Below are 72,089 nucleotides of genomic sequence, written 5' to 3'. Positions count from 1 at the left end.
CAATCAGTCACACCAGTCTGTAATGCATTATGAAAACATTTACACATTTATACAGACAGTTAAGAGAATAAATGATTATAATTTCAAATGTTATAACAGTCCTACAATACTGTAGGCATTAAAACAGACGTAATATTAATATCTTCTGTGTTATTTCTAGATTCAGATGAGCTTGCTGTGATTTGCCAACGTGAACTCAAATCTAATCTAAAGAAGAAGTTTCAATGTGTATATGAGGGGATCGCTAAACAAGGAAACCCAACACTTCTCAATAAGATCTACACAGAGCTCTACATCACAGAGGGTGGAACAGGAGAGGTCAATAATGAACATGAGCTGAGACAGATTGAGACAACAACCAGGAAACAAGCAAGACCAGAGACTGCAATCAAATGTAACGACATCTTCAAACCCTTAACTGGACAAGACAAACTTATCAGAACTGTGCTGACAAAGGGAGTCGCTGGCATTGGAAAAACAGTCTCTGTGCAGAAGTTCATTCTGGACTGGGCTGAAGGAAAAGCAAATCAGGATGTTCAATTTGTATTTTCATTCCCTTTTCGGGAGCTGAATTTGATGAAAGGGGACAAACACACTTTCATTGAACTTCTTAATCACTTCTCAATGGAAACCAAACAATCAAGAATCTCCATCTACAACAAGTACAAAGTTCTGTTCATCTTTGATGGTCTGGATGAGTGTCGACTGCCCCTAGACTTCCAGAAGAACAAGATCTGTTGTGACGTCACAGAGTCAACCTCACTGGATGTTCTGCTGACAAATCTCATCAAGGGAAATCTGCTTCCCTCTGCTCTCCTCTGGATAACTACCCGACCTGCAGCAGCCAATAGGATCCCTTCAGGGTGTGTTGACCAGGTAACAGAGGTACGAGGGTTCAATGACCCACAGAAGGAGGAGTACTTCAGAAAGAGATTCAGTGATGAGGACCTGGCCAGCAGAATCCTCTCACACATAAAGACATCAAGGAGCCTCCACATCATGTGCCACATTCCAGTCTTCTGTTGGATTTCTGCAACAGTCCTCAAACACATGCTGAAACATAAGAGAGAAGAGATGCCCAAGACTCTGACTGAGATGTACACACACCTTGTGGTGTTTCATACCAAACAGAAGAATGAAAAGTATCTTGGGAAAGAAGAGACAGGTCCACACTGGAATAAAGAGAGCATTCTGTCACTGGGAAAACTGGCTTTTCAACAGCTAGTGAAGGGCAATCTGATTTTCTATGAAGAAGACCTGAAAGAGGCTGGCATTGATGTCATTGAAGCCTCAGTGTACTCAGGATTGTGCACACAGTTCTTTAAAGAGGAATGTGTTCTGTACCAGAACAAGGTGTACTGCTTCGTTCATCTGAGCATTCAGGAGTTTCTGGCTGCTGTCTATGTGTTCCTCTCATTCATCAACAACAATGAGAATCTAATGGACAAACTGCAAACAAAAGACAAGCCTGAAGTTACTGTCTACAAGAGTGCTGTGGATAAAGCCTTACAAAGTGAGACAGGAAACCTGGACCTTTTCCTCCGCTTCCTTCTGGGCCTCTCACTGGAGTCCAATCAGAAGCACTTACGAGGTCTACTGACAAAGACAAGAAGCAGCTCACAGAGCCATGAAAAAACAGTCAAGTACATCAAGGAGAAGATCAGGGAGAATCCCTCTCCAGAGAGGTGCATCAATCTGTTCCACTGTCTGAATGAACTGAATGACCATTCTCTAGTGGAGGAGATCCAAAGCTACCTGAGATCAGGAAGTCTCTCAAAACCCAACCTGTCACCTGCACAGTGGTCAGCTCTGGTCTTTGTGTTGCTGACTTCAGAAAAGGAGCTGGATGTGTTTGACCTGAAGAAATACTCCAGATCAGAGGAAGGTCTTCTGAGGCTGCTGCCAGTGGTCAAAGCCTCCAGAGCTGCTCTGTGAGTACATAAAATGACATATAAGAATTAATCATCAGGAAGAAATATTCAGTTTAGAGAATAATACGTATTATAATTTGTATATAATATTATGTTTAAAAACATATTGAATAAATGCATTGATTTTCCCATTAGTATAACAGAATGACCACACAATTCTAGGAGACAGAAGATTAATCTATATGTTGTTAGAGAGATTAAACCAAATGCATTTTCCTTTGTCCTTCTATGCTACCGGTGTTAAATTAGCAGTGTGTCTGTGAAGTCATGATGATCTCTTTGTCAGGATGTCAGGCTGTCTAGTCACAGAGGAAGGCTGTGCTTCGCTGGCCTCAGCTCTGAAGTCAAACCCCTCACACCTGAGAGAGCTGGACCTGAGCTACAATCACCCAGGAGACTCAGGAGTCAGACTGCTCTCTGCTGGACTGGAGGATCCACACTGCAGACTGGAGAAACTCAAGTATGTAGAGGGTTTATGTCTGGAGACTCTGAAGTCAGTATTCCTGTAGTTGGTCAACAAGTGATAACTGTTCACCAGATCCACATGTGTTTACCAGGCACACAAAGTCCACACCATATGTGTTTGGACAGTGAAGCTTACAGTTTTACATTTGGTGCTATGCTCCAGCATTTTAGATTTCAGATAGAATGTTTCATATTAGGTGAATATACAGAATGTCACATTTTATTTGAGGTTAATGGTGAGAGGTTAGTACAGTGAGGGAAAAAAGTATTTGATCCCCTGCTGATTTTGTATGTTTGCCCACTGACAAAGAAATGATCAGTCTATAATTTTAATGGTAGGTTTATTTGAACAGTGAGAGACAGAATAACAACAAAGAAATCCAGAAAAACGCATGTCAAAAATGTTATAAAATGATTTGCATTTTAATGATGGAAATAAGTATTTGACCCCTCTGCAAAACATGACTTAGTACTTGGTGGCAAAACCCTTGTTGGCAATCACAGAGGTCAGACTTTTCTTGTAGTTGACCACCAGGTTTGCACACATCTCAGGAGGGATTTTGTCCCACTCCTCTTTGCAGATCTTCTCCAAGTCATTAATTTTTCGAGGCTGATGTTTGGCAACTCGAACCTTCAGCTCCCTCCACAGATTTTCTATGGGATTAAGATCTGGAGACTGGCTAGGCCACTCCAGGACCTTAATGTGCTTCTTCTTGAGCCACTCCTTTGTTGCCTTGGCCGTGTGTTTTGGGTCATTGTCATGCTGGAATACCCATCCACGACCCATTTTCAATGCCCTGGCTGAGGGAAGGAGGTTCTCACCCAGGATTTGACGATACATGGCCCCGTCCATCGTCCCTTTGATGCGGTGAAGTTGTCCTGTCCCCTCAGCAGTAAAACACACCCAAAGCATAAAGCATAATGTTTCCACCTCCATGTTTGACAGTGGGGATGGTGTTCTTGGGGTCATAGGCAGCTTTCCTCCTCCAAACACGGCGAGTTGAGTTGATGCCAAAGAGCTCCATTTTGGTCTCATCTGACCACAACACTTTCACCCAGTTGTCCTCTGAATCATTCAGATGTTCATTGGCAAACTTCAGACGGGCATGTATATGTGCTTTCTTGAGCAGGGGGACCTTGCGGGCGCTGCAGGATTTCAGTCCTTCACGGCGTAGTGTGTTACCAATTGTTTTCTTAGTGACTATCGTCCCAGCTGCCTTGAGATAATTGACAAGATCCTCCCGTGTAGTTCTGGGCTGATTCCTCACCGTTCTCATGATCATTGCAACTCCATGAGGTGAGATCTTGCATGGAGCCCCAGGCCGAGGGAGATTGACAGTTCTTTTGTGTTTCTTCCATTTGCGAATAATCGCACCAACTGTTGTCACCTTCTCACCAAGCTGCTTGGCGATGGTCTTGTAGCCCATTCCAGCCTTGTGTAGGTCTACAACCTTGTCCCTGACATCCTTGGAGAGCTCTTTGGTCTTGGCCATGGTGGAGAGTTTGGAATCTGATTGATTGATTGCTTCTGTGGACAGGTGTCCTTTTTTTTTACAGGTAACAAGTTGCGGTTAGGAGCACTCCCTTTAAGAGTGTCCTCCTAATCTCAGCTCGTTACCTGTATAAAAGACACCTGGGAGCCAGAAATCTTTCTGATTGAGAGGGGGTCAAATACTTATTTCCCTCATTAAAATGCAAATCAATTTATAACATTTTTGACATGTGTTTTTCAGGATTTTTTTGTTATTGTTTCTCTCACTGTTCAAATAAACCTACCATTAAAATTATAGACTGATTATTTCTTTGTCAGTGTGCAAAAGTACAAAATCAGCAGGGGATCAAATACTTTTTTCCCCCACTGTATATGGGGCTTTGGTGACAAAATGGATGGCACTGTGATAGACTGCATCCAGTTTATTGAGTACGGTATTGGAAGCTATTTTGTAAATGACATCGCCGAAGTCGAGGATCGGTAGGATGGTCAGTTTTACGAGGGTATGATTGGCAGCATGAGTGAAGGATGCTATGTTGCGAAATAGGAAGCCAATTCTAGATTTAACTTTGGATTGGAGATGCTTATAGTGAGTCTGGAAGGAGATTTTACAGTCTTGTTGTAGCCTCTGTAACATTTCTCACTCATTATTATTCATGATCTTTCTCAATCATGGCAGTCACAGGCTTGATGTAGTAGTTGTGTTCAAAAAATATGGGACCAAATACTAAATCTGATACCTCACTGTCTGTCTTTTGACTGATACTGCTTTTAAACTGGTCTGGTCAGTCTACTCAAGTAATATTATGATAATTTATAATAATAATAATAAGTTAATTTATGAATAGATATGGCAGATTTCAGGACACTGATATATCTGAATATGTTGAAAAAATATACTGCCACTATTTTCACAACCAAAGAATAGCAGTGTGATTTTAATATGATTTTACTCTTTGCAGGCTGTCAGGTTGTCTAGTCACAGAGGAAGGCTGTGCTTCTCTGGTCTCAGTTCTCAGTTCAAACCCCTCACACCTGAGAGAGCTGGATCTGAGTAACAATGACCTGAAGGATTCAGGAGTGGAGCTGCTCTCTGCTGGACTGGAGAATCCCCACTGCAGACTGGAGACTCTGAGGTCAGTATTGCTGTAGTTGGTCAACAAGTGATAACTGTTCACCAGATCCACATGTGTTTACCAGACACACATAGTCCACACCATATGTGTTTGGACAGTGAAGCTTACAGTTTTAAATGTGGTGCTATGCACCAGCATTTTGGATTTGAGATAGAATGTTTCATATCAGGCAACAGTGCAGAATGTCACCTTTTATTTGAGGGTATTTTCATACATAGCTGTGTTACTGATAAGAAATGAAAGCAAATCATGTATGTAGTTCTCCCATTTGAAGAAGTCTTAATTATTTGGACAAATTCACTTATATTGTATTAAAGTAGTCATAAGTTTAGTATTTTGTCCCATGTTCCATGCCTGCAGTGATTACATCAAGCTTGTGATTCTACTAACTTGTTGAATTCATTTGCAGTTTGTCTTGGTTGTGTTTTGGATGATGTTTTTCCTAATAGAAACTGAATGGTGAATAATGTCCTGTCATTTTGGAGTCACTTCACTTGTATTGTCAGTAAGAATAGAAGATGTTTCTGAACACTTCTACATTCATGTGGATGCTACCATGATTATGAATAATCATGAAATGATGAATGAGAAAGTTATAGAGGCACAAGGATCAGAAAAAAACCTTCTGTTATTGGTTCTTAAACATTTTTTTTACCCCTTTTATGGTATCCAAAACTTGTCTCATCGCTGAAACTCCTGTACGGACTCGAGAGAGGCAAAGGTCAAGAGCCGTGTGTCCTCCAAAATACAACCCAGCCAAGCCACACTGCTTCTTGATGCAATGCCCACTTAACCCAGAAGCCAGCTGCACCAATGTGTCGGAGGAAACCTCATTCACCTGGCAACCGTGTCAGCATGGACTGCACCCGGCCCGCCACAGAAACCTCTAGAGCACAATGGGACAGGGACATCCCTGCTGGCCCCTTATCCAGGACAATGCTGGGCCAATTGTGCGCCGCCCCATGGGTCTCCCGGTCGCGGCCTCCTGCGACAGATTCTGGACTCAAACCCAGAATCTGTAGTGGCACAGCTAGCACTGTGATGCAGTGCCTTAGACCACTGCGCCACTCGAGAGGCCCGAATAACAAAGTTATAGAGGAACAAAGATCAGATAAAATGCTAACCTCCTCTGTTATTGGTAATGGTGAGAGGTTAGCATGTTTTGTTGTAGCCTCTGTTATTGGTAATGGTGAGAGGTTAGCATGTTTTGTTGTATCCTCTGTTATTGGTAATGGTGAGAGGTTAGCATGTTTTGTTGTATCCTCTGTTATTGGTAATGGTGAGAGGTTAGCATGTTTTGTTGTATCCTCTGTTATTGGTAATGGTGAGAGGTTAGCATGTTTTGTTGTATCCTCTGTTATTGGTAATGGTGAGAGGTTAACAAGTTTTGTTGTAGCCTCTGTTATTGGTAATGGTGAGAGGTTAGCATGTTTTGATGTAGACTCTGTTATTGGTAATGGTGAGAGGTTAGCATGTTTTGTTGTAGCCTCTGTTATTGGTAATGGTGAGAGGTTAGCATATTTTGTTGTAGCCTCTGTTATTGGTAATGGTGAGAGGTTAGCATGTTTTGTTGTAGCCTCTGTTATTGATAATGGTGAGAGGTTAGCATGTTCTGTTGTAGCCTCTGTTATTGATAATGGTGAGAGGTTAGCATTTTTTGATGTATCCTCTGTTATTGGTAATGGTGAGAGGTTAGCATATTTTGTTGTAGCCTCTGTTATTGGTAATGGTGAGAGGTTAGCATGTTTTGTTGTAGCCTCTGTTATTGGTAATGGTGAGAGGTTAGCATGTTTTGTTGTAGCCTCTGTTATTGGTAATGGTGAGAGGTTAGTATGTTTTGTTGTAGCCTCTGTTATTGGTCATGCTGAGAGGTTAGCATGTTTTGTTGTAGTCTCTGTTATTGGTAATGGTGAGAGGTTAGCATGTTTTGTTGTAGCCTCTGTTATTGGTAATGGTGAGAGGTTAGCATGTTTTGTTGTAGCCTCTGTTATTGGTAATGGTGTAAGGTTAGCATGTTTTGTTGTTGCCTCTGTTATTGGTAATGGTGAGAGGTTAGCATGTTCTGTTGTAGCCTCTGTTATTGGTAATGGTGAAAGATTAGCATGTTCTGTTGTAGCCTCTGTTATTGGTAATGGTGAGAGGTTAGCATGTTCTGTTGTAGCCTCTGGTTTTGGTAATGGTGAGAGGTTAGCATGTTTTGTTGTATCCTCTGTTATTGGTAATGGTGAGAGGTTAGCATGTTTTGTTGTATCCTCTGTTATTGGTAATGGTGAGAGGTTAGCATGTTTTGTTGTAGCCTCTGTAACTTTCTCATCATTATTATTCATGATTCATTCATGATTTGTATTAATCATGTTATCATCAGAATTAATTTTGTAGTGTTTAGAAACATGTTATCTACTCACTTAGACATAAAATTACTCCAGTATTCATCCAATATTCAGTTACTATTGGGCAAAACATAACCCAAAACAAACAGCAAATGCAACCAATGAGTGTACAACAAAGTACTCTACTTTTGACTATTTTAATACTGAATTGGTCTGAATACTTATGACTTCTTCAAATAGGGGGTCTGGATAAATAAAGTGCTATTATTTTTCTAAATGGTGAAACAGATATGTATGAAAATATCCTCAAATAAAATGGTGACATTATATACTGTCACCTCATATGAAACATTTGATCTGAAATCCAAAATGTTGGAGTTTAGAGCCACATTTAAAATGTTATCTTCACTGTCAAAATAGATATGGTGTGGACTGTATACTCAATACAATCTAAATCTGATACCTCACTGTCTGTCTTTTGACTGATACTGCATTTAAACTGGTCTGGTCAGTCTACTCAAATATTTGTACTATACATGTTTCTATCTACAAGCAATACTTTGATAATTTGTCATTTCTAATAATGATACATTAATGTATTTATGAATAGATATGGAAGGTTTCATGACTGATATATCTGAATATGTTGAGAAAATATACTGCCACTATTTTCAACACCAAAGAACAGCAGTGTGGTTTTAATATGATTTTACTCTTTGCAGGCTGTCAGGCTGTCTAGTCACAGAGGAAGGCTGTGCTTCTCTGGTCTCAGCTCTGAGGTCAAACCCCTCACACCTGAGAGAGCTGGACCTGAGCTACAATCACCCAGGAGACTCAGGAGTCAGACTGCTCTCTGCTGGACTGGAGGATCCACACTGTAAACTGGAGACTCTGAGGTCAGTATTCCTGTAGTTGGTCAACAAGTGATAACTGTTCACCAGATCCACATGTGTTTACCCGGCACACATAGTCCACACCATATGTGTTTGGACAGTGAAGCTTACAGTTTTAAAGTTGGTGCTATGCTCCAACATTTAGGATTTGAGATAAGAGTGCTAGGCAGGTATCCTAGTGGTTAGAGCGTTGGACTAGTAACCGTAAGGTTGCTGGATCGAATCCCCGAGCTGACGATGTAAACATCTGTTGTTCTTCCCTTGACCAAGGCAGTTAACCCACTGTTCCTAGTCTGTCGTTGAAAATAAGAATTTGTCCTTAACTGACTTGCCTAGTTAAATAAAGGTAAAAGATAAATATTAGGTGACTGTACAGAATGTCACCTTTTATTTGAGTGTATTTTCATATTTATCTGTGTTACCATTTAGAAATGAAAGCACTTTATGTATCTAGTTCTCCCATTTGAAGAAGTCTTACATATTTGGACATATTCACTGATATTGTATTAAAGTAGTCATAAGTTTAGTATAGGTCCCATATTCCATGTCTGCAGTGATTACATCAAGCTTGTGATTCTACAAATCACAACCAAAACAAACTGCAAATGCAACCAATGAGTTTACAACCTTGAGTAGAGTCACAGGCTTGATGTTGTCATTGCGTTCAAGGAATATCAGACCAAATACTAAACTTTTGACTACTTTAATACACTATAAGTCTGGACCCATACAAATCAGCCGGGCGAGACAATCTGGACCCTCTCTTTCTAATATTATCTGCCGAAATTGTTGCAACCCGTATTAGTAGCCTGTTAAACCTCTCTTTCGTATTGTCTGAGATCCCCAAAGATTGGAAAGCTGAAACGGTCACCCCCCTCTTCAAAGGGGGGGACACTCTAGACCCGAACTGCTACAGACCTATATCTATTCTACCCTGTCTTTCTAAGGTCTTTGAAAGTCAAGTTAACAAACAGATTACCGACCATTTTGAATCCCACCGTACCTTCTCCGCTATGCAATCTGGTTTCCGAGCTGGTCATGGGTACACCTCAGCCACGCTCAAGGTCCTAAATGACATCATAACCGCCATCGAACAGAGACATTACTGTGCAGCCGTATTCATCGACCTGGCAAAGGCTTTCGACTCTGTCAATCACCACATTCTTATTGGCTGACTCGACAGCCTTGGTTTCTCAAATGACTGCCTCGCCTGGTTCACCAACTAGTTCTCTGATAGAGTTCAGTGTGTCAAATCGGAGGGCCTGTTTTCCGGACCTCTGGCAGTCTCTATGGCTGTGCCAAAGGGTTCAATTCTCGGGCTGACTCTTTTCTCTGTATACATCAATGATGTTGCTCTTGCTGCTGGTGAGTCTCTGATCCACCTCTACGCAGACGACACCATTCTGTGTACTTCTGGAACTTCTTTGGACACTGCGTTAACAACCCTCCAGACGAGCTTCAATGCCATACAACTCTCCTTCCGTGGCCTCCAACTGCTCTTAAACGCAAGTAAAATTAAATGAATGCTCTTCAACCGATCGCTGCCCGCACCTGCCTGCCCGTCCAGCATCACTACTCTGGACGGCTCTGACTTAGAATACGTGGACAACTACAAATACCTAGGTGTCTGGTTAGACTGTAAACTCTCCTTCCAGACTCACATTAAGCATCTCCAATCCAAAAGTAAATCTAGAATCGGATTCCTATATCGCAACATAGCATCCTTCACTCATGCTGCCAAACATACCCTCGTAAAACTGACCATCCTACCAATCCTCGACTTCGGCGATGTCATTTACAAAATAGCTTCCAATACCCTACTCAACAAGCTGGATGCAGTCTATCACAGTGCCATCCGTTTTGTCACCAAAGCCCCATATACTACCCACCACTGCGACCTGTACGCTCTCGTTGGCTGGCCCTCGCTTCATACTCGTCGCCAAACCCACTGGCTCCAGGTCATCTACAAGTCTCTGCTAGGTAAAACACCGCCTGGTCTCAGCTGACTGGTCACCATAGCAGCACCCACATGTAGCACGTGCTCCAGCAGGTATATCTCACTGGTCACCCCCAAAGCCAATTCCTCCTTTGGTCATCTTTCCTTCCAGTTCTCTGCTGCCAATGACTGGAACAAACTGCAAAAATCTCTGATGCTGGAGACTCATATCTCCCTCACTAGCTTTAAGCACCAGCTGTCAGAGCAGCACACAGATCACTGCACCTGTACATAGCCCATCTGTAAACAGCCCATCAAATCTACCTACCTCATCCCCATACTGTATTTATTTATTTATCTTGCTCCTTTGCACCCCAGTATTCAGTGTTTAATTGCTATATTGTAATTACTTCGCCACCATGGCCTATTTATTGCCTTAACTTACCTCATTTGCACTCACTGTATATAGACATTATGTTTTCTTTTGTTCTACTGTATTATTGACTGTATGTTTTGTTTATTCCATGTGTAACTCTGTGTTGTTGTATGTGTCAAATTGCTATGCTTTATCTTGGCCAGGTCGTAGTTGAAAATGAGAACTTTTTCTCAACTAGCCTACCTGGTTAAATAAAGATGAAATAAAGGTGAAATTAATAAATAAAAATAATTGAATTGGTCAGAAAACATATGACTTCTTCAAATAGAGGGACTAGATCCATAAAGTGCTTTCATTTCTAAACGGTGAAACAGATATGTATTAAAATAACCTCAAATAAAAGGTGACATTATATACTGTCACCTCATATGAAACATTTGATCTGAAATCCAAAATATTGGAGTATAGAGCCACATTTAAAATGTTATCTTCACTGTCAAAATAGATATGGTGTGGACTGTATACTCAATACAATCTAAATCTGATACCTCACTGTCTGTCTTTTGACTGATACTGCTTTTTAAACTGGTCTGGTCAGTGCTCAAATATTTGTACTATACATTTTCTCTCTACAAGTAATATTATGATCATTTATAATAATGAAACATCCATTTATGAATATATATGGCAGGTTTCAGGACACTGATATATCTGAATATGTTGAAAAAATATACTGCCACTATTTTCACCACCAAAGAATAGCAGTGTGATTTTAGTATGATTTGACTCTTTGCAGGCTGTCAGGCTGTCTAGTCACAGAGGAAGGCTGTGCTTCTCTGGTCTCAGCTCTGAGGTCAAACCCAACACATTATTTGTAAACGGGTAACAGCGTAAACAGAGAAAGCTAAACGTATCATTTTAATACAACCTGTCTGTTATTGTATTTCTTCTGTGTTGGCAGACTCACTGGCTGTAAACTCAGAAACACATCCTGTAAAGTGTTGGCCTCAGTTCTCAGTTCAAACCCCTCACACATGAGAGAGCTGGACCTGAGTAACAATGACCTGAAGGATTCAGGAGTGGAGCTGCTCTCTGCTGGACTGGAGGATCCCCACTGTAGACTGGAGACTCTGAGGTCAGTATTCCTGTAGTTGGTCAACAAGTGATAACTGTTCACCAGATCCACATGTGTTTACCAGACACACATAGTCCACACCATATGTGTTTGGACAGTGAAGCTTACAGTTTTCAAGTTGATTCTATACTCCAGCAATTTAGATCTGAGATAAAACATTTTATATTAGGTGACAGTACAGAATGTCACCTTTTATTTGAGGTTAATGGTGAGAGGTTAGCATGTTTTGTTGTAGCCTCTGTTATTGGTAATGGTGAGAGGTTAGCATGTTTTGTTGTATCCTCTGTTATTTGTAATGGTGAGAGGTTAGCATGTTTTGTTGTAGCCTCTGTTATTGGTAATGGTGAGAGATTAGCATGTTTTGTTGTAGCCTCTGATATTGGTAATGGTGAGAGGTTAGCATGTTTTGTTGTAGCCTCTGTTATTGGTAATGGTGAGAGGTTAGTATGTTTTGTTGTAGCCTCTGTAACTCTCTCACTCATTATTTTTCATTATTTTTCATGATCTTTCTCAATCATGGCAGTCACAGGCTTGATGTTGCCATTGCAGTCAAAGAATATGGGACCAAATACTAAACTTTTGACTACTTTAATACACTATAAGTGAATTGGTCTGAATACTTATGACTTCTTCAAAAAAGGGGACTAGATACATAAAGTGCTTTCATTTCTAAATGGTGAAACAGATATGTATGAAAATACCCTCAAATAAAATGTTACATTATATACTGTCACCTCATATGAAACATTTGATCTGAAATCCAAAATGTTGGAGTTTAGAGCCACATTTAAAATGTTATCTTCACTGTCAAAATAGATATGGTGTGGACTGTATACTCAATACAATCTAAATCTGATAAATCTATCTTCACAATAAATCTAAATCTAAATTCACAATAAAACAAAAAAAAATGTTAATAGAATTAAATAGGTGTTTCAGATAGTTAAATGGGATGGAATGTCTATTGAAATTGATATATAGTCTGTCTTTTGACTGATACTGCTTTTAAACTGGTCTGGTCAGTCTACTCAAATATTCATACTATACATGTTTTTATCTGCAGGCAAAACGTTGATAATTTGTCATTTCTAATAATGAAACATCCATTTACGAATAGATATGGAAGGTTTCAGGACACTGATGTATCTGAAAATGTAGAAACAAATATACTGCCACTATTTTCACCACCAAAGAATAGCAGTTTGATTTTAATATGATTTGACTCTTTGCAGGCTGTCAGGCTGTGGAGTCACAGAGGAAGGCTGTGCTTCTCTGGTCTCAGCTCTGAGGTCAAACCCCTCACACCTGCGAGAGCTGGACCTGAGCTACAATCACCCAGGAGACTCAGGAGTCAGACTGCTCTCTGCTGGACTGGAGGATCCACACTGCAGACTGGAGAAACTCAAGTATGTAGAGGGTTTATGTCAATGTTCATTCCAAAATGGCAGTCAGACGTCCTTTACCCTCCTCTTGTCGTGTCCCGTGTATATATATATATATATATATAGTTACATATTTTCTTCGCATATCTTTTTATATATTTTTTTCTAAAAACTCAATGTCAAAACACTCTGCAACCAATTAAAGAAAATATATAAAATATATATATTATTTACCTCAACTCTGAAATCCACAACAGAAGCCAGAGGTTAGCCAGAGGTTGGCCAGTTTACGTTGGAGTTGGCGGTCATCAGCTATCCCTTAGCTCGAAAAGCTATCGCCAGTTTTGTACAGCGCGACTCAGACCAGAGCATACCGAACTACAAAAATCTCTGAAACTGGAAACACTTATCTCCCTCACTAGCTTTAAGCACCATCTGTCAGAGCAGCTCACAGATCACTGCACCTGTACATAGCCAATCTATAATTTAGCCCAAACAACTACCTCTTCCCCTACTGTATTTATTTATTTTGTTCAATGTTCATATCAGACATGTTTGACTTATCAGGATAGTTAAGACAAACATTCTTTCCACCACATGGACAAAGTTATATGCTGACTGTGTGTGTCCAGTGTGTCCAGTGTGTCCAGTGTGTGTCCAGTGTGTGTTTGTGTGTGTCCAATGTGTGTTTGTGTGTGTCCAGTGTGTGTTTGTGTGTGTCCAGTGTGTGTGTGTGTGTTCAGTGTGTGTGTCCAGTGTGTTTGTGTGTGTGTCCAGTGTGTGTGTCCAGTGTGTTTGTGTGTGTGTCCAGTGTGTGTGGGTGTCTAGTGTGTGTCCTGTGTGTGTCCAGTGTCCACACACACACACACACACACACACAGGAAACACTTGCTGTACACACTGGACACACACACACACTTGAGACACACACACTAGACACACACACACTGGACATACACTGGACACACACACATACTGGAGACACTTACTGGACACACACACACTGGACACACACACACTGGACACACACACACAGTGGACACACACACACAGGACACACACACACACACACACGCAAACACACTGGACACACACACACAAACACACACACACACTGGACACACACACACAAACACGCTGGACACACACACACACACTGGACACACACACACACACTGGACACACACACACACACACACACTGGACACACACACACACACTGGACACACACGCACACAGTGGACACACACACACACACACACACACAACCATTCTTACCAACGCTTAAAGTGTGAATGTGTGTGTGTGTGTGTGTGTGTGTGTGTGTGTGTGTGTGTGTGTGTGTGTGTGTGTGTGTGTGTGTGTGTGTGTGTGTGTGTGTGTGTGTGTGTGTGTGTGTGTGTGTGAGTTCAGGTGTATCCCTCAATGACTGTCTGTTCTTCTGCTTACCGCTACAGTGTGGAACATGGTGGAGAGAACAGAATGAAACCTGGACTTAGAAAATGTGAGTGTTGACTGCTGTGAAGAATATGACTAAGAATAAGTCTTAATTCAAGTTAAGTCAAAGACCACCATCATTACTGACTTGGTCATATTAAATATCATCTGTAGTTCTACAGAAGCACAAATCAGGGACACCAACGTTTACAAAGAGTTGATATGACAATGTGTGTGTGTGTGTGTGTGTGTGTGTGTGTGTTCACTGTTTGTGTGTGTGTGTGTGGTGTGTTTGTCTTACATAAGAAATGTGTGTTTGTGTTCATGTATGCATACAGGTGTGTGTGTGTGTGTGTGTGTGTCTGTGTGTGTGTGTGTGTGTGTGTGTGTGTGTGTGTGTGTGTGTGTGTGTGTGTGTGTGTGTGTGTGTGTGTGTGTGGTGTGTGTGTGTGTGTGTGTGTGTGTGTGTGTGTGTGTGTGTGTGTGTGTGAATAAGTGTGTTTTATATTACCATACAGTATAACATATGATCATTCAACAAGTCTCAAGTTACCTTAACTTCTCCTTTTGATACCTAGAAACATCTACATTAAATGAATTAGTGAAAAGTGAGTTAATATTCTAATGTGAATGATGATGATTTCTAATATTGTGTCTGGTTTCATCCATCAGATGTCTGTGATCTCACACTGGACCTAAACACAGTAGACAGACACCTCTCTCTGTCTGAGGAGAACAGAAAGGTGACATGTAGGGGAGAGGAGCAGCCGTATCCTGATCACCCAGAGAGATTTGACTACTGTAGACAGGTGCTGTGTAGAGAGAGTCTGACTGGGCGCTGTTACTGGGAGGTAGAGTGGAGTGGGAGATGGGCTGGTATAGGAGTGACATATAAAGGAATCAACAGGAGAGGATGGGGTGATGACTGTTGGCTTGGACACAATGACAAGTCCTGGAGTCTGTCCTGCTCTGACAACAGTTACATTGCCTGGCACAATAATAATCCCACTACCATAGACGTCCCCTCCTCCAGCTCCCACAGAGTAGGAGTGTATCTGGACTGGTCAGCCGGCACTCTGTCCTTCTATAGAGCCTCCTCTGACACACTGACCCACCTGATCACATTCACCTCCGCATTCATTGAGCCCCTCTATCCAGGGTTTTGGGTTGATTACGACTCCTCAGTGTCCCTGTAAATAATAACCTGACACACACACACACACACACACACACACACACACACTGGACACACACACACACACACTGGACAAACACACTTTCACATACACACAGGACAAACACACTTGACACACACACCAGACACAGACACACACTGGACACTCACTGTACACACACAGGACAAACACACTTGACACACACACCAGACACACACACACACAGGGCACACACACAGGACACACACACAGGACACACACACGCATACTCGTCTCCCTATATTTGTGAGGACCTTGACACAGGACCTTCAAATGAGGACCATCAAACAGACATTCCAGCACTATATATTTTACTGTTTGTGTTTGTACCACAGGAGGTTGGTGGGACCTTATTTGGGGAGGACAGGCTTGTAATGGCTGGAGTGGAATAAGTGGAATGGTATTAAACACGTGGTTTCCATGTGTTCCATTTCATTCACTCTGTTCCAGACATTATTATGAGCCGTCCTCCCCTCAGCAGCCTCCTCTGGTATGTACTTTCCTGTTTTAGATGTATACTCTGTTTAAACATTTAAACTCTTACAATAACACTGTTAAAATACCAATGTGAACATTTCTTGTCTTTTATGTTGGAAAAATAAATTGTACAGTTATATGTGGACATACGCTCCATAGTTGTACAAGTATACATGGATATATTGTACTTTTCATAATAAAACATACATGAAACAAGAAAAAGCATGTTAATTGTGGAAACAATTTTGTTATTGATTTTACATTGCTTCTCCCTGTCTCATGTTGACGTTTGTCATGAATCTTGACCTGGAGGCAGAACTGTGGGATTTCCTCTAGATATGTCAGCTGCAAAGTCAGAATTGGCTGTGGAAAATAATGTTGTTTTATGGTCTTAATTTAAGGGAAGGATTAGCAGTGTGGTTGAGGTTAGGATTAAAATCGGATTGTATTACTTTGTACCTGTTCCAAATAGGGGATACTTTGCTGAACTGCCTCCAGGGCAAGATTCATGACAATAAATGCCAACCTGCCTCCAGGTCAAGATTCATGACAATAAATGCCAACCTGCCTCCCAGTCGTCCCCTCCTTATCTTTACAAGGCTGCAGAACATGCAAGCTAGTGATGTGGGGGTTCTCTCATAACCCTCAGTCCCCAGGTGGGTAGATGGCAGGTTGAATAAAGATAAGCTAGTGATGTGGGAGTTCTCTCATAACCCTCAGTCCCCAGGTGGGTAGATGGCAGGTTGAATAAAGAGAAGCTAGTGATGTGGGGGTTCTCTCATAACCCTCAGTCCCCAGGTGGGTAGATGGCAGGTTGAATAAAGAGAAGCTAGTGATGTGGGGGTTCTCTCATAACCCTCAGTCCCCAGGTGGGTAGATGGCAGGTTGAATAAAGAGAAGCTAGTGATGTGGGGGTTCTCTCATAACCCTCAGTCCCCAGGTGGGTAGATGGCAGGTTGAATAAAGAGAAGCTAGTGATGTGGGGGTTCTCTCATAACCCTCAGTCCCCAGGTGGGTAGATGGCAGGATGAATAAAGAGAAGCTAGTGATGTGGGGGTTCTCTCATAACCCTCAGTCCCCAGGTGGGTAGATGGCAGGTTGAATATGGAGAAGCTAGTGATGTGGGGGTTCTCTCATAACCCTCAGTCCCCAGGTGGGTAGATGGCAGGTTGAATAAAGAGAAGCTAGTGATGTGGGGGTTCTCTCATAACCCTCAGTCCCCAGGTGGGTAGATGGCAGGTTGAATAAAGAGAAGCTAGTGATGTGGGGGTTCTCTCATAACCCTCAGTCCCCAGGTGGGTAGATGGCAGGTTGAATAAATAGAAAACAATAGGCTACATAAAACAATCCATAAATGTATAATTATTATGTAATTTACACAAAACATTAAGGACACCTTTCTTTTCATGACAAACTGACCAGGCGTACCTCAATATTAGGAAGGTATCCTTAATATTTTGTCCACTCAGTGGCTCTGACCCTTTACGTAACAGTCAATCCTCTTTTCCAGGAAACCTTCTTTAAATTTCCCCAAATGCTTCAACATTGATGCTCTCTCACAGATTCTCCAGGGCCTCTTGGGTTGAGGAGTCATTCTCTTCTAACCTGATCACAGCTGCTCCAGGGCCTCTTGGGTTGAGGAGTCATTCTCGTCTAACCTGATCACAAACAAAGACAAGATTCAAACAAATAAACATGATAATGCAACATAATAGGGGAGGGGGGGGTATAGGGAAGGTAGGGGAGAGGAGGGGGTATAGGGAAGGTAGGGGAGAGGAGGGGGTATAGGGAAGGTGATATAGGATCAGGTCCCCCCCTTTCCATGTAATCTGATTCATTATGATCTAGGATCAGATCCACCCTCTCCATGTAATCTGATTCATTATGATATAGGATCAGGTCCCCCCTCTCCATGTAATCTGATTCATTATCATCTAGGATCAGGTCCCCCCTCTCCATGTAATCTGATTCATTATGATCTAGGATCAGGTCCCCCCTCTCCATGTAATCTGATTCATTATGATATAGGATCAGGTCCCCCCCCTCTCCATGTAATCTGATTCATTATGATCTAGGGTCAGGTCCCTCCTCTCCATGTAATCTGATTCATTATGATCTAGGATCAGGTCCCCCTCTCCATGTAATCTGAGTCATTATGATCTAGGATCAGGTCTCCCCTCTCCATGTAATCTGATTCACTATGATCTAGGATCAGGTCCCCCCTCTCCATGTAATCTGATTCATTATGATCTAGGATCAGGTCCCCTTTGTCCATGTAATCTGATTCATTATGATATAGGATCAGGTCCCCCCCTCTCCATGTAATCTGATTCATTATGATCTAGGATTAGGTCCCCCCCTCTCCATGTAATCTGATTCATTATGATCTAGGATCAGGTCCCCCCTCTCCATGTAATCTGATTCATTATGATATAGGATTAGGTCCCCCCCTCTCCATGTAATCTGACTCATTATAATATAGGATCAGGTCCCCCCTCTCCATGTAATCTGATTCATTATGATCTAGGATCAGGTCCCCCCTCTCCATGTAATCTGATTCATTATGATCTAGGATCAGGTCCCCCCTCTCCATGTAATCTGATTCATTACGATCTAGGATCAGGTCCCCCCTCTCCATGCAATCTGATTCATTATGATATAGGATCTTTTTATTTTTATTATTTCACCTTTATTTAACCAGGTAGGCTAGTTGAGAACAAGTCCTTTATTTAACTAGGTAGGCCAGTTGAGAACAAGTTCTCATTTACAACTGCGACCTGGCCAAGAATAAAGCAAAGCAGTGCGACAGAAACAACAACACAGAGTTACATGGAATAAACAAGCGTACAGTCAACACAAAAGAAAAAAGAAAGTCTATATACAGTGTGTGGAAATGGAGTGAGGAGGTAAGGCAATAAATAGGCCGTAGTAGCAAAGTAATGACAATTTAGCAGATTAACACTGGAGTGATAGATGAGCAGATGATGATGTGTAAGTAGTGATACTGGTGTGCAGAAGAGCAGAAAAGTAAATAAAAACAATATGGGGATGAGGTAGGTAGATTGGATGGGCTATTTACAGATGGGCTGTGTACAGCTGCAGCGATCGGTTAGCTGCTCAGATAGCTGATGTTTAAAGTTAGTGAGGGAGCAATAAGTCTCCGGCTTCAGCGATTTTTGCAATTCGTTCCAGTCACTGGCAGCAGAAAACTGGAAGGAAAGGCGGCCAATGGAGGTGTTGGCTTTGGGGATGACCAGTGAGATGTACCTGCTGGAGCGCGTGCTACGGTTGGGTGTTGTTATCGTGACCAGTGAGCTGAGATAAGGCGGAGCTTTACCTAGCATAGACTTGTAGATGACCTGGAGCCAGTGGGTCTGGCGACGAATATTTAGCGAGGGCCAGCCGACTAAAACGACCTGGGTTGCAATCATGAAAAAAAACTACCCGGCCTTCATGGTTTGACATTGAGAACATTGGGAGAGATGAGAGCTGACGTTTTAGTAAATGTGCAGATTACGTATCTCAGTCACAGACAAGAAGCTCAATTAAGACATTATCTTCACCACTGGAACTGGGGACAACAGGACCACAGGTCAAATAATACAGCTCAACACTTCCACACTACCACAGTGAGTAGAATCAGGCTTCTGAACACAGAAAACTTGCAGAATTATTAATGATGAATTGTATTAGAAGTTATTAGACATTTCTGTTGTTGAGGAGGATGGGAGACCCACAGAGACGTCAAAATGTGTTTCTAAAATTGTCAAAGAGTAATTATTTTAACCTAAAGCATTTAATAAAGACACTTATAGTACAATATTATGGGGAATAGGAATGAGAGGGCTACTTACACCATTTTGGGAAGGGATCACAGCAGTGATTGAATGAGGGTATGAGGCATGAGTTGAGGTGTTCAGAGGCTTGACCAGTGCAGGACAGGATTGGGAAGACAATAACACAAAAACACTACACAGTGAGACAAAAGAGCTAAGAATGAGTTAGTCCAAGCAAGGAGTAAAATCATAGACGTGTAATAATGTGATTGTGTTTGTGATTGACTCTACATAAAGTAATGAGAGAAAATTGACAGGGGTTCCCTCACAGTGCTTGGAGAGGAAACATTCAATGTGCCAGTGGATGAGTGGGCCACATGAGACGTGGCTTCCAGTTCATGTGAGGAGGTAGTTGACAATGGTAGTGGAGTGGTCATCGCTTGTTAAATCATGGAACAGGAGAGGACTCAGCTGGAAATACAAACAGCAGATACGTTCCCTTGAAGCTGAGCCATCGTAGGTTTGAACAACAAGTTTGTCCATGAAGATAAACACGGAATTCAAATCTCGCCCACTTGGCAAATCAAGGTAGCCCAAGAAACTTTTTCTGAATAAAGCCCTGATCATCCACATACAGTACCTGACGATAACTGAGAACGGCAAGCAGACTGGTGGCAACCATAGGTCCCAGAGTGGGGGGGGGGCAATAATTTTGCCCTGGGGCCCAGAGCCCAGGCGCCGTGACTTCAGAAATCCACTCCTTCAACATGCAGACAAAGAAGTTCTAAAAGCTACCAGTAAATTTCGTCCAAACAAGTCAAATAATGTGTCTATATCATCCTCAGGTTGTCTAAAATGTAAATAAACTATAATATTTCATACGGAAAGTACTGTGTTCAATAGGAATGACAAATACGCAAGTGTGCACCCTCTCCATCGCGCACAAAAACACTGATGTGACCCAAGCAGTCAGCTCACTGAAAGTGTAAATATTTATTTATTTTTAAAAATAGAAGCCTCAAAACCATGAATAAATACTGTTGACATCTAGTGGAAGCTATTATGAATTGCAATCTGGGTGACGGACATAGGAGTTTTCAATAGCTTTACAAACTATGAGCCTGTGATTTTATTTATTTATTTTCTGGTCGGATTTTCTTCTGGTTTTCGCCTGCCATATCTGTTCTGTTATACTCACAGACATTATTTGAACAATTTTGGAAACGTCAGAGTGTTTTCTTTCCAAATCTACCAATTCTATGCATAGCTTCTGGGCCTGAGTAACAGGCATTTTACTTTGGGCTCGCAAGAATCTCTGAACTTCCGAAAACTGCCCCCTAGCCCTAAGACGTTTTAACGGTCCTCACACTGTTCATGCTCTCATTTCATAGACGCGTACTGCTCACCTGTTCATCTCGTAATGAATAATGTGGAAATTGAGCAAGTTGAGGTGACTAAACTGCTTGGAGTAACCCTGGATTGTAAACTGCCATGGTCAAAACATATTGATACGACAGTAGCTAAGATGGGGAGAAGTCTGTCCATAATAAAGCCCTGCTCTACCTTCTTAACCTGTTATGGCTAGGGGGCAGTATTTTCACGGCTGGATAAAAAACATATCTGATTTAATCTGGTTACTACTCCTGCCCATTAACTAGAATATGCATATAATTATTGTCTTTGGATAGAAAACACTCCAAAGTTTCTAAAACTGTTTGAATGGTGTCTGTGAGTATAACAGAACTCAAATGGCAGGTCAAAACCTGAGAGATTCCTTTACAGGAAGTGGCCTGTCTGACCATTTCTTGAACTTCTTTTCCATCTCTATCTTTTACTAAGGATCTCTGCTCTAACGTGACACTTCCTACGTCGTCCATAGGCGCTCAGAGCCCGGGAAAAAACAGAATGTCGTCATCCCAGCCCCAGGCTGAAACACATTATCGCCTTTCTCAAGTGGCCGATCAAGGGACTGTGGGTTTAGGCGCGTGACCTGGCCGCCCCCGTCTTTGTGATTTTTCCTCTGTTTGCCGAAAAGGAGATTCCCGGTCGGAATATTATCGCTTTTTTACGAGATAAATTGCATAAAAATTGATTTTAAACAGCGGTTGACATGCTTCGAAGTACGGTAATGGAATATTTAGACATTTTTTGTCACGAATTGCGCCATGCGCGCAACCCTGATTTACCATTTCGGATAGTGTCTGGGACGCACGAACAAAACGCCGCTATTCGGATATAACGATGGATTATTTTGGACCAAACCAACATTTGTTATTGAAGTAGCAGTCCTGGGAGTGCATTCTGACGAAGACAACAAAAGGTAATCAAAGTTTTATGATAGTAAATCTGATTTTGGTGAAGGCTAAACTTGCCGGGTGTCTAAATAGCTAGCCCGTGATGGCTGGGCTATGTACTTAGAATATTGCAAAAAGTGCTTTCACCAAAAAGCTATTTTAAAATCGGACATATCGAGTGCATAGAGGAGTTCTGTATCTATAATTCTTAAAATAATTGTTATGCTTTTTGTGAACGTTTATCGTGAGTAATTTAGTAAAATGTTAGCAAATTCCTCCGGAAGTTTGTATGCTAGTTCTGAACGTCACATGCTAATGTAAAAAGCTGTTTTTTGATATAAATATGAACTTGATTGAACAAAACATGCATGTATTGTATAACATAATGTCCTAGGTGTGTCATCTGATGAAGATCATCAAAGGTTAGTGCTGCATTTAGCTGTCTTCTGGGTTTTTGTGACATTATATGCTATCTTGAAAAATGGGTGTCTGATTATTTCTGGCTTGGTACTCTGCTGACATAATCTAATGTTTTGCTTTCGCTGTAAAGCCTTTTTGAAATCGGACAGTGTGGTTAGATAAAGGAGAGTCTTATCTTTAAAATGCTGTGAAATAGTCATATGTTTGAAAAATTGAAGTTTTTGTATTTTTGAGGAATTTGTAATTCGCGCCACGCCTATCATTGGATATTGGAGCAGGTGTTCCGCTAGCGGAACGTCTAGATGTAAGAGGTTAACCTAAGTCTACCGTTATTACGCTTATTCTGGCTAAATATAATAATAATATTATGGCAATTTCACAACCTTGTTGTGTTAAATTCCTTACACTGCATCCAACCACAGATAAACGTAGCTTTATAATGTATAAAAATACCACTACTGGTCAAAAGATATTCAAATAACATAATCAGATCAAATTCACTAATCTGAACTACTCCACAAAGAAAAATTATTGTACCCTTATCGTCATTCTGTCTTCTCATTGGTTCAAATTACCAATGTGTCTAAGAACTTTAAACTCCATCATCATTATCAATTATACAAATTTCCTTAAAACCAATATTACAAATGACCTTAAATTCATCATCCAAATGGCCCTCCCATGAGGCTGATCAGACCACAAAGGGGTGCCATGAAAGAGGTCAAAAGTCATACCACCCTTTCAAAATGGTGTTTCTTATTATATTAGACAAATTAAAGAAAAACCATCAGACATTTTATACATGTTGGATCCCAGGTTCCCAGACATTCCCTTATCACATATTTAATTAAAACTCAGAAAATAAAACTTCAACGATTCCATGTGTGTGTATAACCAAAAAGTTCACTACAAACAAAACCTAATAATGATGATAATTTCACTGTACTTCAAATCTATGAACCTCCCCTTCTTAACCTCTATGGGCTAGGTGGGACGCTAGCGTGCCACCCGTGGTGCACTCCATCAACAGCAGGTGCATTTCAAGAGCGGCACATTTGAATCCAAATAAATGTCAAAATTCAAATTTTTCAAACATACAACTATTTTACACCCTTTGAAAGATAAACATCTCCTTAATCTAACCACGTTTTACGATTTCAAAAAGGTTTTACGGCGAAAGCATAAATTTAGAGTATGTTAGGACAGTACATTTACAATAGTTGTGTGTAATGTTTTGTCAATTCAAAGACAGGGTCACCAAAACCATAAAACCAGCTAAAATGATGCACTAACCTTTTACAATCTCCATCAGATGACACTCCTAGGACATTATGTTAGACAATGCATGCATTTTTAGTTCTATCAAGTTCATATTTATATCCAAAAACAGCGTTTTACTATGGCATTGATGTTGAGGAAATCGTTTCCCTCCAATAACCGGCAGTCAAGTCAGCGTCACAAATTAAATAATTAAAATTAGAAAACATTGGTAAAATATTATATTGTCATTTAAAGAATTATAGATTTACATCTCTTGAACGCAATCAACTTGCCAGATTTAAAAATAACCTTACTGGGAAATCACACTTTGCAATAATCTGAGCACTGCGCCCAGAAAAATACGCGTTGCGATACAGACTAGACGTCATGTTGGGGAGATCTAAAATCAAAAATACTATGTAAATAATCCATTACCTTTGATTCTCTTCATCAGATGTCACTTCCAGGTATCACAGGTCCATAACGAATGTAGTTTTGTTCAAAAAAGCTCATCATTTATGTCCAAAAATCTCCGTCTTGTTAGCACATGATCTAAGCCAGCCGGACTTCTCGTCATGAACGAGGGGAAAAAATATATTTACGTTCGTTCAAACATGTCAAACGTTGTATAGCATAAATCATTAGGGCCTTTTTTAACCAGAACATGAATAATATTCAAGGTGGACGAATGCATACTCTTTTATAACGTATTGGAACGAGGGTACCCAACATGAACTCGCGCGCCAGGTGTCTAATGGGACATCATCGTTCCATGGCTCTTGTTCGGTCAGATCTCCCTCCAGAAGACTCAAAACACTTTGTAAAGGCTGGTGACATCTAGTGGAAGCAATAGGAAGTGCCAAAATATTCCTCAGCCCCTGTGTTTTTCAATGGGATAGGTTTAAAGGTAATACAACACATCAGGTATCCACTTCCTGTCAGAAAATGTCTCAGGGTTTTGCCTGCCAAATGAGTTCTGTTATACTCACAGACACCATTCAAACAGTTTTAGAAAATTTAGGGTGTTTTCTATCCATATGTAATAAGTATATGCATATTCTAGTTACTGGGTAGGAGTGGTAACCAGATTAAATCGGGTATGTTTTTTATCCAGCCGTGTCAATACTGCCCCCTATCCTAAACAGGTTAACTAAACAATCTAAAAAATATATAACCTCTACTCCAACAACGTTCTGCCTTTCCTCTATCGTAAGAGTAAAACCAACTTCTCAACTTTCTCTTCTCTTTCGACTTCACAATTATGAAATGTCCAAGACTTAAAAGTAACATGTAAATTGCCAAACCAACTTTTCAACTTTCTTAGTAACTTCCTTTTTCTTTTCACCCTCTGCTCTCTTCCTCGTTGTTTCTGTCTCTTTTTCCCCTTCTCAGAATTTAGGAATAATTACTATTGTGACTTTTGATAAGTTATTAGGTCTCACACATACACAAGTTACTTTTAACTGGTCAGTAAACCTATCTCAAACGGACATAATTTTTTCGCTGCTGATATCCTTCTTCAACTTTCTCTCTCTCTTTCTCTAGACTTGCCTTCTCACCTTCTTCTCCAGGCTTCAGACAGCCACACCCTGGCTATGTCTAACCCTCGACCTGCTGTTTCCCTGTCTTGTCCCCACATACCTTATGTATCTTTCTTATCATTAGTCCCGACTTTTCTATGTCCAAACTTCCATCAAATTCATACTTCCTTCTCCACATTAAACTGAAATAAATATTTATTTTATAACATTTAACTCCATATACTGCTCATCTCCAGTTAATTCCTGCACCTCCTTTGAGGGTTTGCCACCCATGGTTATTCAATAACTATTTATTATTAGGCTGCACAATCTATGCGTGTGTTTCTATAATCTGTTATTATCTTTAATCTATGTATATATACTTTTACTCTGTTTCCATTTAAACCTTCTATGTGTATCACAATCTATGTGTTTATCACTCCTCTCTGTGTGGGTGCTCACACTCTATGCACACGATCTCTGTGTATGTGCTTTTCACAATCTATGTGTGTGTGCTTCCTCCTTCCATAGAATAGTCAGACCAATTTTTGCGCCCTGTTAGATCTCGACTACCCTCCCCGCTAATATACTCTAGATCAGTTATCCTTTAGATCTAAGCGCATTAGCTTGCCTAATGTATATCGACCAGTTTAACCTTTAGGTCTCAACATTAGATAGTTTACATTGGTAGTGGCCACAGATACCTAGGGTCATCACGGACCCCCCCACACCTTGCCTAGGATGGCTCTACACCCAATTCCTCTCTTCCAATTGCATAGAATACTACCTATATCAGGGTTCTCCACACAATATTCTAAAGACAGGTCACCAGGTTAGTATGCCCCAACGGATATTTTGGCGTTTAACACCTAGACTACACTAACTCCCTTATCCACTACATGCAATCATACAGGTATTATTCCCCCAAATCCGCGTAAATAAAGATTTACTGACCTTTGTCTTGTAGGCTGGGAAAGGCAATGTAGGTTGGATTCCGTCACCGTCCCTGTCGACCTTAGATATTTACCGGCCTGATATGGAACCCCAATTTCAGGGGACAGGACAATTTACGAGTCAATCACCCGCCCGTACACGGTTTTCGGCGTGTTACCTTAGGAAGACAGGGACAGATGTTGGAATCCGGCTCGAAGGACCAAATTGTCATGGGAATTCTGTTCCCAATGTTCATAAACCGAACTTCAATTAAACTACTCAGTCTGCCCCCCAGAGGGTGTAAGATTCTGGTTGGATGAAGCAGACGGAGAGCCAGCCTACAATTGGTCAGAATGTTTATTTATGAGAGCTCTGAATATCATACAATGTACACAGCCTTTTATACCTGACATTTGGTCATACCATATGTCATACCCCTTACAAATGCCCCTCCTCTTCTTTAACACTGTCAATGCTTATTTACAAGTCTTCTCCATCTCATACATTGCTTATCATATCCTGCCCCATGTTACATAATCTACTGCAAGCCTAAAGGTTTCTCCCCTCCCTGGGTGGGGAGACCTTCTTCCTGTTATCAGTTTCACAGTGGTCACAAGTTGTCTGCTGTCTGGTTGCTTACATTGCTAAATCATTAAGCTTCAACTTTTCCGACACACACACATTAGTACATTCATCTTATAATCACTCGGTTATACCTTTTCAGGGTGAAATCCTTTAGTCAAACCTTTAATCATATTATTTCCACTACAATCCACCCTATTGGCTAAATATTTCACATACACTATAACACATCTAATTTTATTGGATTCAGAAATGTCACACAAAATCAAACTAAATCAAAAAAAACAAATACATGTATTTCATTACATACTTATCAATGACTGTTCTAAGCCTATGTCCAGTCATAACTCTTCGGATTAGGATTTTTGCTATGACCTTCATTTAGAGAAACAGTCTTCCTAAACATTAAAGATGGTCTCGTCTAACATGGGCTCCTCGTAATTGAATGAATCCTCCACCAGGCTCGGCGTTAGGTATTTGTCATCCCACTGGTCTGAACTTGGAATCGGTCCGTATCTCACCATCTGCTCCGTCATCGATCTCTCCAGAGCCCTGGAAATGAGACCTCTCGCACAAGGGACCAAACAACAACCACATAATATCAACACAGTCATACAGGTGAAAGCAGCCCACAACACAGTGATTACAACCTTTTTCCATTTTCCGAACGTACTATCAAACCATCCCGTGAGTGCCGTGTCCACCCCGGAATATTCTGCTAACTCCTGAGCTAAATTGTTTAGACCGGCCAGGGCCTTGGTCACTGATCCATCTGGAGCTGTGTTCTCAGGAATGAAAGTACAGCGTTCAGATCCGAACATCACACACACACCACCCTTTTCAGCCAGAAGCATATCCGAAGCTATTCTATTCTGCAATACCATCAAAGTGGTCACAGCTGTCTGTTCTGCTAACCCTTTAATTGCCTTTCTGGTATAGTTGATGAAACGCTGTTGGTTATAATAAATGTAATTTATCCAATCCAGATTTTTATTGAGAGTCGACCACCAAAAAAGACTTGATACCAATCCAGCCCATATCTGATTCCTAGCTTTAAACTCATCAGGCACCCCCCTTGGAACCCCAATCCTATCAATGTAAATTATATCATCAAAGGACCCTGACGGAGCACTCCTCCCCTCTCTTTCACCTGGCACTAGGTCTTTGTGTTGTATAAGGGTGAAGGGCATGCCTAACTGTACCAATGCACAAATACCAGTCCAATTTGCAGGCAGGTTTGGCCACAGCTTCATACCTCCACACAACCACCAGACATTCGCTCTCTGCCTTTTTATCTTACTAAAGTCCTCGGAACTCAACCACCCAGTCAGGTCCCTCATTGTCTCGTCAGTTGTAACATTCTCTGTCCTATTGCATGTTCTTACTTCCCCTACGTTCCATCCGTGTGTGTTGTGTCGAGCCACACAATAATAGTCTCCTCCTGCGACTGTGAAAGGGGGAAGTCTGGATCTAATGGGCGCATAGGATACAGATAATGCAGATCAGTGCAACTGTCTGGCTTCCTTGCCTTCATGAACAGCTTTACCATTCAGGCCATTCCCCTTGGTAAATTAATTCCATCGAGTAGAAAGGGGATGGTTGTCAACTGAAGTTTGGCTGTTGCGCAGGCATAACCTTCTTCTTTAGCTACTGATCTAGCTGTATACTGAATCCATTCCAGCCATAGGTTGGAATCCCCAAACCAAGTCTCCACCTCAATCACTTCCTTAAGATCTTTTGTCTGAACTATCCTCACCGGTCCTTGGCTCTGGATGACTACACGGGTAATGTCCGTTTTATCAGGGGTACTACTGGTATTCTGGCTGGCGGTAGAACTATCTCCTGTCCTAACCTCTACTACTCGGAATGGTACTGCAGTGTCGACTATGATCTGGTCAAGGCCAACATACCCTAACCCTAAATCCTCTTTCTTTATGCTTTTAATGGTCATTCCTATCTTCAAGCAATACTTCCCTTGCTCTGGATTACAGTCAAAAACCCTGGCCTTCATTATACTCCATCTGTTTCTATATATATATCTATATCCCAACTACCCTAATCGTGTCCACCCAGTAAGTTGGGACCGCTTCTTCCCATTTAATATACTTATCTATTATAAAAAAATGTTTTTTTTAAGTAGTTTGTTATCCAATAGGCTACAAAGTTTTTCCGAACCTGCTATACTATCCCCCTGTTGACACATGGCTCTGCCCTTGTGTCAATCTTGCCGCATTTCTAAACAATGACTTAGGTAGTATTGGTAACTTATCATGATACCAAATACCGTCCTTATATAAATTGCTCCTAACTTCTCCCATTTTGAAATCCCTTTCACTGGTGCTCTAGACTGACAATTTTAATATAGCTTTGTCTATGTTTACTTCCAATTTTAAGAACTGCTGTGTCGACGGCTGCGGTTTAAGACCTGCCTTTTTCGTTTCCGCATCTGCTTTTCTGTTGTTGCCACGATTCAGTTTTTTGCCGCCTTCTGAGAGCCTATGGGAGCCGTAGGAAGTGTCACGTTATAGCAGAGATCCTCAGTCTTCAATAAACAGAGGCAAGATGAACGACACCTTGTCAGACAGGCCACTTCCTGCATGAAATCTTCTCAGGTTTTTGCCTGCCATATGAGTTCTGTTATACTCACAGACACCATTCAAACAGTTTTAGAAACTTTAGGGTGTTTTCTATCCAAAGCAGGCAAAAACCTGAGAAGATTCTGTACAGACAGTGCCCTCTCTGACCATTCCTTGGGCTTCTTGACTCTCTTTATTGAAAACTTAGGATCTTTGCTGTAACGTGACACTTCCTACGGCTCCCATAGGCTCTCAGAACTCGGGAAAAAGCTGAATGATGTCTTTGCAGCCCCTGGCTGAAAAACATTAGCGCCTTTGGTAAGTGGTCTATCAGAGGACAATGAGACTGAGGCGCGTGCACGAGGCGACCCCATGTTTTTATTTTCTCTGTCTTTGAACTAAAACACGGTTTCCCGGTCGGAATATTATCGCTTTTTTACGAGAAAAATGGCATCAAAATTGATTTTAAACAGCGGTTGACATGCTTCGAAGTACGGTAATGGAATATTTAGAAATGTTTTGTCACGAAACGCGTCGGGCGCGTCACCCTTATTTACCCTTCGGATAGTGTCTTGAACGCACGAACAAAACAGAGGATATTTGAACATAACTATGGATTATTTTGAACCAAACCAACATTTGTTATTGAAGTAGAAGTCCTGGGAGTGTATTCTGACGAAGAACAGCAAAGGTAATAACATTTTTTGTATAGTAAATCTGACTTTGGTGAGGGCTAAACTTGGTGGGTGTCTAAATAGCTAGCCCTGTGATGCTGGGCTATCTACTCAAAATATTGCAAAATGTGCTTTCACCGAAAAGCTACCAAGACATACCTAGATTCAATTACATTCATGAATTGGTTTGAAACCTTTGTTTTAAACCCTTCTCAAAATTGGTGCCTTGCCGGATTTGTAAAAAATGGTTTGTCATGAAACTCTATTTTTTAAATGTATTTAAATGTAACCTTTCTTTAACTAGGCAAGTCAGTTAAGAACAAATTCTTATTTACTATGACTGCCTACCCCGGAAAACGCTGGGCCAATTGTGCGCCGCCCTATGGGACTCCAAATCACGGCCGGTTGTGATACAGCCTGGATTTGAACCAGGGTGTCTGTAGTGAAGCCTCAAGCACTGAGATGCAGTGTCCGCTGCGCCACTCTGGAGCCCCAACATCATGTTCTAGTGCTGTCCCCAACTAAAATAAATCTTGGTCAACCAAGAGTCATCTGTTCTTTCTACCAATCACCCCATGTGTTTTAATAAAATCAACTATATGTACTGAACTTGTCTGATGCTTTAAGCACGCTGTTTGATTAAATAATTAAAACACACAAATGACTGGAGGGAGCCAGTCGTCAACATAACCTGACTAGAGGGAGCCAGTCGTCACTATAACCTGACTAGAGGGAGGGAGGGAGCCAGTCATCACTATAACCTGACTAGAGGGAGGGAGCCAGTCATCACTATAACCTGACTAGAGGGAGGGAGCCAGTCATCACTATAACCTGACTAGAGGGAGGGCGCCAGTCATCACTATAACCTGACTAGAGGGAGGGAGCCAGTCATCACTATAACCTGACTAGAGGGAGGGAGCCAGTCATCACTATAACCTGACTAGAGGGAGGGAGCCAGTCATCACTATAACCTGACTAGAGGGAGGGAGCCAGTCATCACTATAACCTGACTGGAGGGAGCCAGTCATCACTATAACCTGACTAGAGGGAGGGAGCCAGTCATCACTATAACCTGACTAGAGGGAGGGAGCCAGTCATCAACATAACCTGACTAGAGGGAGCCAGTCATCACTATAACCTGACTAGAGGGAGGGAGCCAGTCATCACTATAACCTGACCTAGAGGGAGGGAGCCAGTCATCACTATAACCTGACTAGAGGGAGGGAGCCAGTCATCACTATAACCTGACTAGAGGGAGGGAGCCAGTCGTCAACATAACCTGACTAGAGGGAGCCAGTCATCACTATAACCTGACTAGAGGGAGCCAGTCATCACTATAACCTGACTAGAGGGAGGGAGCCAGTCATCACTATAACCTGACTAGAGGGAGGGAGCCAGTCATCACTATAACCTGACTAGAGGGAGGGAGCCAGTCGTCACTATAACCTGACTAGATGGAGGGAGCCAGTCGTCACTATAACCTGACTAGAGGGAGTGAGCCAGTCGTCACTATAACCTGACTAGAGGGAGGGAGCCAGTCGTCACTATAACCTGACTAGAGGGAGGGAGCCAGTCGTCACTATAACCTGACTAGAGGGAGGGAGCCAGTCGTCACTATAACCTGACTAGAGGGAGGGAGCCAGTCGTCACTATAACCTGACTAGAGGGAGGGAGCCAGTCATCACTATAACCTGACTAGAGGGAGCCAGTCATCACTATAACCTGACTAGAGGGAGCCAGTCATCAATATAACCTGACTAGAGGGAGGGAGCCAGTCATCACTATAACCTGACTAGAGGGAGCCAGTCATCACTATAACCTGACTAGAGGGAGGGAGCCAGTCATCACTATAACCTGACTAGAGGGAGGGAGGCAGTCATCACTATAACCTGACTAGAGGGAGGGAGCCAGTCATCACTATAACCTGACTAGAGGGAGCCAGTCATCACTATAACCTGACTAGAGGGAGGGAGCCAGTCGTCACTATAACCTGACTAGAGGGAGGGAGCCAGTCGTCACTATAACCTGACTAGAGGGAGGGAGTCATCACTATAACCTGACTAGAGGGAGGGAGCCAGTCATCACTATAACCTGACTAGAGGGAGGGAGCCAGTCATCACTATAACCTGACTAGAGGGAGGGAGCCAGTCGTCACTATAACCTGACTAGAGGGAGGGAGCCAGTCGTCACTATAACCTGACTAGAGGGAGCCAGTCATCACTATAACCTGACTAGAGGGAGGGAGCCAGTCATCACTATAACCTGACTAGAGGGAGGGAGCCAGTCATCACTATAACCTGACTAGAGGGAGGGAGCCAGTCATCACTATAACCTGACTAGAGGGAGGGAGCCAGTCATCACTATAACCTGACTAGAGGGAGGGAGCCAGTCATCAATATAACCTGACTAGAGGGAGGGAGCCAGTCATCACTATAACCTGACTAGAGGGAGGGAGCCAGTCATCACTATAACCTGACTAGAGGGAGGGAGCCAGTCATCAATATAACCTGACTAGAGGGAGGGAGCCAGTCATCAATATAACCTGACTAGAGGGAGGGAGCCAGTCATCACTATAACCTGACTAGAGGGAGCCCGTCATCACTATAACCTGACTAGAGGGAGGGAGCCAGTCATCACTATAACCTGACTAGAGGGAGGGAGCCAGTCATCACTATAACCTGACTAGAGGGAGGGAGCCAGTCATCACTATAACCTGACTAGAGGGAGCCAGTCATCACTATAACCTGACTAGAGGGAGGGAGCCAGTCATCACTATAACCTGACTAGAGGGAGCCAGTCATCACTATAACCTGACTAGAGGGAGGGAGCCAGTCATCACTATAACCTGACTAGAGGGAGGGAGCCAGTCATCACTATAACCTGACTAGAGGGAGGGAGCCAGTCATCAATATAACCTGACTAGAGGGAGCCAGTCGTCACTATAACCTGACTAGAGGGAGGGAGCCAGTCGTCACTATAACCTGACTAGAGGGAGGGAGCCAGTCATCACTATAACCTGACTAGAGGGAGGGAGTCGTCACTATAACCTGACTAGAGGGAGGGAGCCAGTCATCACTATAACCTGACTAGAGGGAGGGAGCCAGTCGTCACTATAACCTGACTAGAGGGAGGGAGCCAGTCGTCACTATAACCTGACTAGAGGGAGGGAGCCAGTCATCACTATAACCTGACTAGAGGGAGGGAGCCAGTCATCACTATAACCTGACTAGAGGGAGGGCGCCAGTCATCACTATAACCTGACTAGAGGGAGGGAGCCAGTCATCACTATAACCTGACTAGAGGGAGGGAGCCAGTCATCACTATAACCTGACTAGAGGGAGGGAGCCAGTCATCACTATAACCTGACTAGAGGGAGGGAGCCAGTCATCACTATAACCTGACTAGAGGGAGCCAGTCATCACTATAACCTGACTAGAGGGAGCCAGTCATCACTATAACCTGACTAGAGGGAGGGAGCCAGTCATCACTATAACCTGACTAGAGGGAGCCAGTCATCACTATAACCTGACTAGAGGGAGGGAGCCAGTCATCACTATAACCTGACTAGAGGGAGGGAGCCAGTCATCACTATAACCTGACTAGAGGGAGCCAGTCATCACTATAACCTGACTAGAGGGAGCCAGTCATCACTATAACCTGACTAGAGGGAGGGAGCCAGTCATCACTATAACCTGACTAGAGGGAGCCAGTCATCACTATAACCTGACTAGAGGGAGGGAGCCAGTCATCACTATAACCTGACTAGAGGGAGGGATTTTTTTTTATTGCCATTGTCAACTATGTAAAAATATCACGGTACTCCATTTTGTTTGTTTTGTTTATCTGTCGGCCACAGCCTCGAACTCAGGCCCCGTATGTAGTTAACTGACCCTCTCTGCTCATTCATCGCCACTTTACCAGTTATTATCTTAGCTGATTAACTGTTGTTGTCTTACCCGTTGTTGTCTTAGCTAGCTATCCCAATCAACACCTGTGATTGCTTTATGCCTCGCTTTATGTCTCTCTCTAATGTCAATATGCCTTGTATACTGTTGTTTAGGGTAGTTATCATTGTTTTATTTTACTGCGGAGCCCCTAGTCCCACTGAACATGCCTCAGAGAACTCTTTTGTCCCACCTCCCACACATGCGGTGACCTCATAACTGGTGCCTCCAGAAATGCAACCTCTCTTATCGTCACTCAACACCTAGGTTTACCTCCACTGTACCCGCATCCTACCATACCCCTGTCTGTACATTATGCCTTGAATCTATCCTACCACGCCCAGAAATCTGCTCCTTTTATTCTCTGTTCCCAACGCACTAGATGACCAGTTCTGATAACCTTTAGCCTTACCCTCATCCTCCTCCTCCTCTGTTCCTCTGGTGATGTAGAGGTTAACCCAGGCCCTGTGTGTCTCCAGGCGCTCTCATTTGTTAACTTCTGTAACCGTAAAAGCCTTGGTTTCATGCATGTTAACATCAGAAGCCTCCTCCCTAAGTTTATTTTATTCACTGCTTTAGCACACTCCGCCAACCCTGATGTCCTAGCCATGTCTGAATCCTGGCTTTGGAAGGCCACCAAAAATTCTGAAATTTCCGTTCCCAACTACAACATTATCTGTCAAGATAGAACTGCCAAAGGGGGAGGAGTTGCTATCTACTGCAGAGATGGCCTGCAAAGTTCTGTCATACTTTCCAGGTCCATGCCCAAACAGTTCAAGCTTCTAATTAAAAAAAAGAATCTCTCCAGAAATAAGTCTCTCACTGTTGCCGCCTGTTACAGACCCCCCTCAGCTCCCAGCTGTGCCCTGGACACCATATGTGAATCGATTGCCCCCATATATCTTCAGAGTTTGTTCTGTTAGGTGACCTAAACTGGGATATGCTTAACCTCTATGGGCTAGGTGGGACGCTAGCGTCCCCCCCGTGGTGCACTCCATCAACAGCAGGTGCATTTCAAGAGCGGCAAATTTGAAAACAAATAAATGTCAAAATTCAAATTTTTCAAACATACAACTATCTTACACCCTTTGAAAGATAAACATCTCCTTAATCTAACCACGTTGTCCGATTTCAAAAAGGTTTTACGGCGAAAGCATAAAGTTAGATTATGTTAGGAGAGTACATTGACAATAGCTGTGTGTAATGTTTTGTCAATTCAAAGACAGGGTCACCAAAACCATAAAACCAGCTAAAATGATGCACTAACCTTTTACAATCTCCATCAGATGACACTCCTAGGACATTATGTTAGACAATGCATGCATTTTTAGTTCTATCAAGTTCATATTTATATCCAAAAACAGCGTTTTACTATGGCATTGATGTTGAGGAAATCGTTTCCCTCCAATAACCGGCAGTCAAGTCAGCACCACAAATTAAATAATTAAAATTAGAAAACATTGGTAAAATATTATATTGTCATTTAAAGAATTATAGATTTACATCTCTTGAACGCAATCAACTTGCCAGATTTAAAAATAACCTTACTGGGAAATCACACTTTGCAATAATCTGAGCACTGCGCCCAGAAAAATACGCGTTGCGATACAGACTAGCCGCCATGTTGGGGAGATCTAAAATCGAAAATACTATGTAAATAATCCATTACCTTTGATTCTCTTCATCAGATGTCACTTCCAGGTATCACAGGTCCATAACGAATGTAGTTTTGTTCAAAAAAGCTCATCATTTATGTCCAAAAATCTCCGTCTTGTTAGCACATGATCTAAGCCCGCCGGACTTCACTTCATGAACGAGGGGAAAAAATATATTTACGTTCGTTCAAACATGTCAAACGTTGTATAGCATAAATCATTAGGGCCTTTTTTAACCAGAACATGAATAATATTCAAGGTGGACGAATGCATTCTCTTTTATAACGTATTGGAACGAGGGTACCCAACATGAACTCGCGCGCCAGAGTCTAATCGGCCATCACCGTTCCATGGCACTTGTTCGGTCAGATCTCACAGTAAAAGACTCAAAACACTTTGTAAAGGCTGGTGACATCTAGTGGAAGCAATAGGAAGTGCCAAAACATTAATCAACCCCTGTGTGTTTCAATGGCATAGGCTTAAAGGTAATTCAACACATCAGGTATCCACTTCCTGTCAGAAAATGTCTCAGGGTTTTGCCTGCCAAATGAGTTCTGTTATACTCACAGACACCATTCAAACAGTTTTAGAAACTTTAGGGTGTTTTCTATCCATATATAATAAGTATATGCATATTCTAGTTACTGGGTAGGATTAGTAACCAGATTAAATCGGGTACGTTTTTTTATCCAGCCGTGAAAATACTGCCCCCTAGCCCCAACAGGTTAACACCCCGGCCGTCCTACAATCCAAGCTAGATGCCCTCAATCTCACACAAATTATCAAGGAACCCACCAGGTACAACCCTAAATCCGTAAACATTGGCACCCTCATAGATATTATCCTGACCAACTTGCCCTCCAAATACACCTCTGCTGTTTTCAATCAGAATCTCAGCAATCTCTGCCTCATTGCCTGCATCTGTTATGGGTTCTCGGTCGAACGATCACCCCTCATCACTGTCAAACGCTCCCTAAAACACTTCTGCAAGCACGACTTTCTAATCGACCTGGCCCGGGTCTCCTGGAAGGATATTGACCTCATCCCGTCAGTAGAGGATGCCTGGTTGTTTTTTTAATTATAATTTCCTCACCACCTTAAATAAGCATGCCCCTTTCAAAAAATATAGATCTAAGAACAGATATAGCCCTTGGTTCACTCCAGACCTGACTGCCCTCAACCAGCACAAAAACATCCTGTGGCGTACTGCACTAACAGCTCCCCACCCCCCGCAGCTACTTCCCCAAGCCTCCACAAAATCTCCTTCTTCTTCCATCTTCTCGAGATTCCTAAAGATTGGAAAGCTTCCGTGGTCATCCCCCTCTTTAAAGGGGGTGACACTCTAGACCCAAACTGTTACAGACCTATATCCATCCTGCCCTGCCTTTCTAAAGTCTTTGAAAGTCAAGTTAACAAACAGATCACTGACCATTTTGAATCCCACCATACCTTCTCCGCTGTGCAATCCAGTTTCCGAGCTGGTCACGGGTGCACCTCAGCCACGCTCAAGGTACTAAACGATATCATAACCGCCATCAATAAAAGACAGTACTGTGCAGCCGTCTTCATCAACCTGGCCAAGGCTTTCGACTCTGTCAATCACTGTATTCTTATCGGCAGACTCAATAGCCTTGGTTTCTCAAATGACTGACTCGCCTGGTTCACCAACTACTTCTCAGACAGAGTTCATTGTGTCAAATCGGAGGGCCTGTTGTCCGGACCTTTGGCAGTCTCTATGGGGGTACCACAGGGTTCAATTCTCAGACCGACTCTTTTCTCTGTATATACCAACGATGTTGCTCTTGCTGCGGGTGATTCCTTGATCCACCTCTACGCAGACGACACCATTTTGTATACATCTGGCCCTTCATTGGACACTGTGTTAACCTCTCTGGGCTAGGTGGGACGCTTGCGTCCCACCTACTCAACAGCCAGTTGAATCCCGTGGCACGTTTTTCAAATACCTTAGAAATGCTATTACTTCAATTTCTCAAACATATGACTATTTTACACCATTTTAAAGACAAGACTCTCGTTAATCTAACCACACTGTCCGATTTCAAAAAGGCTTTACAACGAAAGCAAAACATTAGATTATGTCAGCAGAGTACCCAGCCAGAAATAATCAGACACCCATTTTTCAAGCTAGCATATAATGTCACATAAACCCAAACCACAGCAAAATGCAGCACTAACCTTTGATGATCTTCATCAGATGACAATCTTAGGACATTATGTTATACAATACATGCATGTCTGTTCAATCAAGTTCATATTTATATCAAAAACCAGCTTTTTACATTAGCAGGTGACTAGCATGTGACTAGCCTTCCCACCGAACACTTCCAGTGAATTTACTAAATTACTCACGATAAACGTTCACAAAAAACATAACAATTATTTTAAGAATTATAGATACAGAACTCCTCTATGCACTCGATTTTAAAATAGCTTTTCGGTGAAAGCACATTTTGCAATATTCTAAGTAGATAGCCCGGCATCACAGGGCTAGCTATTTAGACACCCAGCAAGTTTAGCATTCACCAAACTCCGATTTACTATTAGAAAAGTTTGATTACCTTGGGTGTTCTTCGTCAGAATGCACTCCCAGGACTTCTACTTCAATAACAAATGTTGGTTTGGTCCCAAATAATCCATAGTTATGTTCAAACAGCGGCGTTTTGTTCGTGCGTTCAAGACACTATCTGAAGTGTAAATAAGGGTCACGAGCATGGCGCATTTCGTGACAAAAAAATTCTAAATATTCCATTACCGTACTTCGAAGCATGTCAACCGCTGTTTAAAATCAATTTTTATGCCACTTTTCTCATAAAAAAGCGATAATATTCCGACCGGCAAAGTCTGTTTACATTCAACGAGAGAGAAAGTAAAAGCATGCTATCCCCTCATGCACGAGCCTCGTCTAATGGCCCTCTGATAGAGCACTTGCCCAATTCGATAATGTGATTCAGCCTGGGCCTTGAATTACGTCATTCAGCTTTTTCCCGGGTTCTGAGAGCCTATGGGAGCCATAGGAAGTGTCACGTTACAGCAGAGATCCTCAGTCTTCAATAAACAGAGGCAAGATGGACAACAACTTGTCAGACAGGCCACTTCCTGGTAAGAATCTTCTCAGATTTTTGCCTGCCATATGAGTTCTGTTATACTCACAGACACCATTCAAACAGTTTTAGAAACTTTAGGGTGTTTTCTATCCAAAGCCAATAATTATATGCATATTCTAGTTACTGGGCAGGAGTAGTAACCAGATTAAATTGGGTACGTTTTTTTATCCGGCCGTGTAAATACTGCCCCCTATCCCCAACAGTTTAAAACAGGGACATTGATCTGATTAACACCAGTAAATACAGTGAGTACTATCTAATAAAACAGGGACATTGATCTGATTAACACCAGTAAATACAGTGAGTAATATCTTATAAAACAGGGACATTGATCTGATTAACACCAGTAAATACAGTGAGTACTATCTAATAAAACAGGGACATTGATCTGATTAACACCAGTAAATACAGTGAGTACTATCTAATAAAACAGGGACATTGATCTGATTAACACAAGTAAATACAGTGAGTACTATCTAATAAAACAGGGACATTGATCTGATTAACACCAGTAAATACAGTGAGTAATATCTTATATAACAGGGACACAAACTCTGCAGTTGTTGAACTAATGTGTGATTTTTAAAAGGGCATTCTACACTCAAATATGTTTTTGTACTGTATGAATTGTTCATGACGTCCTCCAGGGATTTTTTAACTTTTCCTGTTGAAAAGTGATATATAAATACAGTAAAGTATAAACACACTAATGGGAAACAAATAAATGTTTTGAGCAAAATAGTGTTTTTTTAGACAACTGCAAACTAGAAGGAGTGAGTGATGTCATAGTAAGGTCTCCAAGGAGTTGGCTTGATGGGAAGTCGTGATGTCATCCAATAGGAGACTGATCTTCATGTGAATATTCATTATTCTTTTTAAAATCCTTCCTGTTCTGTCAAGTTGGTTGTTGATCATTGCTAGAAAGCCGTTTTCAAGTCTTGCTATAGACTTTCAAGATGATTTAAGTCCAAACTGTAACTAGGCCACTCAGGAACATTCAATGTCATCTTGGTAAGCTCCTCCAGTGTAGATTTTGCCTTGTGGTTTAGGTTATTGTCCTGTTAGGACAGTTTTTTTGTATTCAGATCTCTGAAATGCTCTCTACCTACGTAACATTTAGTGTCTCCTTATGTTACGCTGGGAAAACAGTTTTCATGGGAACAGAAATCCTAAATCATTTCAGAGTTTACTAAATCCAATGGTTCTAACCGAGAGTCACCTTAACTTTATTGACAACACCCAAATGGATACTGTCATTAACGCAGTTCTTCAATAATTACACATCATTCTTAATACTGTAGCTGTTTAGTTACAGTCACATGTTCAACTATCATCAGCTGATCCAGGAAATCATTTTCTGAATGACAGTCACATGACAGAAGCCACAACATGCAACAACAACCAAAGTGCTTCTTCATTCATTACTCTGGTAAAGACAGTTATGCCGTTCTCCATGTTGGATCCAACATCCCTAACAAATGGATGTTTATAATGTGTTATTGTCTGGTTGATTTACAGTAGGGTCTCGTTAGTCTGTTTGGACACAGAGATACGCTCCACGTTGGATCCAACATCCCTACTTTGCTCATAATGTGTAGAGAACTGTTCCTTGATGGATAGGCTATTGTTCAACACACAGAGCTATTTTCCTATATTTGTTGTTATGGGCCCTACAGTAGGTCTATGTTGTTGTTAGGTGAAGTTATGGGTCCTACAGTAGGTCTATGTTGTTGTTAGGTGAAGTTATGGGTCCTACAGTAGGTCTATGTTGTTGTTAGGTGAAGTTATGGGTCCTACAGTAGGTCTATGTTGTTGTTAGGTGAAGTTATGGGTCCTACAGTAGGTCTATGTTGTTGTTAGGTGAAGTTATGGGTCCTACAGCAGGTCTATGTTATTGTTATGGGTCCTAGAGGACACTATGTATGTCATGCAACAACAACCAAAGTGCTTCTTCGTTCATTACATAGGTATGATTGTTGTTAGGTGAAGTTATGGGCCAATTTGGCAAACAGTGTACAAACCCTCATTGTCAGGCTGATGGAAAAGCCAAAGAGCATTTTACTGGTTGAAGTGTTTTTTAAGTACAAAGTGGTTGATTTGCGATGACGACACAAACATTATATTAAGCAGGAAATTCAAACAAGCCTTACAATTATAATCCAAAGTAGTGTGAAATGAACTCATAAGCAACCTGGTAATGGAGGTTACTCCCCTGAGTTTCCCCCATTCACATTCAGAATACATTGTGAAAAACTAAAATCTTTGCTCACCATTTCAGATATACTACATCCATAACTAGTGGTTTCCTCATTACCAGATATATTACATCCATAACTAGTTGTTTCCTCATTACCAGATATACTACATCCATAACCAGTGGTTTCCTCATTACCAGATATACTACATCCATAACTAGTGGTTTCCTCATTACCAGATATACTACATCCATAACTAGTGGTTTCCTCATTACCAGATATACTACATCCATAACTAGTGGTTTCCTCATTACCAGATATACTACATCCATAACTAGTGGTTTCCTCATTACCAGATATACTACATCCATAACTAGTGGTTTCCTCATTACCAGACATACTACATCCATAACTAGTGGTTTCCTCATTAGCAGGGAGGAGTTTCTACAACCAAATTGCATGTGCATCGCCCTCATGCCGCAATTTTAGCTAACACAGAAAGGGGCCTATATTGGAGACCAAAAGTCGTCTGGCACACTGCTTCGAGTTTCAACAACATGAATAACTTATTTCTAGCCTACAATCTTAGATGTTACTACTAATGTGAAAACAAGACAAAATATGACTATTCTTGCTCATTTTAAGACAATTGTTAAATCATGTTAACATTCATTACAGATATCAATTGTTGTATAACATCATGGCTATGCTGTTGGCATCACCTTTTACAGTGGATTACCGCTGTTGTGGGCCTTTAAATCATCTGTCTGACTTTGTTGTTCACACAGGAGAGATATGGGACTATCGTGGATCCTCTGGGGAGCCTCAACAACCTCATGATGCTGACGAGGAAGAGAAGAGTCTCTCCAGATCAGAACACCTCAAGAAACACCTGCAGAGATCCACAGGGAAGAGAACTCACTGCTGCTCTGACTGTGGGAAGAGATTCACCTCCTCATCAGGCATTAAAATTCATCAGATAATTCACACAGGAGAGAAACCTTATAGCTGTACTCAATGTGGGAAGAGTTTTGTTTCATCTACTGGTCTGACAGTACACCAGAGAACACACACAGGAGAGAAGTTTTTTAGCTGTGATCAATGTGGGAAGAGTGTTACTACGTATAGAAATCTTACTCTACACCAGAGAACACACACAGGAGAGAAACCTTATAGCTGTGGTCAATGTGGGAAGCGTTTTGGTCAATCTGGAGATCTGAGTGCACCAGAGAACACACACAGGAGAGAAACCTTATAGCTGTGATCAATGTGGGAAGAGTTTTGCTGCACCTAGCACACTGACTCGACACCAGAGAATACACACAGGAGAGAAATCTTATAGCTGTGATCAATGTGGGAAGAGTTTTAGTAGGTCTGGCTCTCTGACAGTGCACCAGAGAATACACACAGGAGAGAAACCTTATAACTGTAATCAATGTGGGAAGAGTTTTGGTCGATCTGGAGAGCTGACAGTACACAAGAGAACACAGACAGGAGAGAAACCTTATAGCTGTGACCAGAGATAATCTGATAAAAGACCTCTGATCAAATATCAGAAAATACATGAAGGAGTTGTTAAATGATATCAATATATTTTAATGATGTCACAATGTAGAAGCCGAAACGTTTGTCCCCTGTTCTATTGATTTCAACATGATATGGATATTAGCCTCAGGGGGGAAATCCAGGCTCTGAATTGGAGGAGTACTATTTATGTGATTTAACAAAAAGTGACTAACAAAAAAAGAGCTGTGTTACATTTACAGCATTGGTGACCCACTTGAATCAAAATGTAGATAGCTGTTTTCTACAAATTGTCCTCTAACCAGTGATGTACACATTATTCCCAGATTCCGTGTGGTTTTGGAGCTGTTAGTTTTTACAGGACGTGCAACCTCATCTCCCTCCTCTCGCGCAATTGATTTCAACATGATATCGATGAGTTATGACATCGATGAGTTATGACAAGTAAGTGTTCCTTTGTTTAGCGACCCCTAAATGTAAATGTATCATTCCAAAATGTAGCTGACTGTCTTCTGCAGGTTGTCCTCTAACCAGTGAGGTGAAATATATCTCCCATTTCCATGTGTGTTTTTTAGTTGTGTTAGTTTCAACAGCACGTACAACCTGATTTCCCCCCTAATGGATATCAGTGATTTATTGCTACTTGTCAAAACAAGGTGCTTGTTTAAAAAAATTACAAGTAATATGATTATTGTGGCAGATGTTTTGTGTATATAGCACATTTTATGTTTAGGTTTTCAATTCATCCCAAACTGTTTCTGCATATTGGTTATTGATTTGGACACGTTAAAACTGTGTTTTGACATTGGGGCTATTTCATATTTACATTTCATGTAACATTTAGTAATCCTAATTATTTATGCAACCAACTGACAATTTTTTGGTACAATTATATTGACATTGTTGCCCTGTTTTTAGAATATCAGAGTTCATTCTCAGATGTGCCAACCCAAATGTACTAGAGCATGACATTGGGGACTGGGCCCCGATCCAACAACATGCCTATCTAGTGAACCCTGAAAAGAGAGAGAAGCTCCACAGTGAGGTGGAAAGTTACTACGGATATTGCAGGAGTTTCCTCTTGAAATCAGACATGTCTGTGTCCTATTGGAGATGAGTTTTGTTTGGGCTCGTTCCAAGAGGACGAGAGTTCTAGAAGCTAAGGAAGGATTGTATAGAACGAAAGATGAAGGAGAAAAGATGCTGTATATTATTTAGACATTTTTTTTCTTGTTTTTAATTGTTGAAAGCCAGTAGACACCATGTTTATATTGTAGAAGGTAATCATTTTAGTTGATTATAATGTGAAATGGAAGTTGTTTTCTGTTGGTGGTGAGCAAACTTGTCCAAAAGAAATGTAGGATATATTTGTTGTCTTAAGGGGGAAGGTGTTACAGGCTTTGGTTTTTCCATTTATGTTTTGAGGTTGGACTTTAGCACGTCTAGCTCGTTAGCACGTCTAGCTCGTTAGCACGTCTAGCTCGTTAGCAGGTCTAGCTCGTTAGCACGTCTAGCTCGTTAGCACGTCTAGCTCGTTAGCACGTAGGACGCACTGATTGGTGTCACCTCGTTAGTCAGTATGTGTTACACCTGTGCTGGCTTGTCCATCTCGTTAGTGGGAAGGTGTTTCACCTGAGCTGGTCCAGGTTCTATTTAAGAGTGTCTGGCCCAGTGCTCCAGTTGTCTTGATACATGTGGAGAGTCAACACCTTTAGTTGCTCCACCTTTTTGGTTTGCTTCCTGTCTTTAAGTTTGGTGTGGGTTTTTCTTTTGTTTTCCTCTTCTTGGGCAGATTTAGTGGGTCTCATGGTGGGTGTCTTTTAGGTCCCAGTTGTTGTTGCTAGTCAACTTTCAGTGTCCCAAGCTTATATTTTGGGTTGGATATTGCATCCAATTAACATTTTAATCATAGGGTGCTCATTAGTTTTTCAGTTTAGTCTTCTGTTTTTTATCGTCTTATGTTTGTTGTGTACTAAATATTTCTGTTTATTTTCAATGTTTTTTAAATCTTTTTCCTGTGAAGCCATTTTGTTGCATCCATGTCTGAAATGTGCTGTATGAATCAAGCTTGATTTTATTTGACCATATAATAAAACAAATTAACCCAATGACCGACCAACCACTTTTCCAGCCTGCGGAAGGCGTGGTGGAGTGGTAAACACCACCCCCGGCTCTACCAGGGGCTTGAGGTGGTCTCCCACAGCTCTGCTTATATCATGTTCTGTTGCCTTGCTGTTCCATTTATTGACTGTCCCTGCAACACAGAAACACATTTAGTCATATTATATAAAACACTCAAAGTAATGGATATGGAGCATCTATGGCCTCAGTTACACCTGGCACCTAAATGTGACTTCTGTCATCTGATCACTCCAAGCTGCATTAGGTTCAGATCTACCAGGATGGGCTTTTGATATAGTATGGATACAGTCAGGCCACCAAATATGCATCAGCAATGTAAAGAGATGTTGGGGAAAAGTACATTATACACAAATGACCTTCGTAATATCAAAGAACAAATGTGTGTGCCTGAGGGGAAATTAACTTCATACAGCCAAGAGGGGTGAGAAATTACACCAATATCAGTGGACAATTTGTACTAATGTAAATAAACATAGATGGAACATATTCCCTTTAGCTGACATGATGAACCACTAAGGGGACATAAATATTTACCATATAAACCATGTGTGACCTCACCTCTCTGGCTGTAGAAGTGTTCTTCCTAACCAGTCCCTCAACAGCTCTCTGACTGAGCTCCACCCTCACTGGGTCTTCAGAGGAGAGGAAGGCTGAGGAGGGATGGAAGGATGAATGGATCAGTCAGTCAATAATGTGTAGAGCTGCTGTCTATGCTGTCTGACAAAATCACTATTTTAGTAGTTCATTAAAGTAAATAAGGCTTTATGACTGCTGAATACCAACGATCAATCACTTAGATCATGTATTTTCAGGTAGAGATACATCCTTGGGACGTCCCTAGCCCATTGAAGTTGACATTTAAAATGGTTAAGGTAGGGGTTAAGGTTAGGGTTTAGAGTAGGGATGTCCCAAGGATCCCAGATAGCATTGACCATTGTGCATTATTCTGTCTCTTTTACATAGCAGGTGATGAGTTCTGACTTCTGAACTTGAAAATATTAAATATCCTCATTATGTGAAATTGAATGAAACAATAATGTATGTTGATGCTAATATGATGTACAATATTCCATTATGTTTCTATATGATAACAATAGAGTAATATATTTAATATGATGTACAATATTCCATGATGTTTCTATATGATAACAATACAGCAATATATTTAATATGATGTACAATATTGCATGATGTTTCTATATGATAACAATAGATTAATATATTTAATATGTCATATATTTTTGACCAGTTTCACTAATTCATTTTAATTAACTTAATCATTATGACACAGCCCTCACTATTGTCATTGGTTACACTAATTGCACTGTTTGTCTACATAACCTGGTTCAAGTATTCATGACATCACCCTGAAGAAGGCACAGTGATGCTGAAACGTTGGTAAATACCCATTCAATTGCTGGGAGTTTAAACATGGAGTGTGCGACTTTATTTATTTTGATAGTTTATAGTTTATTCGCCGTTAGTCAACACCTCCTCACAAACTATTTTTCTGGGTGTGCGCCAGCTCATGTTTTTTAACCTGTTAGGGGTAGGGGGCAGTATTTACACGGCCAGATAAAAAACGTCCCTGATTTAATCTGGTTATTACTACTGCCCAGAAACTAGAATATGCATATAATTATTGGCTTTGGATAGAAAACACCCTAAAGTTTCTAAAACTGTTTGAATGGTGTCTGTGAGTATAACAGAACTCATATGGCAGGCAAAAACCTGAGAAGATTCTGTACAGGAAGTGCCCTCTCTGACCATTCCTTGGGCTTCTTGACTCTCTTTATTGCAAACTTAGGATCTTTGCTGTAACGTGACACTTCCTACGGCTCCCATAGGCTCTCAGAACTCGGGAAAAAGCTGAATGATGTCTTTGCAGCCCCTGGCTGAAAAACATTAGCGCCTTTGGTAAGTGGTCTATCAGAGGACAATGAGACTGAGGCGCGTGCACGAGGTGACCCCATGTTTTTATTTTCTCTGTCTTTGAACTAAAACACGGTTTCCCGGTCGGAATATTATCGCTTTTTTACGAGAAAAATGGCATAAAAATTGATTTTAAACAGCGGTTGACATGCTTCGAAGTACGGTAATGGAATATTTAGAAATGTTTTGTCACGAAACGCGTCGGGCGCGTCACCCTTATTTACCCTTCGGATAGTGTCTTGAACGCACAAACAAAACAGAGGATATTTGAACATAACTATGGATTATTTTGAACCAAACAAACATTTGTTATTGAAGTAGAAGTCCTGGGAGTGCATTCTGACGAAGAACAGCAAAGGTAATAACATTTTTCTTATAGTAAATCTGACTTTGGTGAGGGCTAAACTTGGTGGGTGTCTAAATAGCTAGCCCTGTGATGCTGGGCTATCTACTCAGAATATTGCATAATGTGCTTTCACCGAAAAGCTATTTTAAAATCGGACATAGCGAGTGCATAAAGGAGTTCTGTATCTATAATTCTTAAAATAATTGTTATGTTTTTTGTGAACGTTTATCGTGAGTAATTTAGTAAATTGTTAGTAAATTCGCCGGAAGTTTGCGGGGGGTATGCTAGTTCTGAACGTCACATGCTAATGTAAAAAGCTGTTTTTTGATATAAATATGAACTTGATTGAACAAAACATGCATGTATTGTATAACATAATGTCCTAGGGTTGTCATCTGATGAAGATCATCAAAGGTGAGTGCTGCATTTAGCTGTCTTCTGGGTTTTGGTGACATTATATGCTGGCTTGAAAAATGGGTGTCTGATTATTTCTGGCTTGGTACTCTGCTGACATAATCTAATGTTTTGCTTTCGTTGTGAAGCCTTTTTGAAATCGGACAGTGTGGTTAGATTAACGAGAGTCTTGTCTTTAACCTCTATGGGACCGGCGGGACGAATTCGTCCCACCTACGTAACATCCACTGCCAGCCTGTGGCGCGATTTTCAAAATCTTCAAAATCCTATTACTTCAATTTCTCAAACATATGACTATTTTACAGCCATTTAAAGATAAGACTCTCGTTAATCTAACCACACTGTCCGATTTCAAAAAGGCTTTACAACGAAAGCAAAACATTAGATTATGTCAGCAGAGTACCAAGCCAGAAATAATCAGACACCCATTTTTCAAGCCAGCATATAATGTCACCAAAACCCAGAAGACAGCTAAATGCAGCACTCACCTTTGATGATCTTCATCAGATGACAACCCTAGGACATTATGTTATACAATACATGCATGTTTTGTTCAATCAAGTTCATATTTATATCAAAAAACAGCTTTTTACATTAGCATGTGACGTTCAGAACTAGCATACCCCCCGCAAACATTCGCTAACATTTTACTAAATTACTCACGATAAACGTTCACAAAAAGCATAACAATTATTTTAAGAATTATAGATACAGACCTCCTCTATGCACTCGATATGTCCGATTTTAAAATAGCTTTTTGGTGAAAGCACATTTTGCAATATTCTAAGTACATAACCCAGGCATCACGGGCTCGCTATTTAGACACCCGGCAAGTTTAGCACTCACCATAATCATATTTACTATTATAAAAATGTCATTACCTTTTGTTGTCTTCGTCAGAATGCACACCCAGGACGTCTACTTCAATAACAAATGTTGGTTTGGTCCAAAATAATCCATCGTTATATCCGAATAGCGGCGTTTTGTTCGTGCGTTCCAGACACTATCCGAAATAGTAAAGAAGTGTCGCGCGCTTGGCGCAATTCCTGACAATAAAATTCAAAGTATTCAATTGCCGTACGTCGAAGCATGTCAACCGCTGTTTAAAATCAATTTTTACGTCATTTTTCTCGTAGAAAAGCGATAAAATTCCGACAGGGAATCTCCTTTTCGGCAAACAGAGGAAAAAATCCCAAAGGCGGGGGCGGTCGGGGTCACGCGCATAAGCTAGTGTCTCTTGATGGGCCACTTGAGAAAGGCGATAATGTGTTTCAGCCTGGGGCTGGAATGACGACATTCTCTTTTTTCCCGGGCTATGAGAGCCTATGGACGACGTGGGAAGTGTCACGTTAGAGCAGAGATCCTTAGTAAATGATAGAGATGGCAAAGAAGTTCCAGAAATGGTCAGACAGGCCACTTCCTGTAAAGGAATCTCTCAGGTTTTGACCTGCCATTTGAGTTCTGTTATACTCACAGACACCATTCAAACAGTTTTAGAAAATTTAGGGTGTTTTCTATCCATATGTAATAAGTATATGCATATTCTAGTTACTGAGTAGGAGTGGTAACCAGATTAAATCGGGTATGTTTTTTATCCAGCCGTGTCAATGCTGCCCCCTAGCCCTAACAGGTTAAATGGCTGTAAAATAGTCATATGTTTGAGAAATTGAAGTAATAGGATTTTTAACGTTTTGAAAATCGCGCCACAGGCTTGCAGTGGCTGTTACGTAGGTGGGACGAATTCGTCCCGCCTAGCCTAGAGAGGTTAAAAATCCTATTACTTCAATTTCTCAAACATATGACTATTTTACAGCTATTTAACCTGTTAGGTCTAGGGGGTAGTATTGACACGGCTGGATAAAAAACATACCCGATTTAATCTGGTTACCACTCCTACCCAGTAACTAGAATATGCATATACTTATTACATATGGATAGAAAACACCCTAAAGTTTCTAAAACTGTTTGAATGGTGTCTGTGAGTATAACAGAACTCAAATGGCAGGTCAAAACCTGAGAGATTCCTTTACAGGAAGTGGCCTGTCTGACCATTTCTGGAACTTCTTAACGTGACACTTCCTACGTCGTCCATAGGCGCTCAGAGCCCGGGAAAAACCTGAATGTTGTCATCCCAGCCCCAGGCTGAAACACATTATCGCCTTTCTCAAGTGGCCGATCAAGGGACTCTGGGCTTAGGCGCGTGACCTGACCGCCCCCGTCTTTGTGATTTTTTCCTCTGTTTGCCGAAAAGGAGATTCCCGGTCGGAATATTATCGCTTTTCTACGAGAAAAATGGCATAAAAATGGATTTTAAACAGCGGTTGACATGCTTCGAAGTACGGTAATGGAATATTTAGAATTTTTTTGTCACGAATTGCGCCATGCGCGCGACCCTTCCTTACCATTTCGGAAAGTGTCTGGAACGCACGAACAAAACAGCGCTATTCGGATATAACGATGAATTATTTTGGACCAAACCAACATTTGTTATTGAAGTAGCAGTCCTGGGAGTGCATTCTGACGAAGACAACAAAAGGTAATCAAACTTTTATAATAGTAAACCTGATATTGGTGAGTGCTAAACTTGCCGGGTGTCTAAATAGCTAGCCCGTGATGCCTGGGCTGTGTACTTAGAATATTGCAAAATGTGCTTTCACCAAAAAGCTATTTTAAAATCGGACATATCGAGTGCATAGAGGAGGTCTGTATCTATAATTCTTAAAATAATTGTTATGCTTTTAGGATTGTTCTTATTTTCCTCAATTAAGTTGGAAAAATAGGATGATCGAGCAACAGTGAGGGCTCTTCGATACTGCACAGTACTGTCTTTCCAAGCTAGTCGGAAGACTTCCAGTTTGGTGTGGCGCCATTTCCGTTCCAATTTTCTGGAAGCTTGCTTCAGAGCTTGTGTATTTTCTATATACCAGGGAGCTAGTTTCTTATGACAGATGTTTTTAATTTTTAGGGGTGCAACTGCATCTAGGGTATTGCGCAAGGTTAAATTGAGTTCCTTGGTTTGGTGGTTAACTGATTTTTGTCCTCTGACGTCCTTGGGTAGGCAGAGGGAGTCTGGAAGGGCATCAAGGAATCTTTGGGTTGTCTGAGAATTTATAGCACGACTTTTAATGCTCCTTGGTTGGGGTCTGAGCAGATTATTCGTTGCAATTGTAAACGCAATAAAATGGTGGTCCGATAATCCAGGATTATGAGGAAAAACATTAAGATCCACAACATTTATTCCATGGGACAAAACTAGGTCCAGAGTATGACTGTGGCAGTGAGTAGGTCCAGAGACATGTTGGACAAAACCCACTGAGTCGATGATGGCTCCGAAAGCCTTTTGGAGTGGGTCTGTGGACTTTTCCATGTGAATGTTAAAGTCACCAAAAATTAGAATATTATCTGCGATGACTACAAGATCCGATAGGAATTCAGAGAACTCAGTAAGGAACACTGCATATGGCCCAGGAGGCCTATAAACAGTAGCTATAAAAAGTGAGTGAGTAGGCTGCATAGATTTCATGACTAGAAGCTCAAAAGACGAAAACGTCATTGTTTTTTTTTTGTAAATTGAAATTTGCTATCGTAAATGTTAGCAACACCTCCGCCTTTGCCGGATGCACGGGGGGTATGGTCACTAGTGTAACCAGGGGGTGAGGCCTCATTTAACACAGTAAATTCATCAGGCTTAAGCCATGTTTCAGTCAGGCCAATCACATCAAGATTATTATCAGTGATTAGTTCATTGACTACAACTGCCTTGGAAGTGAGGGATCTAACATTAAGTAACCCAATCTAACCACTAGGCTACCTGCCGCCTCTACACTCTAACCACTAGGCTACCTGCCGCCTCTACACTCTAACCACTTGGCTACCTGCAATCTCTTTCAATAATGGCAGGAATGGAGGAGGTCTTTATACTAGTGAGATTACTAAAACTAGTAAGTACTGTCTTAAAAACAGAGACACAAACTCTGCAGTTGTTGATCTGATGTTTGGTGTTAAAGGGGAAATATGAAATAGCTACATCCATATTTAGACTTTTTAAATGATTTATTTATAGCCATTGATTCTTGAAGAATATAACACATGCCTCATGAGCTTAGTTCAACTGTTGTACCCCATCAGAACCCCAAATAAGCTTTTTTTACTCCAATGTTTAGAAACAATGTAAATGATAAACAAACACTGTAAACACTCAACATGGTTAAAACTATATTGTTGATATCATGGATGGTCAGTCCTTGCATCCGCAAGTCCGTCTATGCATTTGAGAGTAGTTACATTTCTCCAGCCGCATCATCATCTTTATAACCAAACTAGTGGTGGAATGACAGCTTTGTTATTGTATGAACTGCAGATTGGTTGATAGATGTGTGGCTATTTTATAGGGGTAACCTAGGATTTAAACAGTAACAAAATGGCTGCCCAGAGACTTGGTTTGGTAAACAGCTGAGGGATGGGGGAAGAAGTGTAACCACTCTCAAATTCATAGAGAAAGCTATTGTAGCAACCGTAACCCAACACCTAGCGACCTGTTCAAGAAGTTCAGAAATCTTGGTGTAACAGTTATAATACAAGCACTGGCCATCCATAAGGTCAAAATGATAGTTTTAACCAGATTTCAAGGCTATACAGTGCTTGTTTACAAACAGTGGCGTTAAACAAGCTTATGTTTTGGTTCCTGGTGGGGTAATAAAGTTAAAACATTTGAGGCATTTATAAGTTATATTCTTCAAGAATCAATGGTTATATAGTAAATGGGTCTTTCTATAACTGCCAGTGTAGATTTCCTGTGGGGGTCAAATTGTTAGAGCTGTTGATAAGTCATTAGCTGTGTTAGAATACTCATACTAACCGTACTATTTGTGATGTTAATTGAGTGTATAGTATGCTTATTGGTCATAGTTTGATATAGTTAGTATGCCAAAAGTTCCCGGATGTCGTACTAAATTCACCATAATATGACGTAAACACGCAGTACGTTAGGGCCCATAATGCAATTCTTCAGGAAATGGGCGTGGCTTCACAACGTTTTCAGATTTGAAGAAGAGTACCCAGAGTACCCAGCCAGAAATAATCAGACACCCATTTTTCAAGCTAGCATATAATGTCACATAAACCCAAACCACAGCTAAATGCAGCACTAACCTTTGATGATCTTCATCAGATGACAATCCTAGGACATTATGTTATACAATACATGCATGTTTTGTTCAATCAAGTTCATATTTATATCAAAAAACAGCTTTTTACATTAGCATGTGACAGAATTAGCATACCCACCGCAAACTTCTGGTGAATTTACTAAATTACTCACGATAAACGTTCACAAAAAACATAACAATTATTTTAAGAATTATAGATACAGAACTCCTTTATGCACTCGCTATGTCCGATTTTAAAATAGCTTTTCGATGAAAGCACATTTTGCAATATTCTGAGTAGATAGCCCAGCCATCACAGGGCTAGCTATTTAGACACCCACCAAGTTTAGCCCTCACCAAAGTCAGATTTACTATAAGAAAAATGTTATTACCTTTGCTGTTCTTCGTCAGAATGCACTCCCAGGACTTCTACTTCAATAACAAATGTTGGTTTGGTTCAAAATAATCCATAGTTATGTTCAAATATCCTCTGTTTTGTTCGTGCGTTCAAGACACTATCCGAAGGGTGACGCGCCCGACGCGTTTTGTGACAAAAAAATTCTAAATATTCCATTACCGTACTTCGAAGCATGTCAACCGCTGTTTAAAATCAATTTTTATGCCATTTTTCTCGTAAAAAAGCGATAATATTCCGACCGGGAAACCCTGTTTTAGTTCAAAGAGAGAGAAAATAAAAACATGGGGTCGCCTCGTGCACGCGTCCCAGGGTCAGTGTCCTCTGATCGACCACTATCCAAATGCGCTAATGTTTTTCAGCCAGGGGCTGCAAAGACATCATTCAGCTTTTTCCCGCCTTCTGAGAGCCTATGGGAGCCGTAGGAAGTGTCACGTTACAGCAGAGATCCTAAGTTTTCAATAAAGAGAGTGAAGAAGCCCAAGAAATTGTCAGACAGGCCACTTCCTGTAAGGAATCTTCTCAGGTTTTTGCCTGCCATATGAGTTCTGTTATACTCACAGACACCATTCAAACAGTTTTAGAAACTTTAGGGTGTTTTCTATCCAAAGCCAATAATTATATGCGTATTCTAGTTTCTGGGCAGTAGTAATAACCAGATTAAATCGGGTACGTTTTTTATCCGGCCGTGTAAATACTGCCCCCTATCCCTAACAGGTTAACTAATAGTATGTAGTATATACTCATTAAGTATGTAGTTACAGTATACTACAATGAACTAATAGTATGTAGTATATACTCATTAAGTATGTAGTTACTATTAGTTAATTGTAGTATACTGTAACTACATACTTAATGAGTATATACTACATACAATACTACAATTAACTAATAATATGTAGTATATACTCATTAAGTATATACTCATTAAGTATGTAGTTACAGTATACTACAATTAACTAATAGTATGTAGTATGTACTCATTAAGTATCTAGTATACAGTATGTTAGTATGGGTATTCAAACACAGATATTCGCCTTTTTTCATTGTTTTCAATGCCATTACATTAAAGGAGAAACATACCTACATTCAATAACATTTATGAATTGGTTGAAACCTTTGTTTTAAACCCTTCTTAAAGTTGGTGCCTTGCCGGATTTGTAATTAAAAATAATAAAAAAATACAAGACTACTTGACTTTCCTTGTATTTATGGCAGTGTAGTTCCCTTCAGGGTCAGTCAACTTTGGTACAACATACTATGGGGAGTCGCGATTTCTGTTGAAGGATCTAAAATCACACCTGAAAAGGCCAATGAAATCCGCGCCTGACTGGAAGTCCCGCCTTCCACAGGTGATGAGGGTCAGGCTGTGATTCATTCCTTCCATTATTCCGCTCTTCACCTCGGTGTGAACCGGAACAATTCATGCTACTAAAACATACAATTGGAACACGAGACTGTCTTACGTTGCTCCAACTAAACTGACCCTTAGTGGTAGAGTGTGATCACCCCCTGGACTTTGTGTGGTTCTCATAGTTTCCTAATCACAATGTCCTGGTTATAGCAATGAGTAAGATGGCTAAAAATGAGACCTAGGCAATGAAAGTTAAGACCGAGGTAAAGTTGGATTTATATTCACACATTCAGATATTCAACAGACATTGGCCAAAAGCCATTTAAAATGGTATAAATCAATAACTAATTCATTGATTGTCACAGAAACATCAAACTAGATTTATTATATACATGTCTAGCATACTTTTACAACCTTTTTTAAACAAAAATTCCAGTTTTGATTTTATAGAAATATATAAATCTATAAAATGCCATTTAAAAGTGGTATAAATCAATAACTAATTCACCATTTGTCACAGAACAAATAATAATAAAAAGTTCATTTGTGATATTTCTTTCCTTAATGCATTTGAGCCAATCAGTTGTGTTGTGACAAGGTAGGGTTTTCTCACTTTCTAGTAGGCTTATATTGAACATATGGCAAATAGGAGTGGCGATGTCGTCCTCTATTATCCTCAGTCATTTTTCCATCCAAGTTGTCAGACCCCGGTGGCCTGAAAAAGAAAAGGAGAACTTCACGCTCCAGGAGCTCAGATGCAATAATTTAATAACCTAATAACCAACGTTTTCACAGACAAGCTGTCTTCATCACGGTATAATGACAAACACTGCAGGTAACTGGTTTATATTGTGTCAAAGGACACACACAGGTGTCTGTAATCATGTCTGAGTGTGGCCTGATATCATTGGTTCATTTACAGATATAAATAGAACATATGAAAACATAAATGGATAGCATACGATCATAGATACAATTTGGCTATGTAGACCTACAAACATTTACAATGAATAGAAATATTACAATAATGGATACATAGACCTCCAAACATTTACAATGAATAGCAATATTACAATAATGGATACATAGACCTCCAAACATTTACAATGAATAGCAATATTACAATAATGGATACATAGACCTCCAAACATTTACAATGAATAGCAATATTACAATAATGGATACATAGACCTCCAAACATTTACAATGAATAGCAATATTACAATAATGGATACATAGACCTGCAAACATTTACAATGAATAGCAATATTACAATAATGGATACATAGACCTCCAAACATTTACAATGAATAGCAATATTACAATAATGGATACATAGACCTCCAAACATTTACAATGAATAGCAATATTACAATAATGGATACATAGACCTGCAAACATTTACAATGAATAGCAATATTACAATAATGGATACATAGACCTCCAAACATTTACAATGAATAGCAATATTACAATAATGGATACATAGACCTGCAAAGATTTACAATGAATAGCAATATTACAATAATGGATACATAGACCTCCAAACATTTACAATGAATAGCAATATTACAATAATGGATACATAGACCTGCAAAGATTTACAATGAATAGCAATATTACAATAATGGATACATAGACCTCCAAACATTTACAATGAATAGCAATATTACAATAATGGATACATAGACCTCCAAACATTTACAATGAATAGCAATATTACAATAATGGATACATAGACCTCCAAACATTTACAATGAATAGCAATATTACAATAATGGATACATAGACCTCCAAACATTTACAATGAATAGCAATATTACAATAATGGATACATAGACCTCCAAACATTTACAATGAATAGCAATATTACAATAATGGCTACGTTGAGACAGACGGGAGCAAAGGTCTTTAAATTAAAGATCCAGACAGCCTCTTGTTTTTAACAATAAATTGTCGAGGTCACCCCCTCTCCTAGGGAGGGTGACGTGTTCGATGCCGATATAATGTAGGGACGAAATCAAGGGGTTCGCTTCCAAAAAGATTTTACCACAAGGACAAATGAAAAGATAAATAACTGCCTTAGTGGTGCACCTGATAACACCTGTGATTGGGATCTGTTTCCCTGTTTGGGGGTGTTTGAAGTATCTACATTTGTAAGTGCCATTGCATTGAGCGCAGTGACCAAATTAATGAATGAATATGAAACTGCCTTAAATACAGATGTGAATGATAGTATGTTTTAAATTCTCACTTAAAATATGCATTGCTCTATTTGAACGTCTCAATATAATATTATTATTTCATGAAAGGAATGAAAAATAAATTTGTGTGCAACAACAACAAAAAACGTATCTTAACTACGTTTCCCTCCAGTCAGCAGACGGCGATGTGCGTCTTTCAGGTGATGCTGCAGCGTGACGCAGAAACATTTAGACTGTTTCTGTGCATATTTGCCTCTGTGTTTTAAATATACTTCTGACATCTAGTTAATTGCCCCCATTTACATGTCATAGGTACATTGTTAGTCAACTAGCTGGCTTGATAAGTTAGCCTAGCACTAAACTAGTCGCTCATGCTAACTAGCTAGCTAGCTAGCTAACATCCCCGAACATGAGCTCCCTAAACTACTCCCCTCCTGTTAAAGAAGAGGAGGTCTGCTGGACGGAGAAAGAAGCTCTGGGGCTGAACATTGTCGTGAAAGAGGAGAAGGAAGAGGAGGATGTCACAGTAAAACAAGAAGTAGAGGGTGAAGCTGTTACAGTGAAAGAAGAGGAGGAAGAGAAAGAGGAAGCTGTTACAGTAAAAGAAGAAGTAGAGGGTGAAGCTGTTACTGTAAAAGAAGAGGAGAAAGAGGAGGATGTAGTTTTTGAAGTGAAGGAGGAGAAAGAGGGAGAGATTACTGTCATATTGACAGAGGAGTCAGGAGATCTGATTACCATCAGTAAGTACTGTCTTAAAAACGGGCTCTAACTGTCCAACAATTTTAAACGAATGTGTTGTTTTAAAGCAGCATGCTACTAAAATTCTATACTTGAAAATGTTGTTCTGTACTATAGCAATTTATGTTATAATATAATGTTAAAGCTACATTTTAAAATGGGTGATTAAAGCCCTGAATGCTGATTGGCTGACAGCCGTGGTATATCAGGCCGTATACCATGGGTATGACAAAACATGCATTTTTACTGTTCTGATTACATTGGTAACCAGTTTATAATTGCAATAAGCCACCTCTGGTTTGTGATATATGGCCAATATACCACGGCTAAGGGCTGTATCCAGGCACGTTGTGCTGTGTTGTACATAAGGACAGTCTTTAACCATGCTATATTGGCCATATACCACACTTCCTCTGGTCTTATTGCTTAACTGTAACATGTGTATACCATCAGAGTCCCTCCCACCACAAAATAACAACTTAATTGTCTCACAGAATGGCAAACAAGTTATAAATGAAACTTTTGATGTGTGTCTATTGTAGGCCTTGTGTGGAGTGTGTATACCAACAAAAAGCAGATTTCTAAATAATGTTGGAGAAATACATAAAATAAGATGCATTATTGACATGAAATGGACATGTGTTATGGGGAGACTGAACATATTAGCAAAAGGACAAGCGTTTTGGGGAGACTGAACATATTAGCAAACGTTTGTAAGTCTACAAAAAAACATAAAATAAAATAGCCATTTCAAGGAAAGGCTGAACTAAAGAATTATCATTTAGAAAGTATGGTAATTATTACTTTAGAGATGAAGTGGGACACCAACAAAATGTTATTTACATTGGATCAAATACAGCCTATAACATGACATTATCTATTATTATAGAGCTCTGATCAGCCTATAACATGACATTATCTATTATTATAGAGCTCTGCTCAGCCTATAACATGACATTATCTATTATTATAGAGCTCTGATCAGCCTATAACATGACATTATCTATTATTATAGAGCTCTGATCAGCCTATAACATGACATTATCTATTATTATAGAGCTCTGATCAGCCTATAACATGACATTATCTATTATTATAGAGCTCTGATCAGCCTATAACATTATCTATTATTATAGAGCTCTGATCAGCCTATAAACATGATCTATTATTATAGAGCTCTGTTCAGCCTGTAAACATGACATTATCTATTATTATAGAGCTCTGATCAGCCTATAAACATGACATTATCTATTATTAAAGAGCTCTGCTCAGCCTATAACATGACATTATCTATTATTATAGAGCTCTAATCAGCCTATAACATGACATTATCTATTATTATAGAGCTCTGATCAGCCTATAACATGACATTATCTATTATTATAGAGCTCTGTTCAGCCTATAACACTGACATTATCTATTATTATAGAGCTCTGATCAGCCTATAACATGACATTATCTATTATTATAGAGCTCTGTTCAGCCTATAAACATGACATTATCTATTATTATAGAGCTCTGATCAGCCTATAAACATGACATTATTTATTATTATAGAGCTCTGTTCAGCCTATAACATGACATTATCTATTATTATAGAGCTCTGATCAGCCTATAAACATGACATTATCTATTATTATAGAGCTCTGATCAGCCTATAAACATGACATTATCTATTATTATAGAGCTCTGATCAGCCTATAAACATGACATTATCTATTATTATAGAGCTCTGATCAGCCTATAAACATGACATTATCTATTATTATAGAGCTCTGATCAGCCTATAACATGACATTATCTATTATTATAGAGCTCTGATCAGCCTATAACATGACATGATCTATTATTATAGAGCTCTGATCAGCCTATAACATGACATTATCTATTATTATAGAGCTCTGATCAGCCTATAACATGACATTATCTATTATTATAGAGCTCTGATCAGCCTATAACATGACATTATCTATTATTATAGAGCTCTGATCAGCCTATAAACATGACATTATCTATTATTATAGAGCTCTGTTCAGCCTATAAACATGACATTATCTATTATTATAGAGCTCTGATCAGCCTATAAACATGACATTATCTATTATTATAGAGCTCTGATCAGCCTATAAACATGACATTATCTATTATTATAGAGCTCTGATCAGCCTATAACATGACATTATCTATTATTATAGAGCTCTGATCAGCCTATAACATGACATTATCTATTATTATAGAGCTCTGATCAGCCTATAAACATGACATTATCTATTATTATAGAGCTCTGATCAGCCTATAAACATGACATTATCTATTATTATAGAGCTCTGATCAGCCTATAACATGACATTATCTATTATTATAGAGCTCTGATCAGCCTATAACATGACATTATCTATTATTATAGAGCTCTGATCAGCCTATAACATGACATTATCTATTATTATAGAGCTCTGTTCAGCCTATAAACATGATCTATTATTATAGAGCTCTGTTCAGCCTATAAACATGACATGATCTATTATTATAGAGTTCTGCTCAGCCTATAAACATGATCTATTATTATAGAGCTCTAATCAGCCTATAAACATGACATTATCTATTATTATAGAGCTCTGTTCAGCCTATAAACATGACATTATCTATTATTATAGAGCTCTGTTCAGCCTATAAACATGACATTATCTATTATTATAGAGCTCTGATCAGCCTATAAACATGACATTATCTATTATTATAGAGCTCTGATCAGCCTATAAACATGACATTATCTATTATTATAGAGCTCTAATCAGCCTATAAACATGACATTATCTATTATTATAGAGCTCTGATCAGCCTATAAACATGACATTATCTATTATTATAGAGCTCTGATCAGCCTATAAACATGATCTATTATTATAGAGCTCTGCTCAGCCTATAAACATGATCTATTATTATAGAGCTCTGTTCAGCCTATAAACATGACATTATTTATTATTATAGAGCTCTGATCAGCCTGTAAACATGACATGATCTATTATTATAGAGCTCTGATCAGCCTATAAACATGATCTATTATTATAGAGCTCTGCTCAGCCTATAAACATGACATTATCTATTATTAAAGAGCTCTGTTCAGCCTATAAACATGACATTATCTATTATTATAGAGCTCTGATCAGCCTGTAAACATGACATTATCTATTATTGTAGAGCTCTGCTCAGCCTGTAAACATGACATTATCTATTATTGTAGAGCTCTGCTCAGCCTATAAACATGACATTATCTATTATTATAGAGCTCTGCTCAGCCTATAAACATGATCTATTATTATAGAGCTCTGATCAGCCTATAAACATTATCTATTATTATAGAGCTCTGCTCAGCTTATAAACATGACATTATCTATTATTATAGAGCTCTGATCAGCCTATAAACATGATCTATTATTATAGAGCTCTGCTCAGCCTATAAACATGATCTATTATTATAGAGCTCTGTTCAGCCTATAAACATGACATTATTTATTATTATAGAGCTCTGATCAGCCTGTAAACATGACATGATCTATTATTATAGAGCTCTGCTCAGCCTATAAACATGACATTATCTATTATTATAGAGCTCTGTTCAGCCTATAAACATGACATTATCTATTATTATAGAGCTCTGCTCAGCCTATAAACATGACATTATCTATTATTATAGAGCTCTGTTCAGCCTATAAACATGACATTATCTATTATTATAGAGCTCTGATCAGCCTGTAAACATGACATTATCTATTATTATAGAGCTCTGATCAGCCTGGAAACATGACATGATCTATTATTATAGAGCTCTGATCAGCCTGTAAACATGACATTATCTATTATTATAGAGCTCTGATTAGCCTGTAAACATGACATTATCTATTATTATAGAGCTCTGCTCAGCCTATAAACATGACATTATCTATTATTATAGAGCTCTGATCAGCCTGAAGACATGACATTATCTATTATTATAGAGCTCTGCTCAGCCTATAAACATGACATGATCTATTATTATAGAGCTCTGATCAGCCTATAAACATGACGTTATCTATTATTATAGAGCTCTGATCAGCCTATAAACATGGCATTATCTATTATTGTAGAGCTCTGTTCAGCCTATAAACATGATCTATTATTATAGAGCTCTGCTCAGCCTATAAACATTATCTATTATTATAGAGCTCTGATCAGCCTGTAAACATGACATTATCTATTTTTATAGAGCTGTGCTCAGCCTGTAAACATGACATTATTTATTATTATAGAGCTCTGCTCAGCCTATAGACATGACATTATCTATTATTATACAGCTCTGCTCAGCCTATAAACATGATCTATTATTATACAGCTCTGCTCAGCCTATAAACATGACATTATCTATTATTATAGAGCTCTGCTCAGCCTAAAATACGACATTATGTAGCCTGGCAGGTAGGAGCCAGTAACCGAAAGGTTGCTGGATCAAATCCCCGAGCTGACAAGGTAAAAACGCTGTCATTCTGCCCCTGAGCAAGGAAGTTAACCCACTGTTCCCTGGCTGCCGATGACGTGGATGTCTATTAAGGCAGCCCCCCGCACCTCTCTGATTCAGAGGGGTTGGGTTAAATACGGGACACACATTTCAGTTGAATCCATTCAGTTGACTAGGTATCCCCCTTTCCCTATTGTAGAGCTCTGCTCAGCCTATAAACATGTGAGAAAGATTAGATTTTATGTTCTACATTATTATTATTATTAGGGCAGCCACCAAGTTTTTATTAAATTATGTAATGTTCTGAAAACTGACTTCAGGTTTTTGAGGAATCTAGCCTCACAGGAAGACAGTTTTATTTTATGGAGGTTTAATTCAGTTCTCTGTTTAATATTGAACTAAATACTCTGTCTTTGGTAGGAGAGGGACCAGACTCTCACTCTGACAGCGGGGAGACTCCTTCAGGGGAACCAGACCCAGAGACGCCCAAACCAGCGAGACAACACCACTGTTCCCAGTGTGAAAAGAGTTTTAAGTTAAGGAACCTGAAAGTACATGAGAGAACGCATACAGGAGAAAACCCTTACGAATGCTCCCACTGTGGAAAGAGTTTTACCAAGTTAGGGAACCTAAAAGAGCATGAGAGGACACACACAAGAGAAAAGAGTTTCCAATGTTCCCAGTGTGGAAAGAGGTTTACCCAGTTACGGTACCTGAAACAACATGAAGAAATACACACAGAAGATAGGAAGACCTACCACTGCTCTCAGTGTGGAAAGATATTTACTGGGTTAGGGAACCTGAAAATACATATGAGAAGACACTCTGGAGAGAAGCCGTACCACTGTTCCCACGGTGTAAAGAGTTTTACTCAGTTAGGGAGCCTGAAACCACATGAGAGGGGACACACTGGAGAGAAGCCTTATCACTGTTCCCACTGTGGAAGGAATTTTAGGTGGTATGCGAGCCTGAAGGAGCATGAGAGAATACACACAGGAGAAAAGCCTTACCACTGTTCCAATAGTGAAAATAGTTTTACCCATCGAGGGAGCCTGAAAGCGCATGAGAGAATACACTCAGGAGAAAAGCCTTACAAATGTTCCCGATGTGAAAAGAGTTTTACCCGGTTAGGGAGCTTGAAAAAGCATGAGAGAACACACACAGGAGAAAAGCCTTTCCAACATACTAATACACAGGAGGAGAAGACATACCACTGCTCTCATTGTGAAAAGACATTTTCCCAGTCAGAGGACCTGAAATCACATGAGAGAATAGAGAGGCTGTGTTCTGACTTATGTTTTTGATTGAGAAATTGTGTTTTTGTTCATTCTACATTAAATAATATTGTATGAATGAAATCATACTGAAAAATAGGTCTACATGTTTTTTCCAGCTCAAGACATGATCATGTCGAAAAAATCGGATTAAAAGAGTAAAAAAAAATGTTTTGATTATGAACTTAAGATTGATTGAATGCAAGTGTAAACCCCTAAATGTTGTTCACTATATCATTGGGATATTTCAAACATGTTAATTATTAAATAGATTGATATTAGTATTTCTTCATTCAGATTGTCATTGTAAATGCGTATTGGTTCTCAATTGACATATCTGATTAAATAAATGTGAAATAAAGTAAATGCCATATTATTTTTGGGAAGTCTATTTGGTTCTATGTTGGGACTATAAGAATATTTTGAAGATAAATACACAAGGCAGAGTACGAGAGAGACAGAGGACGAGAGGTCAGTACAGTACTAACAACCAATGGAAATAGTGTTTTTTCCTGTAATAGGGACTTATTGATCAGTGGTTCAGCAACATGGGAGGATGTAGATGTACACTACCGTTCAACAGTTTGGGGTCACTTAGAAATAACCTTGTTTTTAAAAGAAAGCCATTTTTTGTCCATTAAAATAACATCAAATTGATCTGAAATACAGTGTAGACATTGTTAATGTTGTAAATGACTATTGTAGCTGGAAACAGATGATTATTAATGGAATATCTACATAGGCGTACAGAGGCCCATTATCAGCAACCATCACTCCTGTGTTCCTATGGCACGTTGTGTTAGTTAATCCAAGTTTATCATTTTAAAAGGCTAATTGATCATTAGAAAACCCTTTTGCAATTATGTTAGCACAGCTGAAAACTGTTGTTATGATTAAAGAAGCAATAAAACTGGTCTGCTTTAGACTAGTTGAGTATCTGGAGCATCAATGTAACCTCTCAAATTCATAGACAGGTGTCGCGTCTATTTTTACCCAAAAGTAGTTTTTTACCTGGAGACTGTAGTGCTACTTTCTCAAAATGAACATAAATGCTGTAGGGGGAGGGTTCTGGTGTTTTACCAGGAGACTGGGGCCGATCCCCATTTAGGAATGTATGTCTTGCTTACTCACACTCTGCATGTGTTGATACCTGGCTGAAAACCCTCACAGTTGTTGGCCAACAGATTTTGTCATGGAGTTTTCATTCAATAGGGTTTAGAGTCCATTTCATCTTAAGCCATTCTTTTAAATACGGTAATACCTTTAATTAGAATGTTGTGCCTTTAAATACCTTTTCATTCTAATTTTGTTGACGGACTCAATAGAATACACGGAGTCAGAAACTAGGGATCAATTCAAGAAAGTCATCATTCGTCTCTGTTTCAACACCAACTGGTAGATTTAAAAATACTCTGATCTTGTAGATTATTTAGGTACATTTTAGGGTTAGGAAAGTATGTATGAATCATAAAAACAATAGTCCTATAAATCTACCCTAATTCTTACTAATCATGGAAGTTTGATGACAACGGCCCAATCCTACATTTACATAAGTGTTCAGACCCTTAACTCAGTACTTTGTTGAAACACCTTTGGCAGCGATTACAGCCTTGAGTCTTCTTGGGTATGACACTAGAAGCTTGGCACACCTGTATTTGGGTAGTTTCTTCCATTCTTCTCTGCAGATCCTCTCAAGCTCTGTCAGGTTGGATGGGGAGCATCGCTGCACAACTATTTTCAGGTCTCTCCAGAGATGTTTGATCGGGTTCAAGTCCGGGCTCTGGCTGGACCACTCAAGGACAACAGTGCAATAATATGTAACAACTTCACAACAAATACACACATCTAAAGTAAAGGAAAGGAATTAAGAATATATAAATATTTGGACGAGCAATGTCAGAGTGGCATAGACTAAAATACAGTAGAATAGTATAGAATACAGTATATACATATGAGATGAGTAATACATAGACAGATACAGTAGAATATGATAGAATACAGTATATACATATGAGATGAGTAATACATAGACAGATACAGTAGAATAGTATAGAATACAGTATATACATATGAGATGAGTAATACAGTAGAATACAGATACAGTAGAATAGGATAGAACCTAGTCTGTTCATTATATACTTCAACATTATGTATTGTTACACCATGTAGGAGCAGTATAGACCTAGTCTGTTCATTATATACATCTACATGATGTATTGTTACACCATGTAGGAGCAGTATAGACCTAGTCTGTTCATTATATACATCTACATGATGTATTGTTACACCATGTAGGAGCAGTATAGACCTAGTCTGTTCATTATATACATCTACATGATGTATTGTTACACCATGTAGGAGCAGTATAGACCTAGTCTGTTCATTATATACATCTACATGATGTATTGTTACACCAACACAAAAAAAGGAAATTATATTATTTTATACTAATACAATTGCTCAGAGAAAGATATTTAGTTTAAAATGTAATTCTCAAAAGGTTGGGGTCTGAATTATTGCCACCCATGTTTTCAATACTCCAGCACCCTCCCCTTGGGAGGATAACGACACTGAAATGTTTAATGAGATTAGAGAACACATTGGGTGGGACCTTAGACCCTTCCTCCATACAGAATCTCTCCATGTCCTTGATTTATTTTGTCTGCGCTTATGGACTGCCCTGTTCAATTCAAACCACAGGTTTTCAATGGAGTTCAAGTCCGAAGACTGAGATGGCCATTGAAAATGTGGATTTTGTGCCTAATTAACCATTTCTTTGTGGATGTTGATGTGTCTTGCTGGAAGATCCACTTATGGCCAAGTTTCAGCCTCCTAGCAGAGAGGTAACCAGGTTTTGGGCTAAAATATCCTGGTAGTGGGTAAAGTTAATTTATTTATTTCATACAGTAATTTTAGCTCATCTTTATCAAGGGTATCAATAACTAGGTGCTTATTTTGATATCTAGTTATTTGACTGAATCAGAAATACAGATGTGGAGTAGATGTAGAGTTTGTTTTAAATTCTCATTAAAATCTGAACTAATCAAACAACACTTGTTGCTCTTTATACGTGTTGATATAATATTCATATTTAATGGAGAGAAAAAAACGTTTCCCTGAACTGCTTTATAATATTATAATTCAATGAAGAATAAAAATAGTTTTCCCTCCTCAACTGCGTTTCCTCCCTCCAGACAGCAGATGGCGATATGTGTCTTTCAGGCGATGTTTCTAGTGTGACGTATAATCTAGTGGACGGAACGCTTCTTCAACAACTGCAGCCACCTCGGTAGCTCGCTAGCCGACAAAGTCGGAACATTCAAGTTCTTTAGACAATTTCGTGGTTTATTTGCTACTATGATTTAAACATACTTATGTGGAAACAACTAGCTACCCCATTTAATTTAATATTTACGTTGTAAGTCAACTAGCTGGCTGGTTAAGTTAGCACTAGCCTAGCTAGCTAACATCCCCGACCATGAGTTCACTAAGCTACTCTCCTCCTGTTAAAGAAGAGGTCTGCTGGACGGAGAAAGAAGCTCTGGTGAAAGAGGAGGAGGAAGAGAAAGATGTTACAATACAAAAACAAGTAGAGGGTGAAGCTGTTACAGTGAAAGAAGAAGAGAAAGACGTTTCAGTGAAAGAAGAAGAGAAAGACGCGTTCAGAGTGAAAGAGGAGGAGGATGTTACAGTAAAAGAAGAGGATGAAGTGAAAGAAGATGAAGACGTTTTTGGAATGAAGGATGAAGAGGGGGAGATTACTGTCACATTAGAGGAGGACGAAGAAGAGAAGACTGGAGAATTGATTATTACCAGTAAATACAGTGAGTACTATCTAATAAAACAGGGACATTGATCTGATTAACACCAGTAAATACAGTGAGTACTATCTAATAAAACAGGGACATTGATCTGATTAACACCAGTAAATACAGTGAGTACTATCTTATAAAACAGGGACATTGATCTGATTAACACCAGTAAATACAGTGAGTACTATCTAATAAAACAGGGACATTGATCTGATTTACACCAGTAAATACAGTGAGTACTATCTAATAAAACAGGGACATTGATCTGATTAATACCAGTAAATACAGTGAGTACTATCTAATAAAACAGGGACATTGATCTGATTAACACCAGTAAATACAGTGAGTACTATCTAATAAAACAGGGACATTGATCTAATTAACACCAGTAAATACAGTGAGTACTATCTTATAAAACAGGGACATTGATCTGATTAACACCAGTAAATACAGTGAGTACTATCTAATAAAACAGGGACATTGATCTGATTAACACCAGTAAATACAGTGAGTACTATCTAATAAAACAGGGACATTGATCTTTTATTTTATTTTTTATTTCACCTTTATTTAACCAGGTAGGCAAGTTCAGAACAAGTTCTCATTTACAATTGTGACCTGGCCAAGATAAAGCAAAGCAGTTCGACAACATACAACAACACAGAGTTACACGTGGAGTAAAACAAACATACAGTCAATAATACAGTAGAAAAATAAGTCTATATACAATGTGAGCAAATGAGGTGAGATAAGGCAGGTAAAAGCAATAAATAGGCCATGGTGGCGAAGTAAATACAATATAGCAAGTAAAACACTGGAATGGTAGATTTGACAGTAGATGGGTGTGCAAAGTAGAAATATATATATAATGGGGTGCAAAGGAGCAAAATAAATAAATAAATACAGTAGGGGAAGAGGGAGTTGTTTGGGCTAAATTATAGATGGGCTATGTACAGGTGCAGTGATCTGTGAGCTGCTCTGACAGCTGGTGCTTAAAGCTAGTGAGGGAGATAAGTGTTTCCAGTTTTAGAGATTTTTGTAGTTCGTTCCAGTCATTGGCAGCAGAGAACTGGAAGAAGAGGCGGCCGAAGGAGGAATTGGCTTTGGGGGTGACCAGGGAGATATACCTGCTGGAGCGCGTGCTACAGGTGGGTGCTGCTATGGTGACCAGCGAGCTGAGATAAGGGGGGACTTTACCTAGCAGGGTCTTGTAGATGACCTGGAGCCAGTGGGTTTGGCGACGAGTATGAAGCGAGGGCCAGCCAACGAGAGCGTACAGGTCGCAGTGGTGGGTAGTATATGGGGCTTTGGTGACAAAACGGATGGCACTGTGATAGACTGCATCCAATTTATTGAGTAGGGTATTGGAGGCTATTTTGTAAATGACATCGCCGAAGTCGAGGATCGGTAGAATGGCCAGTTTTATGAGGGTATGTTTGGCAGCATGAATGAAAGATGCTTTGTTGCGAAATAGGAAGCCAATTCTAGATTTAACTTTGGATTGGAGATGCTTATAGTGAGTCTGGAAGGAGAGTTTACAGTCTAACCAGACACCCAGGTATTTGTAGTTGTCCACATATTCTTAGTCAGAACTGTCCAGAGTAGTGATGCTGGACGGACGGGCAGGTGCAGGCAGCGATCGGTTGAAGAGCATGCATTTAGTTTTACTTGTATTTAAGAGCAGTTGGAGGCCACGGAAGGAGAGTTGTATGGCATTGAAGCTCGTCTGGAGGGTTGTTAACACAATGTCCAAAGAAGGGCCAGAAGTATACAGAATGGTGTCGTCTGCGTAGAGGTGGATCATAGAATCACCAGCAGCAAGAGCGACATCATTGATGTATACAGAGAAGAGAGTCGGCCCAAGAATTGAACCCTGTGGCACCCCCATAGAGACTGCCAGAGGTCTGGACAACAGGCCCTCCGATTTGACACACTGAACTCTATCAGAGAAGTAGTTGGTGAACCAGGCGAGGTAGTCATTTGAGAAACCAAGGCTGTTCAGTCTGCCGATGAGGATGTGGTGATTGACAGAGTCGAAAGCCTTGGCCAGGTCAATGAATACGGCTGCACAGTATTGTTTCTTATCGATGGCGGTTAAGATATATCGTTTAGGACCTTGAGCGTGGCTGAGGTGCACTTGCTGTTTGAGGTGAAGAAACATTTGCTTTGAGATGCTCCACAACTCATTAGTGGTGGTGCATTAACTTCTATGGGCTACGTGGGACGCTAGCGTCCCACCCCCGGTACACACTATCAACAGCCAGTGAAATATCAAGGGCGCCAAATTTGAAAACAATTAAATATCATAATTCAAATTTCTCAAACATACAACTATCTTACACCCTTTGAAAGATAAACATCTCCTTAATCTAACCACGTTGTCCGATTTCAAAAAGGCTTTACGGCGAAAGCATAAAGTTAGATTATGTTAGGACAGTACATTGACAAAACATTACATACAGCTATTTTCAATGCAAAGACAGGCGTCACCAAAAGCAGAAAACCAGCAAAAATTATGCACTAACCTTTGACAATCTTCATCAGATGACACTCCTAGGACATTATGTTAGACAACACATGCATTTTTTGTTCTATCAAGTTTATATTTATATCCAAAAACAGAATTTTACAATGGCGGTGATGTTCAGAAAATATTTTCCGTCCAATACCACCAGTGAATCAGCACAACAAATTAAAATATTACTATTCAAAAACATTGGTAAAATATAATATTGTCATTCAAAGAATTATAGATTAACATCTCGTGAATGCAACCGCATTGCCAGATTCAAAAATAACTTTACAAAAATAACTAGTGGTTTCCTCATTACCAGATATACTACATCCATAACTAGTGGTTTCCTCATTAGCAGATATACTACATCCATAACTAGTGGTTTCCTCATTACCAGATATACTACATCCATAACTAGTGGTTTCCTCATTACCAGATATACTACATCCATAACTAGTGGTTTCCTCATTACCAGATATACTACATCCATAACTAGTGGTTTCCTCATTACCAGATATACTACATCCATAACTAGTAGTTTCCTCATTACCAGATATACTACATCCATAATTTGTAAGTCGCTCTGGATAAGAGCTTCTGCTAAATGACTTAAATGTAATGTAAATGTAATAACTATCGGTTTCCTCATTAGCAGGGAGGAGTTTCTGCGCATTGCCCTCATGCCGCAATTTTATTAAACACAGAAAGGGGCCTATATTGGAGACCAAAAGTCGTCTGGCACACTGCTTAGGATTTCAACAACATGAATAACTTATTTCTAGCCTACAATCATCGATTTCACTACTATAGTGAAAACAAGATAAAATATGACTATTCTTGCTCATTTTAAGACAAATGTCAAGTAATCATTACATTCATTACAGACGTCAATTGTTGTATAACATCATGGCTCCGCTGTTGGCATCACCTTTTACAGTGGATTACCGCTGTTGTGGGCCTTTAACCATCTGTCTGTCTTTGTTGTTCACACAGGAGAGAGACGTGACTATCGTGGATCCTCTGGGGCGCCTCAACAACCTCGTGATGCTGAAGAGGCAGAGAAGAGTCTCTCCAGATCAGAACTCCTCAAGAAACACCTGCAGAGACCCACAGGGAAGAAAACTCACTGCTGCTCTGACTGTGGGAAGAGATTCACCTCATCAGGCATTAAAATGCATCAGAGAACACACACAGGAGAGAGATCTTACAGCTGTGATCAATGTGGGAAGAGTTTTGGTCAATCTTGCCATCTGGTATCACACCAAAGAACACACACAGGAGAGAAATCTTATATCTGTGATCAATGTGGGAAGAGATTTAGTCAATCTGAAACTCTGAGAGTGCACCAGAGAATACACACAGGAGAGAAATCTTATAGCTGTGATCAATGTGGGAAGAGTTTTAGTCAATCTGAAACTCTGAGAGTGCACCAGAGAATACACACAGGAGAGAAACCTTATAGCTGTGATCAATGTGGGAAGAGTTTTACTATATCTAGCTCTCTGACTGTACACCAGAGAACACACACAGGAGAGAAACCTTATATCTGTGATCAATGTGGGAAGAGTTTTAGTCAATCTGAAACTCTGAGAGTGCACCAGAGAATACACACAGGAGAGAAATCTTATAGCTGTGATCAATGTGGGAAGAGTTTTAGTCAATCTGAAACTCTGAGAGTGCACCAGAGAATACACACAGGAGAGAAACCTTATAGCTGTGATCAATGTGGGAAGAGTTTTACTATATCTAGCTCTCTGACTGTACACCAGAGAACACACACAGGAGAGAAACCTTATATCTGTGATCAATGTGGGAAGAGTTTTAGTCAATCTGAAACTCAGAGTGCACCAGAGAATACACACAGGAGCGAAACCTTATAGCTGTGATCAATGTGGGAAGAGTTTTACTATATCTAGCTCTCTGACTGTACACCAGAGAACACACACAGGAGCGAAATGTTATAGCTGTGATCATTGTAGGAAGAGTTTTACTACATCTGGCCAGCTGACTTTACACCAGAGAACACACACAGGAGAGAAACCTTATAGCTGTGATCAATGTGGGAAGAGTTTTGTTTCATCTGGCCAGCTGACTTTACACCAGAGAACACACACAGGAGAGAAATCTTATATCTGTGGTCAATGTGGGAAGAGTTTTGTTTCATCTAGCGGTCTGACAGTACACCAGAGAACACACACAGGAGAGAAATCTTATAGCTGTGACCAGAGATAATCTGATTAAAGATCTCTGATCAAACATCAGAAAATACATGGAATTGTTTCATGATATCAATGAAATGAAATCTCACAATGTAGAATGTTTAAACATTGTAGAAGGAGTATTTTAATGATGTCACAATGTAGAACCCTAAACGTTTGTCCCCTGTTCTATTGATTTCAGCATGATATGGATATTAGCCTCAGGGGGAAAATCCAGGCTCTGAAATGGAAGAGTTACTATTTATGAGATTTAACAAAAAGTGACTAACAAAAAAAGAGCTGTGTTACACTTACCATGTTGCTGACCCACTTGAATCAAAACGCTGGTCTAAACAATATCCCAATGCCCCAGGGCAGTGACTGCCCTGTGTAGGGTGCCGTCTTTCGGATGGGACGTTAAACG

At 40.1% G+C, this 72,089-nt stretch overlaps 3 protein-coding genes, 1 long non-coding RNA gene and 2 pseudogenes across 5 annotated transcripts in view; 5 read left to right on the top strand and 1 right to left on the bottom strand.

Moving 5' to 3' along the window:
• Window positions 1-2,775, top strand: part of LOC145876183 (NLR family CARD domain-containing protein 3-like) — a 3,309-nt gene extending 534 nt beyond the window's left edge. Inside the window, exons 2-3 of the mRNA XM_082971978.1 lie at window positions 161-1,931; window positions 2,218-2,775. Coding sequence (XP_082828104.1) covers window positions 161-1,931; window positions 2,218-2,440 — 1,994 coding nt within the window. The 3' untranslated portion in view covers window positions 2,441-2,775. The remainder of the gene's footprint in view (window positions 1-160; window positions 1,932-2,217) is intronic.
• A 10,013-nt stretch (window positions 2,776-12,788) lies between these two features.
• LOC145876166 (stonustoxin subunit beta-like) lies at window positions 12,789-16,429 on the top strand. The gene is made up of 4 exons (XM_082971950.1): window positions 12,789-12,820; window positions 12,927-13,100; window positions 14,534-14,580; window positions 15,186-16,429. Exons 1-4 carry the CDS (start codon window positions 12,789-12,791, stop codon window positions 15,707-15,709), a joined length of 777 nt encoding a protein of 258 aa, XP_082828076.1. The 3' UTR covers window positions 15,710-16,429.
• A 3,619-nt stretch (window positions 16,430-20,048) lies between these two features.
• Window positions 20,049-27,749, bottom strand: LOC145876186 (uncharacterized). Of its 2 annotated transcripts, XR_014391454.1 has the most exons (4): window positions 27,365-27,749; window positions 20,621-20,740; window positions 20,310-20,451; window positions 20,049-20,173 (listed from the first exon to the last, which is right to left on the bottom strand). It is a non-coding gene; the product is annotated as an uncharacterized LOC145876186 (long non-coding RNA). The 2 variants fall into 2 exon arrangements; XR_014391453.1 differs by having other exon boundaries at window positions 20,310-20,740.
• A 6,816-nt stretch (window positions 27,750-34,565) lies between these two features.
• Window positions 34,566-43,290, top strand: LOC145876165 (uncharacterized; annotated as a pseudogene).
• Window positions 43,291-57,006: 13,716 nt separating this feature from the next.
• Window positions 57,007-63,516, top strand: LOC123732970 (uncharacterized). Its single transcript, XM_082971975.1, has 2 exons — window positions 57,007-57,376; window positions 62,287-63,516. The coding sequence occupies exons 1-2, from the start codon at window positions 57,046-57,048 to the stop codon at window positions 63,168-63,170; spliced, it is 1,215 nt and encodes a 404-aa protein (XP_082828101.1). The 5' UTR covers window positions 57,007-57,045; the 3' UTR covers window positions 63,171-63,516.
• Window positions 63,517-69,592: 6,076 nt separating this feature from the next.
• LOC145876164 (uncharacterized) overlaps window positions 69,593-72,089 on the top strand; it is a 2,961-nt pseudogene continuing 464 nt past the window's right edge.

The sequence above is a fragment of the Salmo salar genome, unplaced genomic scaffold, assembly GCF_965601325.2.
Source record: "Salmo salar unplaced genomic scaffold, fSalSal1 ptg000468l, whole genome shotgun sequence".
In the NCBI taxonomy this organism is placed as follows: domain Eukaryota; kingdom Metazoa; phylum Chordata; class Actinopteri; order Salmoniformes; family Salmonidae; genus Salmo; species Salmo salar.
This window is presented reverse-complemented; position numbering and strand designations above follow the sequence as displayed.

Excerpts from the sequence above, each read along its gene's own strand:
- LOC145876166 (XM_082971950.1), top strand. The coding sequence starts at position 12,789 with ATGAAACATCCATTTACGAATAGATATGGAAG. Across the intron at positions 13,101-14,533 it reads TGCAGACTGGAGAAACTCAA|TGTGGAACATGGTGGAGAGA; the intron begins GTATGTAGAGGG and ends TTACCGCTACAG. Across the intron at positions 14,581-15,185 it reads GAAACCTGGACTTAGAAAAT|ATGTCTGTGATCTCACACTG; the intron begins GTGAGTGTTGAC and ends TTCATCCATCAG.
- LOC123732970 (XM_082971975.1), top strand. The coding sequence starts at position 57,046 with ATGAGCTCCCTAAACTACTCCCCTCCTGTTAAAGAAGAGGAGGTCTGC. Across the intron at positions 57,377-62,286 it reads AGGAGATCTGATTACCATCA|GAGAGGGACCAGACTCTCAC; the intron begins GTAAGTACTGTC and ends TGTCTTTGGTAG.